Source organism: Henckelia pumila, chromosome 2, assembly GCF_033568475.1.
Source record: "Henckelia pumila isolate YLH828 chromosome 2, ASM3356847v2, whole genome shotgun sequence".
Classification (NCBI taxonomy): Eukaryota; Viridiplantae; Streptophyta; class Magnoliopsida; order Lamiales; family Gesneriaceae; genus Henckelia; species Henckelia pumila.
In genome coordinates, this window is record NC_133121.1 from 19141963 (window position 1) to 19214051 (window position 72089).

The 72089-nt window shown below is 36.6% G+C and overlaps 4 protein-coding genes and 1 long non-coding RNA gene across 6 annotated transcripts; all 5 read left to right on the forward strand.

Annotated features, from left to right (window-relative positions):
- The first annotated feature begins 1407 nt into the window (after positions 1-1407).
- On the forward strand, positions 1408-2040 carry LOC140877320 (secreted RxLR effector protein 161-like). Its single transcript, XM_073280857.1, has one exon. The coding sequence runs from the start codon at positions 1408-1410 to the stop codon at positions 2038-2040; it is 633 nt and encodes a 210-aa protein (XP_073136958.1).
- A 13398-nt stretch (positions 2041-15438) lies between these two features.
- On the forward strand, positions 15439-16602 carry LOC140877321 (protein FAR1-RELATED SEQUENCE 5-like). Its single transcript, XM_073280858.1, has 2 exons — positions 15439-15588; positions 15730-16602. The coding sequence occupies exons 1-2, from the start codon at positions 15439-15441 to the stop codon at positions 16600-16602; spliced, it is 1023 nt and encodes a 340-aa protein (XP_073136959.1).
- Positions 16603-23202: 6600 nt separating this feature from the next.
- Positions 23203-28724, forward strand: LOC140882428 (uncharacterized). 2 transcript variants are annotated; one of them, XM_073288426.1, is made up of 18 exons: positions 23203-23450; positions 23483-23990; positions 24079-24165; positions 24247-24503; positions 25100-25219; positions 25346-25427; positions 25575-25634; positions 25826-25878; positions 26118-26284; positions 26588-26798; positions 27058-27115; positions 27218-27274; positions 27383-27628; positions 27740-27807; positions 27896-27952; positions 28039-28132; positions 28223-28363; positions 28465-28724. In XM_073288426.1, the coding sequence occupies exons 2-18, from the start codon at positions 23493-23495 to the stop codon at positions 28552-28554; spliced, it is 2346 nt and encodes a 781-aa protein (XP_073144527.1). In that variant the 5' UTR covers positions 23203-23450; positions 23483-23492; the 3' UTR covers positions 28555-28724. The 2 variants fall into 2 exon arrangements, with proteins under 2 accessions (XP_073144527.1, XP_073144526.1); XM_073288425.1 differs by having other exon boundaries at positions 23203-23990.
- A 1068-nt stretch (positions 28725-29792) lies between these two features.
- On the forward strand, positions 29793-32004 carry LOC140883576 (cyclin-dependent kinases regulatory subunit 1). Its single transcript, XM_073290105.1, has 4 exons — positions 29793-29873; positions 29984-30060; positions 30153-30213; positions 31669-32004. The coding sequence occupies exons 2-4, from the start codon at positions 30005-30007 to the stop codon at positions 31801-31803; spliced, it is 252 nt and encodes an 83-aa protein (XP_073146206.1). The 5' UTR covers positions 29793-29873; positions 29984-30004; the 3' UTR covers positions 31804-32004.
- A 24112-nt stretch (positions 32005-56116) lies between these two features.
- Positions 56117-58387, forward strand: LOC140883479 (uncharacterized). The gene is made up of 2 exons (XR_012150413.1): positions 56117-56317; positions 57997-58387. It is a non-coding gene; the product is annotated as an uncharacterized lncRNA (long non-coding RNA).
- Positions 58388-72089: the final 13702 nt, after the last annotated feature.

A 72089-nucleotide genomic window follows, 5' to 3' on the forward strand; every position in this document is an offset into this window, starting at 1 on the left:
ATGATTAACAAGAGACACAACAAAACACCATATGAGATCTGGAATGGCACAAAACCTGATGTCTTGTATTTTAAAGTATTTGTTTGTGTTTGTTACATTCATGATAATGGAAAACATCGTCTAACAGCTTTTGATGCAAAAGCAGATGAAGGCATATTTGTTGGATTTTCCTCAGTCAGCCGAGCTTACAGAGTGTTCAACAAAAGATCACTGGCTATAGAGGAATCTATTCATGTTATTTTTGATGAAACTACTGTATGTGCAGGAAATTCTCAAACTAATATTCAAGACTTAGCCAATAGGCTGAAATCAACTGCTCTGCAGGATGAAAGTGATAGTGATGACCCTCTTGACACAAGATATGAGCAGGTAGAAGAGATTGTTCAACCCAATGAAGGAGGAGTAGATCACATCAATGACGAACAGATAATAGGAGAGGGTGCTATTGAACCTAACAACGCAATCAAGAATGAGGAAGACACTCAAAGAGGCGCAAATCCTCTTGGACCAAATCTTCGGTGGAGTAGAAATCACCCACCTGATCTGGTCATCGGTAACCCTACTGCACCTATTCGTACACGTAATCAACTGATTGATGAGCTATTGCATGCAACTTTTATTTCACAGCTAAAGCCCAAACACATAGATGAAGCATTACAAGATGCTATCTGGATTGAAGCAATGCAAGAAGAACTAAATCAGTTCAGTAGAAACAAAGTGTGGAATCTAGTCCCTCGACCGACAAATCAAAATATCATAGGCACCCGATGGGTATTTCGCAACAAATTGAATGAAGATGGGACAGTGGTAAGAAATAAAGCCCAACTGGTTGCTCAAGGATTCAGACAGGAGGAAGGCATTGACTTTGACGAATCATTCGCTCCAGTAGCAAGGCTTGAGGCTATCAGAATATTTCTTGCCTATGATGCTTACAAAATTTTCAAAGTATATCAAATGGATTTCAAGTCAGCTTTTCTCAATGGTCTACTTCAATAAGAAGTATACGTTGAACAACCACCAGGTTTTATCAACTCTTTAACTCCTAAGTACGTGTTTAAGCTTGATAAAGCTCTTTATGGCTTAAAACAGGCACCACATGCATGGTATGATACGTTATCACAATTCCTATTAGATCATGCATTTACTATAGGAACGGTCGATAAGACTCTTTTTAAGTTTGTTAAAGGCAATCACATCTTACTCGTTCAAATATATGTAGATGATATTATATTTGGATCAACTAATCCTTGCCTATGCGAGAAATTTTCTAAGATGATGCAGGAACAGTTTGAAATGAGCATGATGGGAGAATTAAACTTCTTCCTTGGACTACAAGTCAAGTAGCTGGATAATGGCATCTTCATAAATCAAGCTAAGTACACCAAAGAACTTATCAAGAAGTTTGGCATGGAAAATTGCTCTGCAATTTCTACCCCTATGAGTGCTTCTATTAAACTTGACAAATATGAAGCAGGAGCACCAGTTGAGGTAACTATGTATCGAGGTCTAATCGGTTCATTACTTTATCTTACAGCCAGTAGACCAGATATTATGTTTGCTGTATGCTTATGTGCAAGATTTCAAGCAGCACACAAGCAATCGCATTACATTGCAGCCAAAAGGATTATTAAATATCTTAAAGGCACTACAAATGTGGGTCTTTGGTATTCCAAAGACTCAGAATTTAACCTTGTTGGTTATTCAGATGCAGATTATGAAGGTTGCAAGATCGACAGAAAAAGCACTAGCGGGTCATGTCAATTCTTAGGAGATAGACTTATTTCATGGTTCAGTAAGAAGCAAACATCAATTGCCACCTCCACCGCTGAAGCAGAATACCTTGCAGCTGGCAGTTGTTGTGCTCAAATACTATGGATACAACAACAGCTTAGGGATTATGGAATTGAGTCAAATGAAGCTCCTATATTTGTTGACAACACGAGTGCTATTGCAATCACTCAAAATCCAGTGATGCATTCCAGAACCAAGCACATTGATGTGCGCCATCATTTCATTCGTGAACACGTAATCAAAAAGTAGATTCAAATGATCTACGTATCTACTGACCAGCAGGCTGCAGACATCTTCACCAAGCCATTGCCGGACGCTAAGTTTTCATATTTTCGCAATATTCTTGGTTTAATTGATTTAAATTAAGACAAGCATGAGTTTAGGGGGAATACCTGTTTATTTCATTCAAACTTTCATTACATGGAGTGCATAACCCTAACCCCTACTGAGTCTGAAGTCAGCATGAGCCGCAGAAATTCTGCTTCTCATTTTGTGACTCCACTCTATCATCCAGACAGAGAGCGATCCTTGACCATTTCATACGTCGTCGTCAAAACAGATGTTTTGCATCTCGTCTCTTTCCGCCAACAACATCATAAGTCGAATAGCAGATGGCCTTAGCACCACACCAGTGCTCTGAGTTCGCAAGCAGCGCTTGCACCATAGCAACCCTGCAGCAAGGCCTGGACTAAGAGGCACAACACCTGAACGATATCGACGGCGAATGGCTTCCATCATATGCCACATGCCCATGCCTCTTTCCACGACTCTACTTCTGTAGATGGACTTTCGTCTTTTGAAATCGGACTCATCCATCTCTTTGTTTGCTATTTGTTATTTTATCAACTAAGTTACGATCTATTTAATCGTTTACTTCACATTATTTATAAGCGAAGAATACAGAAGGCCAAAGGTCATAAATTCCAAACAGCTATCCACTGATTTATCTTCGAGAAAATCCGGAAGAGATACTGGCTCAGACATTTGATAAGCTTACAGTATCGATATTTGTGCACTCTTGCATTTACTTAAAAGCTTAAAATAGTTATTATGTGCAACAATGTTTTGTCATTATGAAAATCTGTCTTCTTTCTCGATGATATCTCGTTTAATGTGTGGTGTACCGTCACTTCATCCATCATGTGGACCATTTTGATACTTTATGGTATTGATCGATGCCTCTAGCAGAAGGTCACATGTATGCTTATTGTTAACTCGAAATGTGGCATTTGCAAGATTAATGGATCAAATAATAAAATTTTTGAATCAATTTCCCGATTATACAATCAAAAAAATAAAACTTGATAATGCTGAAGAATTTACATCTCATACTTTCAACGACTATTGTATGTCGATGGAAATCACTGTTGAACATCCTGTAGCTCATGTTCATATACAAAATGGATTAGTTGAATCATTGATTAAATGTCTACAACTGATTGCTAGACCAATGATTATAAGAACAAAACTCCCTATTTCTATATGGGAACATGCAATTTTACATGTTACGACATTAATTCGCATTAGACCGAGTGCATATCATAAATTCTCGCCATTGCAACTTGCATTTGGTAAAAAACCAGATATTTCTTATCTGAGAATTTTTGGATGTATGGTGTATGTGCCTATTGCACCACCTCAACGATCAAAAATGGGTCCTCAAAGAAAAATCGGTATTTATATCGGTTATGATAGTCCATCAGTCATTCGATATCTTGAGCCTCAGACAGGTGATGTGTTTACAACACGTTTTGCTGATTGTCATTTTAATGAAAAAATCTTCCCAATGTTAGGGGGAGAAAAGAAACACATCGAAAAAGAAATCACATGGTATGTACCATCATTGTTACATTTGGATCCAAGAACCAAATAATGTGAAAAAGATGTACAGCAAATTGTGCATTTGCAAAGAATAGAAAATCAAATGCCAGATGCATTTGCAGATACAAAAGGGGTAACAAAATCATATATACCTGCTGTAAATGCTCCTGCTCGAATTGAAATGACAAAAAAACAAATTGAAGACACTCATGATGTCATAAAACGCTTGAAGCGTGGAATGCCAGTCGGTTCCAAGGATAAAAATCATAGGAAAAGAAAAGTCATAGAGAAACACGATGATCACAAAATAGAAAATAGTGTTCCAGAAGATACACCTGATGATGAAAATGTTCTGTCAGAACCACAAACTGACGAGAATCGTGAAATCTCTATCAATTATATTAATACTGGAAAAATATGGAACCGAAAAGATATAAAAGATATTGATGAGATATTTTCTTATAATGTGACATGTGACATCATAAATGAGAATAAGGATCATGAACCAAAATCTTTTGGTGAATGTAAAACTCGGCATGATTGGGCAAAATGGAAAGATGTCATCCAGGTTGAATTGAATTTTCTAAATAAACGTAATGTTTTTGGACCTGGTAGCGCTTAGTCGTGTCGCGCCCAAATTACCCGACTCAACTCAGATAAATAAAATATGCAGTAGTGAGAGTAGGGATCGTTCCCATGAGGAAAGTGAAATTTATCGTGTTTTAGAATAAAATAAAAGGTGTTTTGAGTTTTGAATTAACTACTAAAAAGTAACAGCGCTTAAATTCAAATTTTATCACTAACATGCAAGATTGAAAATTATACTGAGGAAATCAATTAAAAACAAGCTTTGGTATCGATCGACTACACCCTTGAAATTATTCATTCGATCATCGATTACCTAGAAATAATTAAATCTATCAAATATTCATCATTGAAAATTAAATTCTTGTTTCACTTTAATCTTATTTAACTAGACACAAGCGTTCTAAGTTAACCCTTACCAATTAATTAACTCAATACAAACGATTAGATTTAAATCCACGATGGCATGCAAACTAGTGAAACTGACAAATCTAGACAACACATACACAAGCGGGTGTATTTAATCTAGTCAATCGTTATTCCTACAATTCAATAAATTCACAAGAGAAAAATATCAATCGTAGTTTCTTAGCAAATTAGTTGATTCAAACAATTACGGATTTAAATTCTAATTTGGCAGTAGATTGTATAGCGAAATCCTAGGGTGATCAATCCAAAAATCTCACATACAAGAATGAAATAATTTAGAACAATTTTTTATACTCAATAACAATTAAACACTGAAAATTCAAATCTCACAAACAAATAAAATCAAGGGCTTGTCTTCCTCAACCAAGTTCTAGAAACTAGTCACAACGATTCATGAAAAACGAAAGAAAAATCAAAAGAAGAGAAGAAATCTAAGAAAAGTTGGAATAAAACCTAGCCGCCAAGGAATACTTGGTGTTCTATCTCCCAAAAGTCTGATAATAATCTCAGAAAAACGGAATAATAACCTAATAAAAGACTAGAGTCCTTAATAAAAGAGTTTCCAAAATTACAAATTCCTTCCCGAACAGCCCGGCTCGCTCGATCGGTAAAAGATGGCGGATCGAGAAACCAAACTTCTGTCCAAAAATATTTTTTTCCCCCAGAACAGGTCTCGCTCGATCCGTAAAAAATGACGGATCGAGCGAGCAAGTTTCTGTCCAGCGCGCAACGTTTTTAAAAAATTCATATCTCAAGATCTAGCCATCGGATTGAGCTGAAATTTGGACAGAAGCTTCAAAACATCTTGAATTTCATTCTGAACGGTGAAGATCGGATTTAGATCTCTCTAAAATTTAAAATGATTTTTTTATCATTGCTGCTCCGTAATTCATTCTTGCGCAATAGTTTTTCCATCTTTTCCTCTCAAATTCATCTACCTTTTGCTCATTCTCCTTCTTCTCCTAAATCAAACCAAAAAAAATAATTAGGAACTATACAATGCATTTAATCAATGTAAATTCTCCTAATCACACAAATTATCTCAAATAAATATAAGACAATATCACCACATCAAACTCTCTCATACTTAAACCTTGCTCGCCCTCGAGCAACACAAAACCAGGAATAAGTTCGAGCTCATAATCCATAACAAAAATAACCATGATTTACACATTTGTGCCTCAGGAATTAACTCAATGCATGATCAAGAAAGGCGTTAAAATGCTAACAACAGAACAAGTTCAATATCTAGACATTTCAACTAGAGAAATAGTCCCGAACGTTTGTGTGTGTATGGTCATTAGGAAGTGTCATGCACACTCCACAGATCCATTCAATGTAAAACCCCACAATAGCTCAAGTTTCACACCAACAAATCAAATTAAACCATTGAGAAGTTTTATGGTCTTTTCACCTGTCCGGATAATTGCACCCGGTTATCCTCAACTTCGTACATTCTCCTCCATATTTCGCTCTTGAAATTTGTATGATTAGAATTTCAATCCCCATTCCAATACCTCCCCTCACCTTACTAACTCCATTCTTTTCTTTTCTTTTCTTTTCTTTTCTTTTCTTTTCGATTAAGCTCAAAAGGGAGGTTGATGGGCTAGCGACTTCCTAAAACTATCACAAGGCTCACACGACCTTCACTATATCATATACAATTCACAAACCATGACTCATGTGTGCTAAAGAATATTCAAGAACCATATCAAAGTCTAATTTGCATTGGAGATCAAAGTGTTCCAAGGTTAGCAAATCATCTATTTTCAAAAGCATGCATGTCATCAATTAGATATCATCATGGTCTAGTGAATTTAAACAATCAAATTCATCACTAACTATGAGCTCTTAAAAAAAATTCTCATAAAAACGGCTAAATTCTCTCAATGGCTGGCTAAGTCCTCTCTCCCATACTTAAAATCTTACATTGTCCCCAATGTAAGTAAAAATTCAAAACAAAAATAAATAAATACTAAGAATGAAAAAAAAAATACTCCCTGTGGGTTGCCTCCCAAGCAGTGCCTCTGTTTATAGTCGTCGGCCCGACTGCATGTTTCAGTTCATCATGGTGGTTCATATCTAGTTGTCTTGTCCACCTTTACCCATTTGAGAGATTTTGCAGTTATTTTCAGTCCATGCTGCTTCTCCTTGGATTTCTTGGGTATTTCTGTGTCTTTATCTGGAGGAAGGTTTTTTCGCAATTCGAGGTGCCTGTAATTCAGAAGGAAAAATCTTATCATTTGAGTTTTCAGCATATTGTGCAACAACTTTCTCTAACTTATTCCCATTCAAAAATTTCTTGTGTTCTTATGACAAGTAATCATTGATATCAAGATTATTAACAGTGCTTTCACAACTAGGAAAATTCGGGTTATCAAAAATATTAAACTTGACAATCTCCCCATCGAATTCCATAGTGAGAGTACCTTTATTAACATCTATAACAAACTTTGAAGTTTTAAGAAATGATCTTTCTAGCAAAATTGGACTCTTCAAATCATTGTTTTTCATTTCAAGCACATAAAAACCAGCAGGAAAAACCAAATTACCAACTTGCTTAAGAACATCCTCGAACACACCTCTAGGATAAATAGTAGATCTATCAGCCATCTGGATAACAGTTGTCGTTTCATTCAAAGGCCTTAGTTTTAAGGAATCATAAACAGAGTATGACATGACATTAATCGATGCTACTAAGTCTAACATGGCCGTATCAAACTGAACATCTCCTATTTTACAAGGAATCGAAAACATACCTGGATCCTTGCATTTTTCAGGTGTCTTTCTCCGAATCACAGCAGAAACCTGTTCTCCTAATTCAACTTTTTGACATCCCTTCAGTTTTTTTTTCTTTTCGCAGTACATAATTCTTTTAAAAATTTAGCATAGCGAGGTATTTGCTTAATAGCATCTAATAATGGAATATTGACCTCACATCTACGTAAAATTTCATACAACCCATTGATACCTTCATCCTTCCTAGACTCTTTCAATGCAAGGGGAAAAGGGGCTACATGTTTATACTCAGAAAGATGAGGAAACTTACCTTTTTGTGTGTCTTTCTGACTTGGGTCACTCTCTTCTACCTTAGATTCCTTCACATATTCATTCTGTACTGGTTCTTGCATCACTTCTTCATGAATCTTCAACTCTCTTCCACTTCTCAAGGTGATTGCACTCACATTCTCCTTCGGATTCACCACTATCTATTATGGTAAGCTGCTAGAATTTTGTGCCTTCAACCTATTTATTGTTGTTGCCAACTGCCCCACCTGAGTGTTCAAGTGTTGGATACTTGCTCTCGTTTCCTGTTAAAAATTTAAAGTATTAGTTGCAAGATCCTTAACAATGTTTTCTAGAAACACACCAGGCGCTGGAATTTGAGAACGCTGTTGTTTTGGAGGATGATACGGTTGCCTGTATGCTTGATTATTCGGTTGCACGTGAGGTGCAGGCTGATTCATCGGAGGGTTTCCGTATCTAAAGTTGGGATGATCCTTCCAACCTGGATTGAATGTTTTTGAGTAAGGATCATAATTTCTCTGTGGTGCCCCAGGAAATCCTCCAGCTGCATTGACTTGTTCGCTCGTTTCCTCTTGAAGCGTGGGACACATGTCAGTTGCATGTCCCCTTGCAGTGCAAATTCCACAAACCTTCACATTTTGTCCATTCCCTACAGCCATTTGACGCACAAGAGACGTCAGATCAATCAGTTGTTCAAGGGAAGAAACATTTACCTCATTGCCCCGTCTGGGTGCTGGATCACTCCTGTTAGTGCCAAATTAATGAGAATTGGCAGCCATATTCTCGATCAAATTCCTTGCTTGGATTGGAGTTTTGTCCACGAAAACTCCTTCACTGGCCGCATCTAGCATACTTCTGTCATGAGACAACAAACCTTCATAACAATATTGGATTAAAAGATTTTCACTTATCTGGTGCTGCGGACAGCTAGCACAAAGATTCTTGAACCGCTCCCAATACTCGTGAAGTGACTCTCATGTATACTGTTTGATGCCATAGATCTCCTTTCTAATGTTTTCCGCTCTCGAAGCTGGAAAGTACTTCTCTAGAAATATCCTCTTCATCTCTGCCCAGGTGGTGATGGATCCAGGAGGTAGGTAGTATAGCCAATCCTTCGCAGCATTCTTCAACGAAAACGGAAAGGCTCTCAGTTGGATCTGCTCATCTGTTATTCCATAGGATTTCATGCTTGTGCATACCACATGGAATTCCATCAAGTGATTACGGGAATCCTCACCTGCAAGACCATGAAAAGCAGGCAACAAATGTATTAGCCCAAATTTTAATTCAAAAGTAGCATTAGCTTCTAAGGTAGGGAAAGTAATGCATAAAGGCTGCTGGTTCAGATCGGGGGTGCCCAGTTGTCTCAAACTCAGATTGGCGTTTGCAGCCATATCTCTTCTCTAGGTCCTTCGAATGGAACCTCTTCTTCCTCTTCAAATATTTTTCTCGCTTCTATCCTTCGACTATGCAATGTTCTTTCTATCTCTGGATCGTATGGAAATTCTTCTTCAGAAGAGTCACCTGAAAGCATGAACGAACCAGAGAAGCACAGGGGGGAAAAGAATAGAAATAGAAATAAAAACAAAAACACGAATAAATTAAACGCCTTCCCCGGAAACGACACCAAAATTTGATAGAGCTTAGTCGTGTCGGCCCCAAATTATCCGATTCAACTCAGATAAATAAAATATGCAATAGTGAGAGTAGGGAACTTTCCCACGAGAAAAGTGAAATTTATCGTGTTCTAGAATAAAATAAAAGAGGTTTTGAGTTTTGAATTAACTGCTAAAAAGTAACAGCGCTTAAATTCAAATTTTATCACTAACATACAAGATTGAAAATTATACTGAGAAAATCAATTAAAAATAAGCATTGGTATCGGTCGACTACACCCTTGAAATTATTCATTCGATCATCGATTACCTAGAAATAATTAAATCTATCAAATATTCATCATTGAAAATTAAATTCTTGTTTCACCTTAATCTTAGTTAACTAGACACAAGCGTTCTAAGTTAACCCTTACCAATGAATTAATCCAATACAAGCGATTAGATTTAAATCCACGATAACATGCAAACTAGTGAAACTGACGAATCTAGACAACACATACACAAGCGGATGTATTTAATCTAGTCAATTGTTGTTCCTACAATTCAATAAATTCACAAGCGGAAAATATCAATCGTAGTTTCTTCGCAAATTAGTTGATTCAAACAATTACGGATTTGAATTATAATTTAGCAGTAGATTGTATAGCAAAATCCTAGGGTGATCAATCAAAAAATCTCACATACAAGCATGAAATAATACAGAACAACTTTTGATACTCAATAAGAATTAAAAACTGAAAATTTTAATCTCACAAAAAAATAAAATCAAGGGTTTGTTTTCCTCAACCAAGTTCTAGAAACTAGCCATGACGATTCATGAAAAACGAAAGAAAAATCAAAAAAAGAGAAGAAATCTAAGAAAAGTTGGAATAAAACCTAGCCGCCAAGGAATACTTGGTGTTCTATCTCCCAAAAGTCTGATAATAATCTCAGAAAAACGGAATATTAACCTAATAAAAGACTAGAGTCCTTAATAAAAGAGTTTCCAAAATTACAAATTCCTTCCCGAACAGCCCGGCTTGCTCGATCGGTAAAAGATGGCGGATCGAGCGACCAAACTTCTGTCCAAAAATATTTTTTTCCCGCAGCACAGGTCTCGCTCAATTCGTAAAAAATGACGGATCGAGCGAGCAAGTTTCTGTCCAGCGCGCAACGTTTTTTAAAAATTCATATCTCAAGATCTAGCTATCGGATTGAGCTGAAATTTGGACAACAACTTCAAAACATCTTGAACTTTATTTTGAACAATGGAGATCAGATTTGGATCTATCTAATATTAAAAATGATTTTTTTTTATCATTGCTACTCCGTAATTCATTATTGCCAATAGTTTTTCCATCTTTTCCTCTCAAATTCATCTACTTTTTGCTCATTCTCCTTTTTCTCTTAAATCAAACCAAAAACAATAATTAGGAACTATAAAATGCATTTAATCAATGCAAATTCTCCTAATCACACAAATTAACTCAAATAAATATAAGACAATATCACCACATTAGGACCTATAGTCCTCACAACTGAAGGTGTAAAACCAGTTGGATACAAATGAGTTTTTATTCGAAAGGAAAATGAGAAAAATGAAATAGTAAGATATAAAGCTAGACTTGTTGCACAAGGTTTTTCTCAAAGGCCTGGAATTGATTATGAAGAAACGTATTCTCCTGTTATGGATGCAATTACGTTTCGATATTTGATTAGTTTGGTAGTGTCTAAAAATTTGAAAATGTGTCTTATGAATGTTGTTACAACTTACTTATACGGATCACTTGATAGTGATATATACATGAAAATCTCTGAAGGATTCAAGATGCCTGAAGCACAAAGTTCAAAACCAGAGAATTTTATTCTGTGAAATTGCAAAGATCATTATATGGGTTGAAGCAATCCGGCCGAATGTGGTATAATCGGAGCACTTGATGAAAAAGGGATATGTAAATGATCCAATATGCCCTTGTGTTTTCATCAAGAAAACAACATCCGAATGTGTAATTATTGTTGTATATGTTGATGATTTAAACATCATTGGAACGAATAAGAAAATTCAAGAAGTTATGATGTACTTGAAGGAAGAATTAGAATTGAAGGATCTTGAAAAAACCAAGTACTGTCTGGGTTTGCAAATCGAACAAAAAAATGTAGAATTTTTGTTCACTAGGAAAATTATACAAAAAAGGTCCTTAAACATTTTAATATGGATAAATCAAATCCATTAAGTACTCCAATGGTTGTTAGATAATTAAATATAGAAAAAGATTCATTCCGTCCATGTGAAGATGATAAAGTTATTCTTGGTCCAGAATTATCATATCTAAGTGTCATTGGTGCCCTTATATATCTTGCAAATTGTACTAGACCTGATATATATTTTGCTGTAAATTTATTGGCAAGATTCAGCTCATATCCAACAAAGAGGCACTGGAACGGAATTAAACCTATATTCCATTATCTACGAGGAACGACAGATTTGAGACTTTTGTACTCAAAAGACACCAATCAAAGTATCATTGGTTATGCTGATGCTGGATATTTATCTGATCCACATAATGCACGTTCCCAAACCGGATATGTATTTACTCGTTGAGGCACTGCAATTTCTAGGCGTTCACAGAAATAAACACTCGTAACAACTTCATCGAATCACGCCGAGATTATTGCGCTACATGAAGCAAGTCGTGAATGTGTTTGGCTAAAATTAATGACACAACATATCCAAACTTCTTGTGAATTATCAGTAGACAAGAAGCCTGTGACGCTGTATGAAGATAATGCTGCATGTATTGCTCAAATGAAATAAGGATACATCAAAGTGGCAGAACCAAACATATCCCCCCAAAGTTCTTTGTCTACACTCAAGAGCTTGAGAAGAATAAAGATATTGATATCTATTACATTCAATCAAGTGAGAACTCATCAGATCTCTTCACAAAGGCGCTTCCTACGGCAATATTCAGAAAGCATATATATAACATTGGAATGCACAATCTACGACATATGTGAAGAATCGTTCGTGTTAACATGAGGGAGAGTTTACGTGGCTGCACTCTTTTTTTCTTACGATGGTTTTTATCCCAATGGGTTTTTCCTAGTAAGGTTTTTAACGAGGCAGTACAAAAACACGTAATAAAAACAGTCATCATGTCACGATCATCATCACAAGGGAGAATGTTGAAAATATGATATTATTATTATTATTATTATTATTATTATTATTATTATTATTATTATTTAAAGTTGAATATTGAATGTTGAATATTGAGTTGTAAAATGTTAAAAATTAGTGTGTGATGATGTAGATGACGATGTTTTAATTTTTGGACTAATCTCCAAATGAGATCTATAAATAGGTCTCTCCATTTGTGTATAAAAACACAATTGAATTGAGTGAAAAAAATTTGTGAAGTGTAGAGTTTGATATATTTTGAGTTTTGGAGTTTTTACTTTTTCACAACAATTCTTTGATTTTCTATATAAAATCTGGTTCTTTTTAATTGCAAGCATAATTATAATTTTGAATACATGTTTATTTAAATCCATTAATTTTTTTAGTGTCAACTAATTTGAGTTTGATTTTTTCGGTTACAGAACCGAAAAATTGACAGATCTACACATATCGGAGAAGTTCTGCATTTACAGTCAGATTAACAACAAGATCTACGAATCATCCACGATTTAATCGTGAGGTATATATCTAACCTTTTATATACATGGATATGTGAATGATTGTTTTAGTATAAATCAAAAGCAACGTATTATCATATGAGGTATATATCTAACTAGTGATTAATATGAAAATTTAAAAATTGTATAAAATTTGGATGATTCAATTCCCCTCTTTTTTCAAAATAATTGTCATCTTTCCCTCACTCACTTTCTCAAAGAATCGTTCTTTCCAATTTTTATTCTCTTTAATACACATGCTTCTACTAAATTTTCTTTCCTCTCTTTGTATAATTTTGGAGTGCGTTCGTGCATAATATTGTGATGTATACGCTTTTATATATTTTCATCGATTCTTTCTTTTTCCTCTTTTATTTTTTTTGTTCAATTGTTCGTCATAAAATTATTAGTTTTTAAAAATCTGCATGCACGTGTTATTATCATAAGATTCACAGAGAATATGTGATGCGTGCATCATTGCTTTATACTTAATGAAGGTACCGGTGCGTGACGTCCAAAATTTTCATGTTTCAATTGAGTTTTCAAATATATATTTATGTGTGTGTTTTTTGCTTCCAACTCCCAATCATCTTTTGTATGGATGAATGGTGAATTTCTTTTATGGTTGGTTAGACTTGTAATAAACAACATTCAACCAATAAATTTACAAGTGTTTCTCATAAAAAAAATTAAAATTCATTTGTTAGTTTTTTCTACTAGAAAAACTTCAACTCTTGTGTTAAAAAAATAATTTGAAATTATTATTATTATTATTATTATTATTATTATTATTATTATTATTATTATATAAGATTACGACCGAGAATAATATTGAAGAAAAATATTTACCAAAAAAATGTTTGAAGGATTTATAAATTTAAAGACTTTAATAGATGTGTGTGTGTGTGTGTGTGTTTTTTTTTGACTTTAATAGATGTGTTGACACCAAAGAAAGACGTGATTTTGGGAAAAGTGAAGCATTATTTTGTCGTATAATCAATGACGAAACCAGAAACGTAACTAAATTTTTTTGAATTTTTAAACAACGATTGCAAAACCATGGTTTTAAATATTATGTTCCTGAATTCAATGTAAATGAAGTATTTTTCTACAAACAGAAATAAATCTCAACACTTTTACAAAAAAAGACTTTAGAATTCTTGACATATGAGTGTGCGTGTGTGTGTATATATATATATATATATATATATATATATATATATATATGAGATTTTTTCTCCTGCCTAACTAACCCTCCCCATCACATTCCCAATTTAATGACATGTCATGCCACGTAATTTTTTTTTTTTTAAAAAAAATTAAAACTTTCTTCCCCGTAATCTGTAATCTTTCCTCTTTCTTTCTAAGTCGGTTCCCACCAGCCTCCGCCGTAAGCCTCCGCCCGATTCCTTTGGTCGCGCCTCTCTTTCATAGGACTCGTTTTTTTCTCATTTTCTTGTTTTTAATGATGTGTTTTAAAAAAAAATTCTTGCCTGATTTCATTTTGTAGTCATTCGTTTTTTTTTTTTTTTAATTACTAATTTTTTGGCCTTAAAAATTGAGTTGAAAATGCAGATTTTGGGTCCTGCTTCGTAAATCTAAGGTCTTGATAAATCTGGTCATTACTCGGTCAAAAGGTAAGGGTTTTGATTTTTTTTTCTTATAGATAAATCCTTATGTTTTCTTGTTTTTGTTAGAACATTAATGTTTCTATTTTGGAGATTTAATAATTCACAAGCCGATGATGTAGTCATGAAGGAATTAAATGAGTGTCCTGGTTTCATCTTGGTGCGTGTTTCAGTTTCAGTCACAAGCCGATGATGTAGTCATGAACGAATTAAAATGAGTGTCCCTTGCTTCGAATAATATTGGAATATAAAGAATCAGAAAGAATTTGGGGGCATTTTTGTTTAAAATATTCTAAATTTAAGGTTTGCAAGTCAAACTTGCTATTGTTCTTGGTTTTTTCCACTTAAACAACAAGTTCTTGTTTGTTACCGAAATAATGGTCGTGTTTTAATGACCCCACCAATTAAACTTTTGTATAGATCTCACTTAAATCATTTATTTTTTAGTGTAAAAATTTTGACGAAGATTTTAATGTAAAATCATTAATTTTTTGGTATATTACAAGTTATTCCTCAAGTTATCAGCACCAAGGGTTGAAAGTTCAAAACCACTAGAATCTTGTGTCACTTTGTAATTATTTTTTTGGTTCTTGTTCTTAAAAGCAGTAATGAAGGAACTAAATGTTTTTAAATATTTTGATGTGAGTTTCAGTTTGATTCAAATAGAAATATGTTTTTAAACATAAAATTTATACAGATATTATTTGGAACCCACTAAAATAACACGGTTGTTGAAGTCACTTTACCTAACCATTTTCTAAGGCAAGTGGCTCATTTTTTTTACCAATTCTGTTTTGAAACCTCTCGTTTTTATATTTATTTTTTTTTACGTAGTGATATCTATATAAAGAATGGAATAAAACAGTGATGATGATCAGATATACATGCCCGAAGTTGTAGATGAGAGAAAACCCAAAATTGGGATGGAATTTGGCTCAGTAGACGAGGCTTTTTTGTTCTATAACCATTATGCTCGAGAAGCTGGATTTAGCACGAGAATCAACAATAGCAAAAAAGATAAGATTACAAATGAGGTTGTTTGGAAATAATTTATATGCTCTAAAGAAGGGCATACCGATGAGAAGAAGAAACAACCAAGTGATGAGAAACGAAGAAAAGAAAGAGCTCGTGGTCAAGTGAGAACTGGTTGTCGATCAAAAATTTCAATTGTGAAGGCACAAAGTGGAACAAACTGGGATGTCAGTGCTTTTCAGGAGAGTCATAATCATCCACTATCGACTCCTTCAAAGGTGCATTTGCTACGGTCACATTGCACTGTTTCGGCAGCAAAGAAAGCATTGACTCAACAATTTTCAGAAGCCAATGTGTCAACTTGTCAGCAAATTCGGTTATTGGAGATTGAGTATGGAGGGTCTGAGCATATTGGTTGCACAGAAACAGATATTAGAAACTTTGAGAGAGATCTGAAAAATGAACAAAAAGGTATCGATGCAGAAACACTAATCGAGTTCTTTGCATCCGAAAAAGAGAAGAATTCTGATTTTTTCTTCATATATGAGACAGATTCAGAAAAGAGATTAAATAGGTGTTTTTGGGCGGATGCTGTATCAAGGAGGACATACAGTGCATTTGGTGATGTAGTTGTGTTTGACACGACGTATAACACCAACAAATATGGGATGATTTTTGCACCACTTGTAGGAGTTAATCATCATCATCAAACGATTGTTTTTGGTTGTGGATTTCCAAGTGATGAGAAAACCAAGTCTTTTGTTTGGCTGCTTAACAAGTTTGTAGAAGCCATGCCTACAGGTGCACCAAACGTGATCATTACTGACCAGGATTCTGCTATGAAGAAAGTCATTGCACAAGTTTTCCCACAAACAATGCATCGATATTGTTTGTGGCACATACTGAACAAGTTCTCAGAGAAATTAGACCCTATGACTTTTCGTGACCACTATCAAAGCATCAAGCATGGCATCGAAAATTCAACAACACCAGATGAATTTGTGAGTTCTTGGGAAGAGGCCATGAAATGTGCTAAACTGGAGGGAAATGATTGGTTACAACTGATGATGATTTGAGAAAGAAGTGGGTAACAGCATATCTTAATCATGTTTTTGCTACTGGAATGTCAAGTAGTCAAAGATCTGAAAGTTCTCATTTATTTTTTAAGAGGTATGTCTCCAAGAAGAACTCGTTGGTGGATTTTATAATCCGTTTCAATAGAGCACTCAAACATCAAAGGCATAATGAGTTAGTTTCCGACCATGTTGATAGAAATGAGTGTCCGAAGATCAAAGGAAATTTTCCAATGGAACATCAGATGGTTAAGGTGTATAAAAAAAAAATGGGTTGAGTTTGAAAGTGAAATCAGTGAGAGTCATGGCTATTGTGTGCAACAAGTCTCAGAAGAAGATGAAAAAGTGATCTACAATGTGATGCATTATCAAAGCTCTTCTTCCTCTAAACCGAAGGTGCTCACACATGACAAAGAAAAGAACTACATATCATGTAGTTGTAAGAAGTTTGATTTTGAGGGAATTCCATGTAGGCATATGTTAGCCTATTTTCGTTTCAACCAGGTGTTTCAATTGCCTGATAAATATATACTCAATCGATGGACACAACATGCAATGGTTGGAGCACCATATACAATGGGTGAAGAAAATATCAGCAATGATCCGGAGAAGCTTTTGATTTCACGACACTCGAGATTATCCTTCAAGAGTTCATTAATAGTTGATGAGGCATCTTTGACAGATGAGGGAACAAAGCTCATGGAGGAACAATTGGATTCTCTCTACTACAAAATTAGGGAAATTAACAGCAGTAGAAATCTGAGAATGGGAAGGCAGAGGAAGAGAACTATTGATGGGCCCTTGGATATTTTGGATCCTTTTGAAGTGAGAACAAAAGGATGTGGTAAGAGATTGAAATCTGCAAAGGAGAAATCAATCTCAAGAGTTAGGCAATGCCATGGCTGTGGGCTTCGAGGTGTGTCCCATGATAAACGCAATTGTTCGAATTTGCGTGACGGGTATGTCTAGAATATTTTTTTTTTCATTTACACCAATCAATGTCATTAATTCTTGCAATAATTTTGATTTATTGTTTACTAGGTCAACTATAGATAATCAATACAACATTGATACGAGCACAGACGAAGAAGATGTGGATCCATAAAGTATCTCTCATTTTTTTCTTTAACTAGTGAGTCGTACACTTTGGTGCTTTTGATTATTTATTAATTACGAATTATATTTTGCTTTTTCCGTACTCCTTTTGTGATTTCTGAACTCCATTGTTGTTGAGCAAAATCCAAGTGAGTTCATTAACTAATGCATCGCTTATTCTCTGTTTCTGCCCACATTGCAGCTGAAGTTGAGGTATATGAACTTGGTAAGATCTGTTCGATCAATTCTTTTTACAGTAAAGCAGTTAGCATTTTGATGTGAATTTAAAATAAAAATTGTTTGCAACTAAATAATATTTCTTGAGATTGTCGTTGGTAAAGGTTCTGTAAAATCGTTGCGCGTTCGTGACGTTGGCTCCATTGTAAATATTCGTAGGCCAATGCAAGAAATCGTAAAATAATTCGAATGTATTTGTGTAGGTGGCATTTACATCTGTTATGTTGTGGCTCGATTTGTGGCATTTCAAGAGTAGTGAGTTTTTTGTTTTTTTTTTGGTGACTAGGCTAAACCAATATTGAAAGAACCACACAGATTCTCAGAACTCGCTGATCCTCTACTTCAAGGAGAATTTCCAAAGAAAAGCTTCAACCAAGCGATAGCTATAGCAGCAATGTGTCTCCAAGAAGACACGTCGGTTCGAGAAACACATCATAAATCGATCTATTTTAACTGTTGTTGGATTATGATTTTTTCGTTTTTGTTTCGTGGTCTTTAATTTTTAGTTACTCGAGGGGAAAATATTGATCAAATAGGTAGTAGGATGAAAGTTTCGGATGGAGGGGTAAAGTTATGCAAGCATGTATATGACCAAGCAAGACTTGCAACCATATAGTTATATCTTAATTAATTTTTACAAACGTGGAATACCTATTTCTTAATTAATTTTTATTAAATTTTTATACAATGAGAATGATTATATAAAATTGCCAAAAATATAAACAATAAAATATTGTTGAAAAATAAAATGAGTGTCTAAGTGAATTTAATGATATTATTAAGTAAAATTTATTTTATAATTTCATCATTTAGCTCGAACAAGAGTAATCCAGTTGAACAAATAGCTGACAAAATGATCAGGTGCAAAAAAGCAAGAATGCTCCAACTAGATCACAAGGGAAAAGATATATATGCAAAAAAAATGAAATTAAGATATAGCATTTCATATCATCCCTTCTTTCCACGTGCAATATATATGGAATAATGGCAAGCAAACCACCACAGGTCCTCATTACACATTTCTCCAAACTTCCATTAATTGCTTTAAAATAAAGATAGTACATGGAACAAATTATGCAGCTAGCAAGTAGATGTTACTTAATACATTAATTAATATTACTTTTTTTTGTTCTTGTCTTTGCCACCAAAAAAGATGGACCCAATATGTAATATACAAATGAACAAAACACCAATACAAGTGTTATAACTCATAGAAGTCATTCATATGAAATCAATAACCTAATACATTCTCACTCAGATTTTAAGTTCTTACAAAACACTAGTACAATATCTAAGAAAATATCCAATAACCCAAGCAAAACAAAATGAAAGTTAGCCCTGATCCAGCAAGCATCAACTTCAAATTTCGATTCTCCTTTTTAGTTTCTTTCTTATAAACTTCGAGCACAGCCAGCTTCCATTTTAAGTCAGGAATTATGGTCATTGTCCTAGGACACATCGGAGGATCTTCCCACGCAAAATAATTACAACCATTACTCTGTCATAGCAAACAAATTATTCAAATGAACACATTATAACAAATCTATAAAAACAAATTCAAAATAAACCTGAAAAACCGATGAATTGAAATGGTAGACATCACCTTTCAATTCCGGCAGTCATGAAACCTTCGCCCTGGTTTATCAGGTGTCCAAGAAACCCTCAATGCCGCCCTTTTCCCGTATTTACAGAACACCAATCCTCCTGCAGAAGAAACCGAACACATCGTCCTAATCTCACTATATTTTTTCAAACGATCAGAAACATTCGTTAAATAATGGAATGACAAGATAGCCCCACCTGTTGAACCACTACACGTAGGTCAATACCCATCCTTATTCACCCAATGTACCTTTACAATAATTAAAAACAATTAACATCATCAAGATCCATTGTTCACTTTAATTTGTGCATAACACTTATTTTTAAGAAATGATCAAGGCATACTTCTAAAATCTGGTTTGTGCAATGCAGTTAAAAATATATATATAATGCTAAATATATATATATTTATTTTATTTGTTATAAATCACAAGTCACCCTACTTAAAATCCGAGACTTGACTACACCAAGTGAAAACCATAAACTAACCTGAACACTCTCATTATCAAGATAATAGAGCAAATTCAAGACTTAGCCTTGAAAATTATTAAGTTAAATATCATATTCAAAATCAAGTGAAAATAGAATTGTCTAGTGATTCATTATCAGACACCATTCTCTTTCGAACACAAAAATTACAAAGACCATGGTGTGATATCTTCGAGATACCCAGAAAAAAGGATAAAATTAAGGAACATAATATGATGTAGTTGTTTCAAGGAAGACTAAAACTCACGTAGCGCGGCGGCCGAGAGGCTTGTAGCTGCGGCGGGGGCTGGTGGAAAGCGGATGTCGGCGGCGGCGGCGGCGGCAAAGCTTGTAACTGCGGCGGGATGTGGTGGGAAGCGGCTGGCGGCGACGACACGGCACAGAATGAGTTTATGAAATTAGGGCGCCATGGAAAAAAAAAAAGAAGAAAGAGGGAAAATAAATTACGGGGAAGAAAGAAGAATGGGGTTATGAGATATGGGTTTAATTTTTTTTTTAAAAAAATTACGTGGCATGACATGTCATTAAATCGGGAATGTGGTGGGGAGGTTTAGTTAGGCAGGAGAAAAGATCTTATATATATATATATATATATATATATATATATTATATTAATATATATATATATATATAGGTATCTCCTAGGATGAGAAGAAAATGGAGAAAGAAAACGTCGAAGAAAGGGCGGTTTTATTTGGGAAAAACTAAAGCATTATTTTATCGTTATTGTAATTAGTTGCGATATCAGGGTTGTAAATAAAAAAATTAAAAAAAAACGAGGTCAAAATCATGATTCTATCAGTTTTGAAAAAAAAAAATACTTTATAAAATGATAGAATCATGATTTTGATATATTTGTTATAAAGTAATTTTTTTTTTCAAAAATGATAGAATCATGAGTTTGACCTCGTTTTTTTTTAATTTTTTTATTTACAACCCTGATATCGCAACTAATTACAATAACGACAAAATAATGCTTTAGTTTTTCCCAAATAAAACCGCCCTTTCTTCGACGTTTTCTTTCTCCATTTTCTTCTCATCCTAGAAGATACCATTTTCTTTCTCCATTACTTTCTTCTCTTCACACCATACATAACACTTCCTTTATTCTACACAAGTGCATGCAAAAAAATTGAAATTTTAAGTTGTAGACTAGTAGATCCTTTGTGAAGAAGTTTAAGCACACAAGTTATTAGTAGCTTGAGAGAATCTCGGAAATTGGCCGGAATTGAATTTCTTCCTAACTTGTAAGTAAACGGGATCTACATTTTGTTTTTACTTTATAAATAAAATGGTTCCTTTTTTTTTTGTACCTTTTTTAGGATTATTTTTTGGTATTTTTAATATATTAAGATAAGATTATAATGTAAGAACCGAGATCTTGAAAAATATCATTTTGGAGATTGATCTAATTAATTACTAATTTTTTTTAGCAAATTTTGAATGAGTTATTTAGTGATCACTCGTTAATTGTACAATCATTTGATTGTTTCTTTAAGTTACTCATTAATTAAAAATGTTTACGGATTCATTTATTGTTATTAATTAAATATAGTTCGTGCATATAATTAATATGTCATTTTGTTATTGATTTTCAAATTTGCGCATGCGAAATTATAGTGATATTAGGTTTTTACTTCGCGACTCATATGTTTTTAAACTCTAGCTATCAATATATTTTTCTCGGTAATATATTATTTAATTAAAGTAGTGGTGAAATCAAATTCTATGAAATTGTTGATGAAATTTTGCATGCTTTGAATAAGTTATTAAATTAGTTCTTATATAGTAACATGTTGTACTTTTTCTTTTACTCGTAATGTTTTTCTCTCCCGAATATTGATCGAGTATTTTGCTGAATTGAATTTTACTGATATGACATAATAATAATTAATAAATGTCCGATGTCTTATGTTAATTTGATGGAAAAAAAGGAAAAAAAAAGGATTAAATATGAGAAAAACAAATTTGTCAGGCGCATATTGAGACACGTTTGCATGTAGGAATCCTAAGCACCGGCCACATAACCTTCTCATGCATTTAGCTGCCACCTTTTACAAAAAATAAACACGAGATTTTACATATTTAAGTTTAAATAGTATGTTTTTTTGCCCCTTATAATTTTCAGTATTTAAATATATAATTTTTTTTTATTTTTATTATTGTTTTACGATATAGCTCTAACCTCCTCCTTGAATATTTAATGCATTAAGCCGTTTAGGGGTCAATTATTTAAATGTACATTGATATTTTACCAACTTCTATTCAATTTTGAATACAACATACACATGCATGCAACAAGTGAAATCCCATTGATGTTTTTTGCTCTTCATCATCGTTTATATTTTCTTTGTAGGTTGTATTTTGGAGACTAATATTTGACCATAATTTTAAAGAAAACAAAAAACCAATTTACAGTTCAATATTCGTGCATGTCTTGATCTATTATTTTATCAAATTTTCGATTATTTGACCAAACTTTTATTTCTCTCATCTTTATTTTCCTTATATTTTCTTCATTAATTTAATTTATACTCTTGTCTTGTTTCAAGGCCCAAGGATCAGTCAAATTTCCAGATCAACGAGTGTGTAACATTTCAGGTAACCAAATATATAATATCTGATTTAGTGTTAAAAATTAAAAAATCTTATTTTATTTTCAAAAATACATTAATAAAGTTAAATAAAGTTTCCTGTTTAAAACACTTAATAGTCGTATCAATTTAATTTATTTAATTACATGTCGCAGAATATTACAATGGACGGAGCCAACAGCCAAGCCAACAACCAAGCCAACAACCAAACCAACAACATCAACTCCCAAGTGAGTAATTAATTATATATTAATTTTGATTAAGGTTATATTTTTTGTGTTTTATCATAAATTTTTCCCTTCAAAAATGACATAACTCCATTAAAATAATTTATTTTAAATATAATAATTTGTTTATTTTTACTTAATTTATGCGCAAAATTAGCGCGTGCCTTGCACATGTATTGCACAAGGATTACGTAAGGTTTAGGATTTTTTGGTTAAAAAAAAAAGGGGAATTCGACGATTGAGGGGTAGTTTCGGCAATTTACTAGTTACGTTTTTGAGACCTTTCTGCAGGCCTATCCCTACGTATATATATTCGTACAAGATTTGGTTTTCGACGTTTGGATTTTGTGTCGATTAAAAACAAAACTGAAATCTCTTCTCCCTTCGTCATTTTTTTTTCCCGATTTATTTGATTTGGGATAATCGATTTTCGTGCGATTGTGGTGCTTCGTTAATCAAGAGAAAATTTCGAATTTATTTGGGGGGGTTTTTGTTCTGATTATTGCGTCTTGGATGTTTGATATTATGCCCGTTTAATTGATTTGGTTGGAATATTGATTCACTTTGTGGGTTTCAAATGGCGAAGGACGTGGACGCTGGTGAAGTAGTGGTGTCCTCTATCCGGACTGGGATGAAGAGGGAGTTTGCTATGATGATGAAGGCGCAGTCAGAGATGGGCGGGGAGCTTTCGGTGGGACGCAGGAGGGTGACGAGGTCCCAAAATACTGGGAGTTCTGGAAAAGACAATGTGGGGAGTTGCGGAAAGAGAATGAAGAAAGGGGATGGTGAAAAATCTGGGAGGAAAGATGTGGGGAAGTTGGAGGACGAGGAGGAGAGTGGTTTGGTGGATGTAGGGATTGATGTGGGAGGTGACTTGAGAAGCTTGGAGTGTGATCAAGTTGGTGAAGGGAGGAATGAGGGAGGTGATGCGGTGCCTGATTCCAAGGAAAGCTGTGTGCAACCTTTGTGCACCGAATCTGGACCAGGGGCTGTACTGAGTGGTGGAACTGGAACTTCGACCTCCCATCTGTCGAGGTCGAAGTCGAAGTCGAAGGTGGAGTTGAAGAGGGTCCCGACAAAGCTTAGGGAGCTTCTTGAAACTGGGTTGCTTGAGGACCTGCCAGTTTGTTATATTCGTGGCTCGAAGGTAAATGAACTATTTGACAAACGGTTAGCGTTCTGAGTTCGGCCATTAATTAATTGTTTATTTATACACTAATGCTTCTATTTATTAGGCGCGGGAACAGCCCGATTCTGAACTTCGAGGGCTTATCAGGGGCACTGGAATACTGTGTTCTTGTAAAGAATGCAAGGGAGAAAAGGTAAGGACTCCGAAATCAAATTTTTTTGACTGATTTAGTAGTTATAAATTATATTGGGCTGACTGTTGGGTGTTCATGTAGGTTGTGACTCCCAATCAATTTGAGTTGCATGCAGGGAGTGGAAATAAACGTCCACCCGAGTATATCTTTCTGGAGAATGGGAATAATCTCCGAGATGTGCTGAATGCATGCAAAGGGGAACATTCCGACCCACTGGAAGTGGTGATCCGGAATTCCATTGGCCGTGCAGAACTGAGACCACCTACTTCTTGTGGTGCATCTGTCGGGCCAAAGGAATCTGATTCCTGTCCTACTCAGATGAGTGAGGCTTCTAACAGGTAATGTAGCTATCTGCGAAGACTAATCAATGTTTTTGTGTTTCTGTGCTTGTTTTTTTCCTATGTATTTGCTTTGCACGTCTTCTGCACGATACGCCGATTTTGCCTGGCCTGCAGAAATTCGGCCCACAAACTTCACATGAACAACCAATGGAATATGTCATAGAAAATTATATTGATTATATTTAAGACTACTAAGATTTGTGATTATGTTTACGGTAAAATTTTATCACTTACATAGTGTTAAAGGTTGATAATAATGGTGATGTTTACCACGTATGGTTGATAAAATAAGCGATCATCTATTTCCCTATGGCTAAATCTTTTGTGCGAGTTCTATGGGTTCCTCTTATGACTTGCAAAGAAATAGATATTGTTATTAATTTCTTGGAATAGTGAAAAAGGGTTTGATGGAAACTGAACCTTACGAGTAGAAAGCACATAGTTTAACATTCACTCAAGTTTCATCATTGGTGCAGACTGACGTTGCTATCACTTTACCTTACTGCATTTAGCTTCTTTTTTAAATTAAAAATAAATAAATAAACATTATGGTTTGTATTTATTGTGGGTGATAACGTGTTTTGACATGCCAGGGATCCATTATCTGGTGTTTCATCTCCAGTGGCATCATGCAGTCAGCCTGAAGTTTCAGGAAGTGCTCGCATGCCTTCTAAAAATCGGTCACGATCAAAAAATCAGAAGTTGACACGGAAGTCAGTACCTATCTGTTGTACTTGTACATAATATAATTTGATAATTTAGAGTCTTTAGTAAATGTGTTTTTCCCTAAAGATAATTGTGTCACTGCTCTGATTTTTTTTCTGGGTTCGAAATTGCAGAGATTTGGGAATGCATAAAGTAGTATTTGCGGATAATGTGCTTGAGGATGGCACAAATTTGTCATACATTGTTCAAGGAGAGGTAAAGGCAGTAGAAAACAAACTTTATTCATATCACACCTGTTTAAATTAAATTCTTAAAATTGAGCAATCAAAATATTTTTGTCAATGATGCTAAAGGTTTCTTCATAAAGCATTTCACCTTTGTTTAATTCTCTTTGCTGAGCAGAAAAAGTTGGAGGGCTATAAAGAGAAAGGCGGTATTTTCTGCTTCTGTTGTAACAAAGTGGTAATGTTATACGATAATCTTAATGTATTATCAATGTTATGTGTTCAATAGTGCTTGTATGTTATATGCACACTTGTATTGCACAATGGTTGCACACCTGCATATTGTCACGATAGTTGCTACTCATTTTATTCTCTGGTATTCCTGTAAAATATCCGTATTTGGTGTTGACATGCATTTTTTATTGACAGGTTAGCCCTTCACAGTTTGAGGCTCATGCTGGTTTTGCTTCTCGCCGAAAGCCGTGAGTGCTTTTTGGGCCTCTTCTTTTCATGATTTGCCTTTAAATTTATCATTTTTTATTAAACATATGCTCATTAATCACATTTTTTTATTTTCGTTTGAGATGTTTCTTTCTTTTAGAATTTTTTTGACGTATAAACATGATAGAATCTATAGGATCACATCTGAGTACTTTTATTTAAGCTTTCTGAACGTATCTATAATTTCATTTTTTGAAAGAGATTTTTTTTGGCATGGCAGTTATGATAACATTTACACGCCTGATGGGGCGTCCCTGCACGAGGTTTCCCTTGGACTGTCTGCCCTCCGAAAATCATCTTCCAAGGGAAATGATGATCTGTGCTCTATATGTGAGTATGGGGGACAGCTGTTGTGCTGTGACAACTGCCCACGAGCTTTTCACGCTGGTTAGTGCACTTTCTTTTATACTCTATCAATTATCATTGCTGTGGTATTCGTTAACTTTAGTGATGAATTTTATGTATTGAATTCAAGCATACCACGGTTTGAAAGATTCATGCCATGCAACATATTGTTAATGTTTTAAGATTTGCTCTTTGCATAAGAAAGACTGCAAAACTGTTGATTTCACCAGATTAGACACTTGTTTCTTAAGTTGGTTTTCGTCATATGTATGCACAATCTTTTTTAAAAAATATCATTTCTGCACATGTAAAGTACCTCACATAACTCGCCTGGTTTTACTGCAGGTTGTATTAGACAGCCAAGTATTCCACAAGAAAAATGGTATTGCAAATACTGCGAGAACATGTTCCAAAAGGCAAATGCCGCCAAGCTCAATGCAAATGCAATTGCAGCTGGAAGAGTGGCTGGTGTTGATCCTTTGGAAGAAATAAAACAGCGTTGCATTCGAATTGTTGGAATACTTGAAGCTGATGTTGGTGGATGTGCACTTTGCAGGTTGCGTTTCTGCTCTTCCTCGTGTTTTCTAAATGATTCCTACATGACATCGGAGCTGTTCAGCTCTACTTTATTTTTTTCACTTTATGCAAACAAACAAAGTGCAACTGATGTGCAATTGGTTTTAGAATCATTTTTGGGGTGGAAAATCAGCACCCTTCTGATTAATTCTTGATATAATTGTTGGATTCTCCTTTATCGTAAATTTCCTCGCTATTTGGATTATTCTATTCACTGATTTGAGCTTCAATTCTTGCAGGGGTCACGATTTTAGTGCAGCGGAATTTAATGACTCTACAGTGATTATCTGTGATCAGGTATTATGGGCTCTTCTTGTATTATAAGCTGAAGCAGCTTTCTAAATCAAAGGAAAATAATAGTGGTTTCTAATTTGACAAACATTCTGAACATTATTTTAGTGTGAAAAAGAATACCATGTGGGTTGTCTGAGGGAGCACAAGATTGATGACTTGAAGGTTAGTTAATACCATAACCATGCTTATTTTATCATTCCTCAGTTTTCAAATCAACAAATCCACTTATTGCATTCCTTTGAGGAATTATCTCCACCATGCTTTTTACAGGAATTGCCGGAGAATGAATGGTTTTGCTGCACTGAGTGCTTAACCACAAACTCCACTCTCCAAAAGTTGATTTCAGATGGAGAGCAGATGCTTCCACAACCTTTCCTTGACATCGTGAGGATGAAATGTGAGGAAAAAGGTTTGGAAAATGCCTCCGACCTAGACATAAAATGGAGGGTTCTGAGTGGGAAAACGGCATCCGAAGACACCAGGGGATGGCTTTCGGCGGCAGTCAATATTTTTCACGTTAGTACCTGTGTCAGATACTACGGTCACCAAAAGACACGAATAATTTATGATTATTCTATTTTATGCCAAATATACATTCTAAAATCCCATTTACAAAAATTATTGCAGGACCGATTCGATCCTATTGCTGATTCTAGCACTGGTCGTCGTGATCTAATTCCTGACTTAGTTTATGGGTAACTAGCATATAATATACTCAACGTACTTGCACATACCTTGTTTTTGCCATTCCAGCTAATGACAATATTTGCTGACGATTGACAGGAGGCAGTTCAAAGACCAGGATCTCTGTGGCATGCATTGTGCCATATTGATTGTCAAGTAAGGAGTATTCTGATATTTTGGCATATGAGTCGTTCTTTTGATGTTCTCTCTATTCTGATGCATTGTTTTTTTTTTTTTTATAGCTCGGAGGTGGTTTCTGCCGCAACTTTTCGGGTTTTTGGGCAAGAAGTTGCGGAGCTTCCCCTGGTTGCCACAAGCATTAACTCGCAAGGGAAGGTGAGTTGGTTGACTTTGTATTGATGCTACGTCAAGTGTACCCAGAATTTGAATCCAGGGCTCAATACTCGTGATTTGCTCCTTTTTCAGGGATATTTTCAGTCGCTCTTCTTTTGTATTGAAACGCTGCTCAAATCTCTCAACGTGAAAGACTTGGTGCTACCATCTGCTGATGAAGCTGAACCACTATGGAAGGAGAGATTTGGGTTCGAAAAAATTGGTCGAGAACAGGTATTTTTATGCGCTCTTCGCAAGGATTGAGTCGTCTTTAATGTATTCTTCATTCATGTATTGAATTTATATTATATTTATATTCATTTCCGCCTTTGCAGTTGGATCAATACACAAAGAGCTACCAACTGTTGATATTTCAAGGGACATCTGTTTTACACAAATCAATCACCCAGCCTTCAGAGTCTTGAAATATCGACCCCTTTTTGTTTCATTTTTCCCTTCCCAAAGCCAAGCTTTTCTTTGTGCCCCAAAAGCTTTTGTGCAAATTTTATGCTAGAAAAGTGCATATTCAATTGTACATGCTACACTTCAATTTTGTGAAGCACTGTGAATATTCACATATAATCATTTAAAAAAAAATATGTTTACATTTATTGGCTACAGCTTTTCTTGATATTTTTTTTTAAAAATAAAAACAAAAAGGAATCCAACAAATATGATATGTCGATGTAAATTACGTATTACACGTTGAATATTTATATTTCTACAATTCATGCCGGAATCATTTGATAACCATCGGATTCGTTTGTATTTGTATTTTTATAAAGCTCCATTATCTCCGTTTATATGATGGAGTAATTAATAAATTAGTTATCACATTACTTAAATCAATTTATTTTCAATGTTGGGATATTCATTCACACGCAAAGTCTTTAGTCATAATTTTTTTAATTGATAATCAATTATTTCTTGGAAAATGCCCAATTATTGTTTTAAATTAAGACTTTTTTTTTTTTGACATTCCTAATCTTAAGGGGTGGGGGGCCGCATCGAACAAGAGCCAATTGATACATTGGAGTGAGCTCAACCACTGGGGCAACTTGCCTGAACTCTTTAAATTAAGACCATTAGTTGAATTTGTAGGTGGACAATAATACTGATAAATAACAATTATATTTTTTTACGAATCAATAGTAGTGATATTGTTATAAGATATATGAAAGCCATTTATGATGATTTTAAATTATATTTATTGCTTAACATAAGATTGCGAAAACTGTATCTATTAAGGAAGAAGGTTTTATAAAAAAATGTATGGTTTCTTAGTATAATACCATAAAATTAATCTTAATTTCTATATATTTATCTATTTTCAAATTTAAATTAAATTATATGAATAAAAAAATGAGAAATTACTGATATAATTCATTTTAACTGGTTTTTTACTGTTACTATTAGACCAAAAACTTACTTTTTCTATCATAAATTTATTAATTTTTTTTTGAAATTAAGTTTAATTAGCAAGAAAAAATCATTTTTCGCACACACACTAGTAATAATAAAAAAACTAACTTATTTAATAATAATAATAATAATTAATAATTAATTAATAAATAAGCTAAATATTTTGAGGCGGGGAAAATTTCAAAATTCAAAATTCAAAACGACGTCCCCCATGTTGTTAAAAATACTAAAAAGCATCCGAATCTTTTTACCCTAAATACACTCTGTTTCCTTTCACTCCACACCGTTCCTGTTTTCCTGGCACTCCCGTTCTCTCTCTAAGGTACTATGCACTACGATCCATTAACTTTTAGTTTTCTTTCAAAATTGTTGGTTGTTTTACATTTGTTGATTCTTTAATTGAACCAAATTTCGTTTTTCTGTTCGTGAAAGCGATTATTGAAGCTAATCGAAATGGGCGGCCAGATTCAGTACTCCGAGAAGTACTTCGATGACACCTACGAGTACAGGTGATTTGATTTGTTCTTGTTTTTTGAGATTTTGTTTACGGTTAGTTTTTTTCCGGCGAAGATCTTGTTTTAGCAATTTTTGGGGTGTTCAGGCATGTGGTTCTTCCACCAGAGGTGACCAAACTGCTTCCTAAAAATCGACTCCTCTCGGAAGTAAGTAATTCATATCCTTTGTTTGTACTCGTAATCGGAGTTGAGGATTTTTGTCAGTTGCCTGAATATTTGAGCCGAAACTTTGTTTTGTTATTGTGGTCATTTGTTTGTTTTTTAAATCAATTTTTTTCAGTATGGTGACTGAGAAATTACGTGGATATACGTTAATCTATGCTAATTTTGTTCTGCTCTGACTGAGCAATTGTTGAAGGAGTAGAGCATATTTTTCAGCATTTTTACGTTTAGCTGTAGGCAGACACTAGTTACTCATGCCCCGCCTGCTTGATTCCATTTGATTTAACATAATTCCTTGATTTTAAGATCATCATAAAACTGTGCAAGATTTCTAGTTTCTGGGAAGAAATTTGCTTATCTGATCATAAGCATAAGTCTTTTTGGGGGAAAGAATTATTCTCTTCCATACCACACCACACATGCGTACACATCACAAACAAAACACGAGCAAATATTTAATTTTGGTCAAAAGAAGGTGAAATCAAGGAATTTCAAATCTTTGATCTCAATACATCATACTTTGTTTGATGCTTTTAGGTTGACACAAGCTTCAAATTTGCCCTGTAAGTTTGAGCCTTTTGTACCAATCAGCAGGATGGTTTTCAATTCCTCCTTAAATAGGGCATGAGAATTCCAATTTAAATAGGGCATGAGAATTCCAATTAGGATACATTTATATTTGGTGAAATAATTTCAGATATTGTTTTTGAATGATTTCAGTTTGGAGAATTTGGAGTCCTGTGAAATGGTTCGAACTCAAATGGAGAAATTGAAATCCAAATAGCAGACATGTATCAAACAAAATCAATGTCTTTAAATAATGGATCCAAAATCAATTTTATTTATAATTCTTCAATAAACATTCCTATACTAAATCCTTGTGTCAATTTCAAAGCATTCAGTCGCAACCCTAGTGTTGATACTTGATAGTGCTGGATTTCATATATTGGTTTTGAATGATTTCAGTATGGTGGAATTTGGAGTCTTAAGTGAAATGGTTCGAACTCAAATAGAGAAATAACGTCCAAATAGCCCACATGCATGCAAAAAAATCAATGTCTTTAAATAATTGATCCAAAATCATTTCATTTCAAACCCTTCAATACACACCTATATTAAATCCTTGTGTCCATTTCAAGTCTTTCAGTCACATTCGTGTGCTGATAGTGCTTGCTTGATTGTGTAATCATTCTGAGATTAGTTGACTGCATGTGTTTCATGTAAAATCACTGAAGTAAAAAATGTTTGCTGTCACATAAAAATGGCAACCATATAATAAGAAAATTGCAGTTGATTATCACACTTCCAGCAATGGTCTTTGGTCGTATTTTCTCCTGAATCTTTGAAAGTTGTGTTCTCTGTAAATTTTCTCATGTTTTCTTTTTTCTTGCTAGTTCTTAAACCAAATTTTTGGCTACTGAATTACTTATGTTTCAATAGAATGAATGGCGAGCTATTGGGGTTCAGCAGAGCCGTGGGTGGGTTCACTATGCGATTCACCGCCCAGAGCCGCACATCATGCTTTTTAGGAGGCCACTGAACTACCAGCAACAGCAGCAAGAGAACCAAGCTTAACAGCTAGGCATAAGTAGTTCTGTTGGTGTTTCCCCAAAGTCACAAGCTTTACTTGTAAAAGCTTACTCTGTTCTTCTCTGCAAAGGCAATGCACCTATATTATGATCTCCAGTAATGCACTATGGGTACTACAAAATGTTGAAATTTCCTTTTTCAACTACTTTTATGTCACTTTATGTTCTCATTATAATAACTTTTTTTTTTTTTCCAAATTAGTTCTTCGCTTCTTTTATGTCGTTCTACCGCAACATTCTTTGTCAAGGTCTCCTTGCTTCCTATATCAAAAACCTTTGTGTTTTAGTGCTTCGGGGAGAAAACCACCATTTTCTTTCATGATTTATCTACATAACTTTATCCTTATTTTTGCAATTATTATTGGGTGTGTTTCAACTTCTCTAATCCATATTGTTGAATAATTTATGTTAAATTTGTATGCGCTGAGCAACGAAAAATCCATTTCTTGGAGTTGAAAATTGAATTGTTCAACCGATTGTTTTCATTTTCTTTTGTTTATTAATACTTCATGAATTGGAAAAACAAAACAGCGAGGATCGCAAACAGTGAATTAATTAAGTTAAAAGTAGATTAATTAATTGGAGTGTGAAGTTCTTTCTTGTTTGTTCTGTCCACTTGGTTTTCTTCGTCTTCTTCCTCCTCGTCTATCATCACGAGTGCCAAATCCATCAAGGCTTTTCTTGCTCGACGAAACTGGGCTTCACCTAAAATCCTCTGACGAGTATCCAATGCACATAAAACAATACATTCGAATCTTCTCAATTCCGTCACGAGTTGCATCGAAAATATCTGCTGGTGGCTTTAAGAGATGCCCTCTATTGTTCGTCAGTGTGGCTTGAAAATGATCAAGACAGCTAGAAAAAGGCATCTAAAAGCTTGCATATCCATGAAATGGAAAGAAGTTCATTAGCATCAACCACTGAAATGTTGTGAAACCAGGCAAAAACTTGCCTTTGAAATGCATCAAGATTTTGTGTGCGTGAATCACGGTTCATCATTTCCGAATGAACCAGATCACTTCCAATATCAAACTCTGTCCTATTCCAACTCATAATTTCATCATTCTTCCGAAAACCATATCATATAAACTTACATTTCATTCCCAAGATCCGAAGATTTCAAACAAGCCATCCTTTAAGAGCAGACTCGGAACTTAATTCCATGGGCAACTTAATGCATTTTAGGAAAGTATAAACATAAATTTTGATTTTTTTTTCTCCCCAATTGATTAAGATCGGCACCGCTCGTCTATCGGGGGTTATCCCAGAATCATGTCATGAAAATACCATAGATTTTTCGAAAAACCAAATTGAGAAATTGAACGCAAGAAAATCAGAGAAATAATATAACCCAATCTAAGACACATTTCACAACCAAAAACATAACCTTTAACAATCAATTCGATTCAATCAAATCAAAGAATCAATAATTAAAAAAAAACCCAAATTCCCTGAATTCTTTGTTTGGAAAATTAGACAGCTCATTCTAAGACATTTTTCAAAACCAAGATTATAACATCTCGTAATGCAAGCAACCCAATTCAATCAGATCAATGGGAAAGGGAAAGGGAAAGGGGAAGGGAAGTAAGAAGGCGAACGAAACAAGAAAGGTATCCTTGAAAAATATTGTTGTGAAATATATATGCTATTATCTTTACTATATTATAATACTTGAGAGATATATAATAACTGTATTTGGTATGACAAGAGGACACCATGTTTTTTTTTTTTTTCTATTTTACCCCACTTTAACTCTTTTCTCACGTTATAAATTTCTTGCACACGGGTTGTCAAAAGGCAAACTTTTTAATTACTTCCCACATCTCTCTATTCCATTCTCTCTCCCACCTTTCCACGTCTCCATAACAACTTTTTTCCACAAAGTAGAAAAGAATTTAATCGTCCAATTCTGAAAGCCAAAATATCAAGCAAAGATTGGAAGTTTCTTCTCCAATACAAGGATGTGTTGCTACTGTTTTTGTTTTTTATCTTCCATATCTCAGTCAGGTTTTTATGCTTCATTATAGTGAATTTCTTTGATTTCTTATCATCTATCTAATTTTTTTTTACAATTGGTACTATCACATTTTATTAGTTATACACGCATAGCGTATGCCACTGTAGCTAGTATAAATTAAAAGATGTGCCTACTATATTAACTAACTTTGAGGACACCAAAATTAATTGTTATTTTAATTCTAATTACGTATAATTTTATAAATAAGTTATATCTAACATTGACTTTGATAATTTTAAAGCCTACAAGGACGCAGATTATTTGTTTGGGCTGGAAAATCACAATTGGAATGAAGATAATTGACTTTGGACGTTTGATTTTAAAAAAAAATTCGAAAACTTAAGAGACATACATAAGCAAGTTTATTATACTGTCTATCTTTTTTTATTTAACGTAGAAAGTTATGATTATATATTTTTAAATTTATTTTATAGTATGAAGAGAATAGGTTGGATTGAAGGCTGAGATCTAACGAAGGTATGACAACATATACTCTTAAAAATTTTATAGATGCAGTGTGTTTAATGTCTATTTAAGTTTTACAATTTTTTGTTCCCGTTAATTTTAAAGAAAGGCATAGCAAAACGAAGACATATAGAAGAAACAAAATTGTTCAGGTACATATGCGCTTATAGTTGAAAGGAAAAAAAATAATAATAACCTTACTTATTATTGCATTCTACTCTTGCATTTTTACCCTTATTTATTGAAAGAACATGTCGTGCACATGTCTTTTGAATTGTTTCCTTATTGCATTCAATTTCTATATTTATAGTTTTGCCTTTCTTAGACAAGTTTTAAATTGGTAATATCTGTTATATCTTGATTCGAAATATTTGAGTTCTGATGATATATTTTTTCTATACTTTGTAGGTTCTTATTTATGTAAACATATTGAAGATCTATTTAAAGAGATGCATGGACCGATCAGAAGGCACAACGAGATAGAAAGATCGAGAGAGTGAAACGTAGAGAGCAAAATACATAAAGAAAGTACTGCAAAAATTCTAGAGTATTGAAGATCGACCATTGAAGAATTTCTGAAGAGATACTACTGCTACGTTGTGTTGTCGAGTAGTGTTGGAAACACTGAAGAACACACGAGTGAAGTGTTGTTCAGAAAGTGTTTCTTTGGTTTTTGTTTTTCGGCATAAAACTTCTTATTGGTTTATTATTCTAGTTCTTACTAGTTTTTAGAAAATCTTTTATTTTCTCAATTTGTTGAGAACAGTAGATTTTTCTTAAAACAATCGCTAGTTGGTTTTTATAAACTGATTTGATTTTCTAATGATTATTTCGCCATGAGGCATCGCACAAGTATTTGATACTTGTGCATAAATATCTTTGTGCTATTTACTTTTGCCGTTAGTTAATTATTCTGCTGCATAGTGTTATCGTGAAGTGTTGATAACACTGAAAGATAACTCACACTCGAAAAGTTATTTTTGGTATTTCTGTGATTTCAGACTGTCCAAACCTTACAATTGGCGTCAGAGACATTCACTTGACGATACTAAGTGTGATTTTGTTTTTGTGTTTGATAGGACATCACAATGAAGATACCTTATTCAGGAACTGCTCAACGTCCTCCAATCTTGGATGGATTCAACTATGCTATCTGGAAAGTCAGGATGCGTGTCTACATCAAATCGATTGATGAAAAGGCATGGCAGCGTGTGCTACAAGGATGGAATCCACCAAGGAGAACTGATGGAGAAGGAGACTTTCCACTCAAACCAGAAACGGACTGGAATGCCGATGAAACTGCTGCTTCGAATATGAACAACAAAGCTCTTAATGCTATATTTACTTCTCTTGATTCTAATATGTTTTCACTGGTCACTAATTGTGTTTGTGCTAAACAGGCCTGAGAAAAACTTCAAATGCACTGTGAAGGATCCGATAGTGTGCGTCGAACCAAAAGAAGGATTCTCACTACTCAGTTTGAAAATCTGAGAATGGAAGAAAGTGAGACGATTGATAATTATGAACGCCGCCTGAGGAAGATCGAGAGTGAGACAATTGATCTTGGTGATGCTATTTCGAATGAACTTCTGGTAAGCAAAGTGTTGAGATCACTGCCGGAAAGATTTCAAATGAAGATTTTTGCAATTGATGAATCAAAAGACACTTCAATTCTGGGATTGGATGAATTGATGAGTTCTCTTCGAACTTATGAGTTGGAGATGAATTTTGGAAAAAAGGACAAAGGTAAGTCCATTGCACTTCAAGTTTCTAATGACTCATATAATGATTTTGTTGATCTAACACATGAAGTCAACGAGTCTGACTTAGTAGATGATTCTATTGCCCTACTTACCAAACAATTTGGTAACTATTTGAAGAGAATGAGAGATTATAAGAAACCTGGTCAGAAACCCAAAGTTTTGAATGCTCCTGCTGTTGGAAAACCATTGAGGATTTGCGGACCAAAACAGAATACCATCCCTTCAAAGAGTCAAAATCGCTTTCAGAAAGAAGGAAAAACACTTGCTATCTCAAAGAAGTTTGAGTCTGTGAAGTGTCATGAGTGCACAGGATTTGGTCACTATGCTAATGAGTGTCCAACCAGACTTCGCAAAGGAATGTGTGCTTCCCTAAGTGATGACGAAGATGAGGAAGTTACATAACAAGGAGTAGAAGAGACTCACAATGCTTTTTCAGTTCTGGTGCTGCAGAAGAAACACAGTGTTGTCACAGGTGTCACAACACTTGGTCACAACACTAACCAGAAGATATTTTTTCTGAATGATTCAGTACCTAAAGACTCTAACAATCAGGATGCTGATAATGAAGAGCTGTCTGTAGAGAATGCCCAGAAGATGTATGAAGAATTGTATACTGATTGGATATTAAGGAACAAATCAAATTCAATACTATCACAAGAGAACAGTGAACTGAAGGCATCAGTGGCTAGACTTGAAGTTGTTTTGAGCAAAAAGGATTTAGAACTAGGCAATGTCAAAGAAGAGCTTGGAAGAGACAATGCAACTCTCGCAAAGTTTAATTCAAGCAAGACCAAGCTGGATTCAATTCTGATGATGTGAAAAGATGATAGAGCTGGTCTAGTCTTTCATAATAGTATGTTTGAAGTAGGGAAGTCGTCACAAACTGTTTTTGTCAAAGAGAACAGTAACTCTGCTAGTGTTCCAATTGCAATTCCAAAGGAAAAACCAATTCCATTGAAGACACAAGCTCCTGTTCAGAGGAAAAAGCAAAGGAAGCGTAGGTTTGTTTGTCATTATTGTCACAAGCAAGGTCACATCAAGCCTTATTGTTTTAAGCTCAGGTATGACTATATGTACTGGAACTCCAGGCAAGTGTTGCCATCAGTGTTGCCAACACTGAACCAAAACACTGCCAGGAAGAAGAATACTGAGAAAAAGGTTTGGGTACCAAAAGCTAAATCCAATTGTAATGTTGTTTATACTTCTTTGAAAACTAATGTTGCAGGTCATTGGTACTTCGACAGTGGCAGTTCATGCCACATGACAGGATTGAAGAAGTATCTTTTTGACTATGTTGAACAGGATAAAAGAAAAGTGACATATGGAGGAGGAGCCAATGGAAAGATTGTTGGAAAAGGAACTTTGAATGTAGAAGGACTGCCTAAGCTTCACAATATTCTATATGTTGAAGGATTAAATGCTAATCTTATTAGCATTAGTCAACTTTGTGATGATGATCTTTATGTTAAATTTGATAAGAATTTGTGTCAAGTATTTGATAAGAGTAATTCTTGTGTCTTGACAGGCTCTAGATCATCAGAAAATTGTTATCAACTTAGAGAGGAAATTGTTTGCAAATTCACCAAGGTTGATGATTTGAATTTATGGCATCAAAAGTTAGGACATGCTAACTTCAAAGCACTGAAGAAACCGAGCAAGTATGAAGCTGTACGTGGAATGCCAAATCTAACTTCTGGAGTTTCATATGTGTGCGAAGATTGTCAGAAAGGTAAGCAAACTCGTGTGTCACATCCAGTGTTACAACACTGTGGGACAACACGATGTCTTGAACTCCTACACATGGACTTAATGGGACCTATGGAGGTTGAAAGCTTTGGAGGTAAGAGATATTCATTTGTGTGTATTGATGACTTTTCAAGGTACTCATGGGTAAGTTTTCTAAGAGAAAAGTTTGAGACATTTGAAGTTTTCAAAAAGTTGATAAAACAGATTACTAACTTGTATTCTTTGAAGGTTATCAAGATTCGAACTGACCATGGTAAGGAATTTGAAAACTCATTGTTTGATCAATTCTGTGAAAAAAAAGGTATATCACATGAATATTCAGCACCTAAGACACCTCAGCAGAATGGCATTGTCGAAAGGAAAAACAGAACCCTCCAAGAGATGGTAAGGGTTATGTTAAGCTCGAAAAATATTGCAAAAAGATTTTGGGCTAAGGCTTTAAATACTGCATGTCACATATCCAATAGGGTGTACTTAAGGAAAGGTTCTACTATGACTTCCTATGAAATTCTCATGGGAAAGAGGCCTAACCTTAAATATTTTCATGTTTTTGGATGCATATGTTATGTTTTGAATGACATGATGCAGTTGGATAAGTTTGATTCAAAAAACGATAAGTGTTTATTTCTTGGATATGCTTTGAATAGTCGAGCTTACCGTGTGTTTAACTTGAGAAATAGAACTATCATTGAATCTATTAACGTGGTATTTGATGATTATGCAGATCTAAAGGGAAAAACAATTGAAGACAATATTGATGATCTGCTAGATACTGTCACTTCCCAGACTGATTCCAGTGTTGTCACTAGTGTTGTCCCACCTGAAAAATCACCCAGCACAACACTGAGTCCATCACTGAATATGAATGAACAGAATACAGAAGATCAGGATGATTTTGAAGAGGAAATACAAGATGCTGGACATGATGTACCAAGTAAAATTCAGAAAAACCATCATACTTCACAAATCATAGGAGATGCACAAGGGAGGATGCAAACCCGAAGAAAAGAAAAAGTTGATTATCGAAAGATGAGTGGATTAGTGTGCATGACTTCCGCATACTCTCAGGTAAGATATTCTTGCTTTGTGTCATGTATTGAACCAAAAAATGTTGTTGAGGCTTTAAAAGATGAATTTTGGGTCAATGCTATGCATGATGAACTTGAACAATTTGTTAGGAATGATGTGTGGATCTTAGTTCCTCCACCTGATCATAGTAATATCATTGGAACAAAGTGGATTTTTAAGAACAAAACTGATGAATCAGGAAATATTGTAAGGAACAAAGCTAGGTTGGTAGCTCAAGGGTATACACAAGTTGAGGGGGTGGACTTTGATGCAACCTTCGCACCTGTAGCCCGAATAGAATCTGTTAGATTATTGTTGGCTATTGCATGTCACATGAAAATGAAACTTTTTCAAATGGATGTAAAAAGCGCATTTTTGAATGGAATTTTGAATGAATAAGTGTATGTAAGACAGCCTAAAGGATTTGAAGATCCACATCATTTTGATCATGTTTATAAATTGAAGAAGACCTTATATGGATTGAAACAAGCACCTCATGCTTGGTATGGAATGCTCACGGAGTATTTTCTTGACATTGGATTCAAAAGAGGTGAGGTAGTCAAAACACTTTTTGTTCAAAAAGTACAAGGTAACATACTTATTTGTCAAATCTATGTTGATGACATAATATTCTGTGCTTCATCTCAAAAACTTGTGAATGATTTTGTGAAAAGCATGACTGCTACCTTTGAAATGAGTATGGTAGGTGAGTTGAATTACTTTCTAGGATTACAAGTAAAATAAATGAGTGATGAAATCTTTTTTTGTCAAAGCAAATATGCTAAGAATTTGGTAAAGAGGTTTTGTACAGATCATGTTAGACATATGGAAACACAAATGAGAACTAATGAAAAACTGTGCAAAGACAGTGTTGCTGACAGTGTTGACAACACTTTGTACAGAAGCATAATTGGAAGTCTGCTGTATTTGAGTGCAAGCCGACCTGATATTATGTTCAGTGTGTGTTTGTGTGCCCGATATCAATCTGATTCTAAAGTCACACATATGAAAGCTGTAAAATGAATTTTGAAGTATGTTGCAGGCACTTTAGACTTGGGGTTATGGTACACTAAAGAAACCAAAACTAATTTTGGTAGGCTATAGTGATGCTGATTGGGCAGGAGATATTGATAAAAGAAAAAGCACCACGGGTGGTTGTTTTTATTTGGCTAACAACTTGGTTTCATGGTATAGTAGAAAGCAGAAATGTGTCACTTTTCACTGCTGAATCCGAATATGTGGCAGCGGAAAGTTGTTGTTCTCAATTAATTTGGATGAATCAAATGATACAAGACTATGGTCTTAAAAGTGAAACTCTAATTTTGTACTGTGATAACTCAAGTGCTATAGATATATCAAAAAACCGAGTACAACACTCTCGAACTAAACACATTGACATAAGACATCACTTCATTCGAGATTTAGTTGAGAAGGGCATGATCCATATAGAGTTTGTTGGGACCAATAACCAACTGGCCGATATTTTTACAAAAGCATTAGACTTTAAGAGATTCTCCAGTCTTAGAAAATATCTCAACATGTGTTCTTTATAAGCACTCACGGTTGCTGTCCTTAAGTGTTGCCAACACTGACAGACAACACCAAACATGCATGTGCATTTTTAGGACTTTCGGTGTGACGCCTAAAATCCAATCTACTAAACCACATGCATTAAATTAAATAAATATTAGGATTATTATTTTTAAGTTTAATTGATTAAACTCTTTATGCGATTTATGTGTTAATAAAATATTTTATTATTTATTCAAATGATTTTATTGTACTAACTATTTAATTAATGTTTTAATTGTTTAAGGTTATTTGTCAAAATGATTTTTATTATGCAATTTAATTGTTTTAATATTTTAAAGGCTTAGGCTTGCTTATTTAAATGATTTTAATTGGTAGTTTATTCTTTTAAATGATTTTAACCGTTTATCTTATTTGTTTAAATGCTTTTGAGTGTCCATTATTTTAAATTATTTTAAATTCTTTTAAATGTCTAGCTTATTTATTTAAAACCTTTTTATTTGTCCAAATTATTTTAAAGGTTTTATTTTCGCTCGTGTATTTATTTAAATTGATTTTTTTTACGTTAGTTTAGTCTGTTTAAATTGTTTTAATCGTTTTGCTTGTTAATTAAATATTTTACTCGTTGACGTGACATCAGAATATTTAAAGTGTTGTATTTTAATTTCTAAATTTTTTTCTTGTTTTTTATTTAGTGCAATTTAATTTATGGACCTAGTTGCTATTTGGGATTGACACTTTTTAAAAGCGCATAACACTTTTTCTCCTACACACTCAATTTTAATACATAACCCTAACCCTTAAAACACACACACACACTAACATCTAAACACATGCACACCTTCTCGCAATACACACACACACGCCGAGAGAGGAGTTTTGAAGCACCCTAGCTTCGAAATTTCTTCAGAATCGCTCCATGGACAGCTAGAACGGAAGCTCGTGGTTATTGTTTCTCGGCTTTTCTCCAGACTTTTTCTCAGCCTTGCTATCGGCCGTAACATCCATTTTCCTTGGGTTCATCGATTCATGTCTAATCTAGCTAGGCAAGATTGTGGATTCGTTTCTTTCATTTTATATACGATTATTATGTGTTACATTTTGTTGATAGCTGCTGCCCACCCCATTTTCGAAAATACAAAGCATATGCGTGCCCTGCTCCTCTTTTCTCCACGGCTAAATGTTGTGTTTTCTGGGAATCTCGATTTTTTAGGTGATCTAATAATGTTCATATGTGAAGATTGGATGATCTTAAAGCTTTGAAATGCAATTTTAATCATGCTAGCACATTTTCCATTTTTTTGAGTTTTTGGGCTGTCATATTTCGATAGTTTCTGTGTGTTTGTGGATGGTGGATTGGTTTGGTGATATAGGAGCTACCACGGTTGATATGTAGTTCACGTGGTAGCATTAGGTTGGGCCAAAAAGGATAGAGGTTCGTAGAGGAGCTGCCCGAATATTTTTACAGCAGCTAGGGGCAGTTCTTGGGATGATTGGGAATGAGCGAATGTCAGAGGTTTGGAGACTGTTTAAGGGTCATGGAGGGGTCCAGATATCGGTCTTTGGTTCTAGGATAGTGGTTCAAGGATCATGGGGTATTTTGGTAAGCTTGGATCGAATGTAAGAGCAAATTTCTGGGAAGGGCTCTGCTGCACGGAAGTTCGGCAATTGCAGCATGGGTTGAGGCTGGTTTTCGAAGGGAGGACAAGGCTGGTGGTACGTTCTAATGTTAGGGAAAGCGAGGTTTCGAACGGAGTATAATAGTGGGGAGTTACTCCTAAGTTTCAAGCCTTGGGAAGGGATAGGATTTTATAGGCATATTGCTATCCGGGTTGAGTATTATAAACAGTTTCGAGATAAAATTTGGGTAAAGGCACGGGACTGGGAGTAGTTTAAGAAGTTAGGATTACGTTGTTTCGAGCGGAATTCCTTTTGGCAAGAAGTGAGTGAGTGGTAAGCTTTCAGAGCGTATCGCTTCATTTACCTAAGTGTTTAAATCATGGTTTAGAATCCCACCCCTGGTACTTCCCTAAATCACCATTCCAGTCATTCACCATCGAGTCCTTTGCATGTTCATTAAGTCATTATCTTCATAAACTTTACATCAACATGTGCATGCTAAGTCTTAAATTCAATAAAGGAAAAAAATATTTTTGAACGAAGTAAGATGGTTGTGACTACATATTCATGTGTTTGTGTGGGGCTGAAAGACGTTTTGGCCTCCCTTACCACTTCATTATGGGTTTCCTTACCTTAGCATGTGTTCGTGTGGGGCCGGAGCTATTCTGGTCTCCCTTACCAATATAGGGCAAGTACGGGTTGGGTTTCATCTCGACCTCCTTGCGGCATTGTGCACTATAGCCATGATCATGATCGCAATCACAGAGTCACAATTCATAGATCGGAGTTCACTCAAAATTCATATGACCATGTTCAGTACATTTTATGCTATTCATTGAGTTATTTGACTTAGTCTTGCACATGTCTTATTCATGCATTTATTCTTTATACATGTTCATTACTTTTAAGTTTAGGGGCACTAACGGTTATTTTATTACGCACTATTTTGAATTCTGTGTGTGCTTGTACCTATTTAGTACTCGTTATCCCCCCCCCATATCATTGCTGAGTCTTTTAGACTCACTACACTTATTGTTTTCAGGTAAGGTGTATTTCTTTGAGATCGAGGGGTAGGACTATCGAGTGGACTGCGATGCGGGCATGACACATCCCTCCAACCTTTGCTCGTCTTCCGTATAGTTAATAGAATTTTATATGTTTTGAAGCATTCATTCTGGTTATCTGTCAATTGTATATGAGAAGTTTAATTAGTATTGTTTTGGGCTTGTAAACACTAGATTTCTTAAACCTTTTTGATATTTGTCATGTCGAACCTCTTTCTTGCGTCTCGTTCTCGTCTCGGCCTAGTTACTTGTGTCGTTAGTCTTCTATTTCTTTTATTTTATTTTGGTTGTTGTCTGAGACAGGTTGGTTGTAATATAAACAGAGAGGTTATGCCAAAATTTTTAATAAAATTTTTAATATTTTGATTCTTTTATTTGAAAAATCCGTATTTTATTTAGTTAATTTAAAAGTTGAGTCAGGGGCGTTTCAGTTGGTATCAGAGCATGGTTCTGAAAGAGTTGATGCCCCGCTAGCCAAGTTGTGGCTAAGGACTTTGAGAGTTTCTTATTGTAAACAATCTTTGTTTAATATAATTTACATTCATTAATGACATTTTCTTTATCTTTCTTCATAATGTTATATTGTGATATACTATTGTTGTTTTGATAAAGACCTTGAATATACTATAATGTAAGTAAGATGAGATAGTGAATAAAGAGACCACTATCATGAAACACATCTTATAGTCACTGTATATTCTAAACAGTTCCTAGTCAATTGAGCCGTCCACAAATAAGGATAAGGATCGCTCGAGATCGAGATTAGCATTTGCGATGCCAAGTACCACGTTTCATTGGTATGGAACATAGAGATGTTCAAAGCATGCAAATGGATATTCATATGATGAATGATTGAACTACCCTATTTGGACTTTCCAAGTGGTTATTATTAATTGAGTGGATAAGTCCGCGGTTTTGGTTGTACACCATTAGTCCTTACTACTTGAAACATCATGGAGACTCTATATGCTAGTACTATACTTTGACTCGTTTATCGACTCTATGAGGGTCATCAGGTGTAGTGTGGATATCCTATGCGATCTGAGAAGATATTAGTGTGACAAATCTCTGGCTAGAGTACTCGATATGATTTAGGTTACTTGGTTTCCTAGTAGCACATGCAATGTCACTATTTGATCTTCAAGATGCATTGCATAGTTATCGAATCTCGAACGACTCTCGATGTACCAATGGTTGTTGATTCGATCGGGATATATGGATGAAGGGACCGTACTATACGCTAACCAAAACCTACTGGTTCTTGGAGGCACTATCAGTGATACCTAGGGAATCATGAGGCGATGTTGCTAGGCGCTCTTACCACGATTCGATGGGTAAGTCGAAAATTGTTGTTCCGAGTCACAAGGAGTTATGAGCCCACAGCTAGCTGTATTCCTGAACCATTGAGGGTCACACAAGTAATGGATTACTAATCTCCGTTGAGATAGTTAAATTTAAAGAGTTAAATTTAATGAAAGAGAAGTTGGACTTCTAAACTAAAGGGAGTGGAATTTCCTAAAATGACATAGGGATGAGCATTTTTGGAAATCACTGAATTCGGATTCAGAAAAATTATCTTGACTTTAAAAGGTGCAGAAATGGTTTCTGTGCACATTGATGAAATCAGTTTATCAATCGGAGTCATGATGAATTTAATATTAATTTCTATAATAACGGGCTTGCCTTGTTGGGCTTAAGTTATGGATTATGGGACCTACGGAGTTAGTATCCTAATACACTTATAACTTAATCTAGTCTAGAAATTATATATATATATATATGCATGTGATTTTCGAAAATATGATTGAATTCCAACCTTGAGTTTTCGAAAAACACACAAAATTAAAAGAGGGTTTTTCGAAAATCCTCTCTCCCTTTTTGAGAGAATTCAGTCTGTGATTTTTATGAAAAATTACATTCTGAATTGACAGATCAAATCTGTTTAATCTCTATGATAAACATCTGATTGATTTCTAGTGCAATCAATCAGAGGGTTTCGGTTTTCTGTTCGTGGACCTAATTCCGGAGATTGATCGAGTATTCATCAGTTCCTGAGATTTACAACAAGAGCAGATTTAATCTGTTGGAGTCCATAATCAAGCCATAGCTTGAAGAGGTAAAATATTTAATTGTGATTATTATTTTACTTGCATAATTTAATCGTTAGGATTTGATACCCATGATATGGAATCGTTTCATATAAATTTTTTTTAAACTTTCGCTGCACCGGGTATCAGATCTATGATCTGAAAACGTGTTCCAACAGTTATATCAGAGCCAGATTGCTCTCAGATCAAACGATTAAATTAATCGATTGTGCAAAATTTTTGAGCCTCGGGTTTTAGAAACCAAAACGAAAATTTTTGAAATTAAATTTGAAGAGGGTAACGGGGCAGCGATCGTCACTGCCCGGGGCAGCGAGATCGCCGCCCAAGGGGCAGCAATCGTTGCTGCCCAAGGGCAGCAAGAACGCTGCCCAGGGCAGCGAAGGGGCTGCCCTGCCCCACGTGGGGGTGCAGCTGCCCGGGAACATCTCGGGCAGCCCGAAAAATTAAAATATGATTTTTTAAAAGAATTTTAGATTTTTTAAATTTTAGTTTATGGTCCGATCGAAAATTGTTTTTGATTGGTCCATGAGGCATCGGGTCAAATTGTTTGAGTCCGAAATTTTTAAAATTGATTTTTGGATAAATTTGAATTTTTGAAAAATTTATAAATTTTATCCGTTAAATTAGATTTTATAAAATTAATTATTTTGGTACAATTGATGATAAGATATGATCTTATGTATATATTAGATAAAATTTGATTTTATCTTTTAATTACGTTGTCATTGCATGTTATCCAATGATTTAATTATTGAATTAAATATTGGATAAATGATGATCGATTGCCATGACCAATTTTGCAGGTGTATGTTAGGATGTTTACATTTGGTTTTATTGTTGTTGGGTTTTATTAATGAGCTTGGTTTATGGCCCAATTTGAATTGTCATTTGTAATAAAAAGTGGGCCTGATTTATGGCCCGTTCCCACCCTTAAATATGTATCCCCTACTTTTCATCGAAATTTATTGTAAATTTATTAGACTTAGTGGGAGATAAAGATTTGAAGACAAAGGTGGGCCCAACAGACAATAAAGACCGAAGAAATGTAAATTGGAAGCTAAATGTAATAGGATTGCATTGCATACTTGCATATCACCTAGGATTGGACTTAGACTCGTGATTGACAACCACGGGTCGATTAGTTTTGGGGTCGATCATCCTAAATATAATATATGATATTATTGTTGTATGCATGTTTAGACTAAATTGCATGAATCCCGCAAGCATACAAATATGATATGATGAGACAATTTTTCAAAATTAAAAATCCCTCATTTTAAATATGATTTAAAATTGATATCAAGATAAACAAAAGGGAATTTAAATATTGTTTAAATATTCCTACCTTCCATCAACGATCAATGTATGAGATGCTACCCGCGGGCACGGTCCGGCTCATATTATTGGGGGGCCCGTTCGTTGGAAAGCTGTACATTGGATCGACACATGTTGTAAGTTGGGTGGAACTCCCATGGGATTGGCTCATATTATTGGGGATCCACATGGCGACCGTCCATCACAACTTAATATTGATGGGTAATCTTGACATGTCACAATAAACGGCGTCATATTATTGGGCCCTTATTGGACATGAGGTAAAAACATGGGGATTGCTTTGGAAGCAATTAGGCTCTACCTTTTGAAAATTATGGTTGGCTGATATTATTCGGGACTATGATTTGTCAATTGGACTCCATGTTCCCACTAAAAAAAATAGTTTCTCGTTTTCACTAGAGGGTAGTGAAATCGTTAAAATAGTGGGAGTGAAATTCATAAAATAAATCTCGCCATATTTTATATCTTAGTAAATTAATTAAGCAATCACCGATAATTATCTGCTTTCATCTCAGTATATCATTATGATGAATCTTCGTAATCCACATGTCTCAATTCTCGAACAAAACAAACTGACTGGTGCAAACTATATGGAATGGTTCCGTAAGTTAAAAGATTGTCCTGAGTTCGGAGAAGATTTTCTACGTGCTAGAAAAGGCTCCTTCGAAAACAGCCCCGGCTGATGTAACTTCGGAAAGGTTGGCCGAACTAGAGAAATGGTAGGACCATGATCTCAAGGCCAAATGTTACATGCAAAGATGGACAAGTCTAAATAAGTTTGCCATCACTGCAAGAAACCCGGTTATTGAAAGCGCAACTGCAAAGAATATATATATCGAGTAGTTACGAACTGCTAAGGATATATTTTATAATGAAATAAATGTTTCACTTAATACTACTTCTTGGGTATTGGATACCAGATGTAGATCTCACATTTGCAATGAGTTGCGGATGATGACAAGTAGTAATAGGCTAAGGATGGGTGAGACCCAGTTAAGGCTCGGGAATGATTCCAGAGTTGAATCCAAAGCTATGGGAACCATTTGTTTGATTTTGCAAAACAATTTTAAGCTATATTTTGAGAGAGATGTTTTTATTTGTGCCAAGATTTCATTAAAACATTATTTCTATTTCTATTCTTGATAGAGAAGATTTTTCTTGCAATTTTGCGAATGGGATTTGCAATATTTACAAGAATGAATGTTTGATTTGAAATGGACAATTTAAAAACGATCTATATAACTTAAAATTAAAAGACGTTTCAATTAATTATGTTGATAAACCGGCAACAACACATTAAAGGAAAAATGATAGTCAAAACCCGGCAAACCTTTGGCATGCTAGGCTAGGTCATATTTCCTCAAGGAGGATGAACAAGCTAGTGGGAGAGGGCATGTTTGATATGTCTGATATTAACTCTCTACCTACTTGTGAGTCCTGCCTAAAAGAAAAAATGACTAAATCTCCTTTCAGAGGAAAACCTGAGCGTAGTCAAAATCTGTTGGATTTGATCCATACAGATGTTTGCGGCCCATTTAGTATTGGTACTAAATTTGGTCACACCTACTTCATTACCTTTACTGATGATTATTCTAGGTACGGGTATTTATATTTGATGAAATATAAGTCTGAATCATTTGAAAAGTTCAAAGAATTCAAGGCTGAAGTAGAAAATAAACTAGGTAAAAGTATTAAAGCACTTCGATCGGATCGAGGATGAGAATATTTTAGTACCGAGTTTTTAGACTATCTAAAAGAGAATGAGATTCTCTCTCAGTGGACTCCTCCTATGACACCTCAGCTTAATGGTGTTTCGGAGCGTCGCAATCGAACTTTGTTGGACATGGTTCGATCCATGATGAGCTTCACTGAGCTCCCACCTTCGTTTTGGGGCTATGCGCTTGAAACGTCGGTATTTTTGTTGAACAATGTCCACACTAAAGCAGTGGATAAAACCCCATACGAGTTATGGAATGGCAAAGCTCCTAAGTATTCGTACTTAAGGATTTGGGGATGTCCTGCTTACGTGAAGCGGACAGTGGGAGATAAGTTGGATAGTCGATCCACCTTATGTTATTTTGTAGGGTATCCGAAGAATTCAATCGAATATTATTTCTATCATCCTACTGAAACAAAAGTGTTTGTTTCGAGAAATGCCACCTTCATGGAGAAGGAGTTCTTACTTGATAAGAAAGGCAAGATGATGGAACTTGAAGAAATTCGAGAAGAACCCGAGATACAAAATAACGATCCCACACCTCAGGAACCATTAAACAACACGCCTCTTTCTAGAAGATCCGAGAGGACTTCTAGGCCTCCTATTCGATATGGTATACTTCTTGAAAGGGATCAAAATGAACCCGACATTGGATGTGATCCAAGAAACTTCAAGGAAGTAATTTCTGATGCGGATTCGAATTTATGTCTTGAAGCTATGCAGTCGGAAATAGACTCGATGCATACAAACCAAGTTTGGTCTTTAGTAGATCCTCCAGATGGAATTGTTCCAATAGGGTGTAAATGGATCTACAAGAGAAAACTTGGGCCTGATGGTAAGGTATTGGCATACAAAGCACGATTGGTAGCAAAAGGTTATACTCAAAGACAAGGAGTTGACTATGATGAAACCTTTTCACCAGTCGTAATGTTCAAATCCATAAGAATCCTTATTGCCATAGAAGCTTGGTATGGCTATGAGATATGACAAATGGATGTGAAGACTGCATTTCTTAATGGGAACATTAAGGAAGAAATCTATATGATGCAGCCCGAGGGATTCACATCCATGAAAAGCGAGCATAAGGTATGCAAGCTTCAGAGATCAATTTATGGTCTCAAACAGGCATCAAGAAGTTAGAACCAGAAATTTGATGAAACAATAAAGGATTTTGGTTTCATCAAGAACCCGGAGGAACCATGCGTGTACAAGAAAGTAGTTAAGGATGCTGTGACATTCTTAGTACTTTATGCTGATGACATTCTACTCATTGGGAATGATGTAGGGATGTTGCAGTCAACAAAGATATGGTTATCAGGTAGATTCTCGATGAAGGATTTGGGTGAGGCGTCCTATATTCTAGGAATACAGATCTATAGAGATAGATCTAAGAGAATGATAGGACTCACTCAAGCAACCTACATCAACACCATATTGAAAAGTTTTTCTATGGATGAGTCCAAGAGAGGACATCTACCTATGTGTCATGGAGTTTCTCTATCCAAGTCTATGTCTCCCAAGACTGACGAAGAGATAGAGAAAATGACACACATACCATATGCATCAGCCATAGGTAGTATTATGTATGGGATGATATCTACCAGACCGGATGTAGCCTTTGCTCTGAATGTCACGAGCATATATCAGGCCAATCCCGGTCAAATGCATTGGAAAGCTGTGAAGGATATTCTAAAGTACTTGAAAAGGACTACGAATATATTCATGGTTTATGGAGGAAGAGAATTGAAATTGGAAGGCTATACCGACTCTAGCTTCCAAAGTGACGTGGATGACTCGAAGTCAACCTCTGGATTTGTATTCATGCTCAATGGCGGTGCTGTCTCTTGGAAGAGTTCCAAGCAGGACACCACAACGGATTCCACCACTGAGGCAGAATACATTGCAGCATCAGCTGCTGTTAAAGAGGCCGTTTGGATGAGGAATTTCGTCCAAGAGTTGGGCGTAATTCCTGAAGCTGTTGGTCCAGTCCCGGTGTACTGTGACAACACTGGTGTCGTTGCTCAGGCAAAGGAACCAAGGTCTCATCAAAGATCCAAACACATACTGAGGAAATACCACATCATCCGAGAGATCGTGGAAAGAGGAGACATCACTGTCGAGAGGGTGGCCTCTGCAGACAATATCGCTGATCCACTTACTAATCCCTTGCCAGGACCATTGTTTGACAAACATCGCGAAGCAATGGGACTACGTAGTATGACTAGTTGGCTATAGGGTAAGTGGGAGATTGAAAGAGTTGATGCCCCGCTAGCCAAGTTGTGGCTAAGGGCTTTGAGAGTCTCTTATTGTAAACAATCTTTATTTAATATAATTTACATTCATTAATGGCATTTTCTTTATCTTTCTTCATAATGTTATATTGTGATATACTATTTTTGTTTTGATAAAGACCATGAATATACTATAGTGTAAGTAAGATGAGATAGTGAATAAAGAGAGATCACAATCATGAAACACATCTTATAGTCACTGTATATTCTAAACAGTTCCTAGTCAATTGAGCCGTCCGCAAATAAGGATAAGGATCGCTCGAGATCGAGATTAGCATTTGCGATGCCAAGAACCACGTTTCATTGGTATGAAACATAGAGATGTTCAAAGCATTCAAATGGATATTCATATGATGAATGATTGAACTACCCTATTCGGACTTTCCGAGTGGTTATTATTAATTGAGTGGATAAGTCCGCGGTTTTGGTTGTACACCATTAGTCCTTACTACTTGAAACATCATTGAGACTCTATATGCTAGTACTATACTTTGACTCATTTACCGACTCTATGAGGGTCATCAGGTGTCGGTATTGGGTACAGTTACGACACATATAGGAGTCGATGCTTTGTTGTCAAGGATTCACCACACGCTTGCGAGTGTGGATATCCTATGCGATCTGAGGAGATATTAGTGTGACAAATCTCCGGCCAGAGTACTCGATGTGATTTAGGTTACTTGGTTTCCTAGTAGCACATGCGATGTCACTATTTGATCTTCAAGATGCATTGCATAGTTATCGAATCTCGAACGACTCTTGATGTACCAATGGTTGTTGATTCGATCGGGATATATGGATGAAGGGACCGTACTGTACGCTAACCAAAACCTACTGGTTCTTGCAGGAACTATCAGTGATACCTAGGGAATCATGGGGCGATGTTTCTAGGCGCTCTTACCATGATTCGATGGGTAAGTCGGAAATTGTTGTTCCGAGTCACAAGGAGTTGTGAGCTCACGGCTAGCTGTATTCCTGAACCATTGAGGGTCACACAAGTAATGGATTACTAATCCCCGTTGAGATAGTTAAATTTAAAGAGCTAAATTTAATGAAAGAGAAGTTGGACTTCTAAACTAAAGGGAGTGGAATTTCCTAAAATGACATAGGGATGGGCATTTTTGGAAATCACTGAATTCGGATTCAAAAAAATTATCTTAACTTTAAAAGGTGCAGAAATGGTTTCTGTGCACATTGGTGAAATCAATTTATCAATCGGAGTCATGATGAATTTAATATTAATTTCTATAATAACGGGCTTGCCTTGTTGGGCTTAAGTTATGGATTATGGGCCCTAAGGAGTTAGTGTCCTAATACACTTATAACTTAATCCAGTCTAGAAATTATATATATATATGCATGTGATTTTCGAAAATATGATTGAATTCCAACCTTGAGTTTTCGAAAAACACACAAAATTAAAAGAGGGTTTTTCGAAAATCCTCTCTCCCTTTTTGAGAGAATTCAGTCTGTGATTTTTATGAAAAATTACATTCTGAATTGACAGATCAAATCTGTTTAGTCTCTACGATAAACATCTGATTGATTTCTAGTGCAATCAATCAGAGGGTTTCAGTTTTTTGTTCGTGGACCTAATTTCGAAGATTGATCGAGTAGTCATCAATTCCTGGGATTTACAACAAGAGCAGATTTAATCTGTTGGAGTCCATAATCAAGCCATAGCTTGAAGAGGTAAAATATTTAATTGTGATTATTATTTTACTTGCATAATTTAATCGTTAGAATTTAATACCCATGATATGGAATCGTTCCATATAAAATTTTTTTAAACTTCCGCTGCACCGGGTATCAGATCTATGATCTGAAAACGTGTTCCAACAGGTTCTGGTTTGGGTTGTGCCTACTGCCGGTTGCAAGAAACTCGAGAAGTCTCGCCTCAAAATTTGTAAGTTTTTAAAGAATTTTATATGTTAGTCATACTTGAATGAATACTTTAAATGTTTTGATGTCATTCTTTTTAGAATATTTTCAAAACTAGCTGTTTAATTTATTTAAGTGTGTAGTTTAGTGTTTTTATTGTTTAAATTTTTTTTTTTAGTAGTTAAAGTGTATTATTTGACTGTTTATTTTTATAGCATGCGATTCCATGTTAGACGGAGTTGGTGTACCAATATTCCTTCCAGTTTTGGGCAGTACGTGGATGTTAAGTGAGTTATTAGGTAGTGTTAACAATTTTGATGGGATTGTAAGAATTTGTCAAAAATATTAAACTGGCGTATTAGGATGTATTATTTGATCTGTCCTTGTTGTAATTTATTCTCCTAGGGATGGAATTTAGTCGGATAAAACTAAGTGAATAGTTTGCTTAGAAATTGATAGATGTATGTTCTGTCAGTTAAGTTTTTGAATCGAACTCGCATGAAGACTTGGGTTACGAACTTGGTTTATATTATTATGGATAGTTTGAGTTTTTCTTTGTTTATTTGGGCAAATATGATTTTGGAAAAATAATGAGTCGGTTATTATGAACCTTTCAATTATGTGAACTATTATTCCAATCGTTAATTCTTTTTTTCTTTTGTGCTCAAATCCGTTGCAACATATACTTTTGAGTATTTGAAATTTCCTTTGTTCATTTATGAAGTCGCATGACATCAGTCAATGTTGTATTCAACTACTTTGGCATCGGTTGAACTTCTTAATAAAATCTTGCTTATATTTCACACTTCTTGAAATTTTTCTTCGTTTCTGGAGCCATAGTTGATGTGAGTAAGATTCACGTATTCTTGTTAGTAATCTACTCATGTTGTGTGACTGACATCTGATTTTATTTTGAGATCGTTGTTTCCCCTGATTATTAACTTGTGTGACTTCTCTCGACCGAAGTCACACCGATTGCTCTTAATTGTGCTTTGATTGTTTGAGCATGGTTTCATTACCCTTACAAATGATCGCGAGGTTTGTATCTTGTTGGCTCATATTTATTATTCATGGATCCTCCATTATTATTCATTCACCCCTAGAATTGAATTATGAGTGAGTTGTTTTCATTTATCTAGATTTTTATTTTCAGCTCGTTTGTTTGTAATGCTTGCATTATCTCATTCCATATTAACCAGCTTTACTTGTATGTCTGTTTTCTTTCCTTATCCATCATGTTGAATTATTTGAGTGGATCATAGTATCAAATTATCATTTCTATTCTTGTGTAGAGGATCGACTCGTAACCGCTTAGTTAGTGTTTAGACCGTTGGAATTTAGTATTAGTATTGATAGAATCCTAAGTTATCGTTGTGTTCTGAGAAATGACGACTACTAATTATATCTAGTTCTAGCGAGAAGACTACTAGTTAGTAAATTATTTGAATGAGTTGTTTCCATTTTTAAATAGGATCATTAAGAGTAAACAGATGATTTTTGGCAAGCTGAATGGGTGAACAGTTACGAGATAGGAATTTGGGTTGCCCCTATAGACTTTTGGGTACTTTATATTAGCGCTCTAAGATTTTGTGAATATCAACCGGTAAGACAAATGCACCAACTATGAGCATAGAATGATGAATAGATAATTATGAAGTTTTTCCGGATAAGCTGTAGTATTATTTACCAGTGAAATGCTAAGGTATTTGAGGAACAATGAGTAAGCATTTACCATCGAATTGCAAACTCTTCGAGGTGTCCAATTGTATACTAAGTTCTTGAAATATGAATTCAGGATGTACCATATAATAATTTGGGAATTTTTGGGTTTTCACACTTGTTGTCAAATTGAACTAGGGATTTGAAATATGTCTTCAGGCGATATGTAAGAATTGTTTGGATACTTAGAGACCCCCTAATCCAATAAATGAACAATAACTCGTGGTATGTTTTGGCTTCAAGGATTGGATTATATTTATTTATAGAAATAGGTCGATCAATCCTAAGTTGAGGAGAGTCAGCTGCCCGCTTGTAAGTTAGCTGAACTAGAGTCGTTGCTTAAGAAAATTTAATCATCCTTAGAAGCGTTGCGAGTTATAGTATCTAATAAGGGATTGAGCATAGTCAATGATCATTAAGCGTGACGCTGCTAGTAAGTGTCATAGGCCTTTAGAATTTCAAATGGTTATTAAGACGTTTTTGAAGGTATCATTGTTTTGTAATATTAACGATCTGGGAATAGAAGGGAAAGTAACTCGTTTTGTCAATCCGTGCGCGATTGTTGAGGAGATAGGTAATTTATTTTATTGTTTAGTCATGTCGTAGAGTTTAGATGTGGAAGTATGGGTCAAATCTATCTCATATCTTGAGTTTTACCGAGGTAGAATTGTATAGTCCCTTGGCTATCCTATTTAGGAAGGATTGGTGTTAATTGCTAAGCATTTTCTGAACTGGTGAATTTCTTAAGAGTTTGAGTTCTAGATCATATGTGTTAAGCTTAATCGGTAAATAGACATTAAGCATAGTTTCGTTGTTAGGAAGCTTTTAAGTTAGAAGTAAGGTCGACATAAATTATTTATTGGTTTTGCGGGTATTTATTGATTGTAGTTGCGATCCAGGATTTAAGGTTATTGAGCTAAGTCAGACATTAGATATTTTAGGAGTTTTTGGTGGCGAAAAAAAAAACTCTTACAGTTACATGAGAATAGTGATTAGAAAATTTTCTTAGACTACAATCATACGGGGATAAATAGGAGTTTGCAAATCTATTTGCAGTAAGAGTTAGACTGGTCTTTGATGATATAGATATCAGTAAGCATCAGAGTGCGAAGTGAAAGCAGACTTGAACCAACTCAGGTAGGCGCTAAGTTGAAAAACTTAGTGTTGATCTGGTCTAAGGTATTCGAACCTAGTTAGTAACTCCTGAATTTCGAGGAAAAAATTCCATTTAAGGGAGGAAGGAATTTTGACGCCTAAAATCCAATCTACTAAACCACATGCATTAAATTAAATAAATATTAGGATTATTATTTTTAAGTTTAATTGATTAAACTCTTTATGCGATTTATGTGTTAATAAAATATTTTATTATTTATTCAAATGATTTTATTGTACTAACTATTTAATTAATATTTTTAATTGTTTAAGGTTATTTGTCAAAATGATTTTTATTATGCAATTTAATTGTTTTAATATTTTAAAGGTTTAGGCTTGCTTATTTAAATGATTTTAATTGGTAGTTTATTCTTTTAAATGATTTTAACCGTTTATCTTATTTGTTTAAATGCTTTTGAGTGTCCATTATTTTAAATTATTTTAAATTCTTTTAAATGTCTAGCTTATTTATTTAAAACCTTTTTATTTGTCCAAATTATTTTAAAGGTTTTATTTTCGCTCGTGTATTTATTTAAATTGATTTTTTTTACGTTAGTTTAGTCTGTTTAAATTGGTTTAATCGCTTTGCTTGTTAATTAAATATTTTACTCATTGCCATGACATCAGGATTTTTAAAGTGTTGTATTTTAATTTCTAAATTTTTTTTTTATGTTTCATTTAGTGCAATTTAATTTATGGAGCTAGTTGCCATTTGGGATTGTCACTTTTTAAAAGCGCATAACACTTTTTCTCCTACACACTCAATTATAATACTAACCCTAACCCTTAAAACACACACACACACACACTAACACCTAAACACACGCACACCTTCTCGCAATACACACACGCCGAGAGAGGAGTGATTCCCCTGTTCTTCATTTCCTCTCCTTCGGATCTTCATCCAAGCACCCTAGCTTCGAAATTTCTTCAGAATCGCTCCATGGACAGCTAGAAGGGAAGCTCGTGGTTGTTGTTTCTCGGCTTTTCTCCAGACTTTTTCTCAGCCTTGCTCTCGGCCGTAACATCCATTTTCCTTGGGTTCATCGATTCATGTCTAATCTAGCTAGGAAAGATTGTGGATTCGTTTCTTTCATTTTATATACGATTATTATGTGTTACATTTTGTTGATAGCTGCTGCCCTCCCCATTTTCGAAAATACAAAGCATATGCATGCCCTGCTCCTTTTTTCTCCACGGCTAAATGTTGTGTTTTTTGGGAATCTCGATTTTTTAGTTGATCTAATAATGTTCATATGTGAAGATTGGATGATCTTAAAGCTTTGAAATGCAATTGTAATCATGCTAGCACATTTTCGATTTTTCTGAGTTTCTGGGCTGTCATATTTCGATAGTTTCTGTGTGTTTGTGGATGGTGGATTGGTTTGGTGATCTAAGAGCTACCACGGTTGATATGTAGTTCACGTGGTAGCATTAGGTTGGGCCAAGAAGGATAGAGGTTCGTAGAGGAGCTGTCGCAATATTTTTACAGCAGCTAGGGGCAGTTCTCGGGATGATTGGGAATGAGCGAATGTCAGAGGTTTGGAGACTGTTTAAGGGTCATGGAGGGGTCCAGATATCGGTCTTTGGTTCTAGGATAGTGGTTCAAGGATCATGGGGTATTTTGGTAAGATTGGATCGAATGTAAGAGGATTGAACTCGAGTAGATTTCTGGGAAGGGCTCTGCTGCACGGAAGTTCGGCGATTGCAGCATGGGTTGAGGCTGGTTTTCGAAGGGAGGACAAGGCTGGTGGTACGTTCTAATGTTAGGGAAAGAGAGGTTTCGAACGGAGTATAATAGTAGGGAGTTACTCCTAAGTTTCAAGCCTTGGGAAGGGATAGGATTTTATAGGCATATTGCTGTCCGGGTTGAGTATTATAAACAGTGTCGAGATCAAAATTTGGGTAAAGGCTCTGGACTTGGAGTAGTTTAAGAAGTTAGGATTACGTTGTTTCAAGCAGAATTCCTTTTGGAAAGAAGTGAGTGAGTGGTAAGATTTCAGGGCGTATCGCTCCATTTACCTAAGTGTTTAAATCATGGTTTAGAATCCCACCCCTGGTACTTCCCTAAATCACCATTCCAGTCATTCACCATCGAGTCCTTTGCATGTTCATTAAGTCATTATCTTCATAAACTTTACATCAACATGTGCATGCTAAGTCTTAAATTCAATAAAGAAAAAAAATATTTTGAACGAAGTGAGATGGTTGTGACTACATATTCATGTGTTCGTGTGGGGCTGAAAGACGTTTTGGCCTCCCTTACCACTTCATTATGGGTTTCATTACCTTAGCATGTGTTCGTGTGGGGCCGGAGCTATTCTGGTCTCCCTTACCAATATAGGGCAAGTACGGGTTGGGTTTCATCTCGACCTCCTTGCGGCATTGTGCACTATAGCCATGATCATGATCTCAATCACAGAGTCACAATTCATGGATCGGAGTTCACTCAAAATTCATACGACCATGTTCAGTACATTTTATGCTATTCATTGAGTTATTTGACTTAGTCTTGCACATGTCTTATTCATGCATTTATTCTTTATACATGTTCATTACTTTTAAGTTCAGGGGCACTAACGGTTATTTTATTACGCACTATTTTGAATTCTGTGTGTGCTTGTACCTATTTAGTACTCGTTATCCCCCCCCCAATATTCTTGCTGAGTCTTTTAGACTCACTACACTTATTGTTTTCAGGTGAGGTGTATTTCTTTGAGATCGAGGGCCAGGACTATCGAGTGGACTGCGATGCGGGCATGACACATTCCTCCGACCTTTGCTCGTCTTTCGCATAGTTAATAAAATTTTATATGTTTTGAAGCATTCATTTTGGTTATCTGTCAATTGTATATGAGAAGTTTAATTAGTATTGTTTTGGGCTTGTAAACACTAGATTTCTTAAACCTTTTGGATATTTGTCATGTCGAACCTCTTTCTTGGGTCTCGTTCTCGTCTCGGCCTAGTTACTTGTGTCGTCAGTCGTCTATTTCTTTTATTTTATTTTGGTTGTTGTGTGAGACAGGTTGGTTGTAATATAAACAAAGAGGTTATGCCGAAATTTTTAATAAAATTTTTAATATTTTGATTATTTTATTTGAAAAATCCGTATTTTATTTAGTTAATTTAAAATTTGAGTCAGGGGCATTTCATTAGGCATACTGCATATCATAATATTCTATGTTTTGCACTGTTTGATAATACTGACTGACACTTTGTAGTTCTTCTGTCAAAGTTATTTTCAGATCACACTTGCCATGAAAACATTCTTTAAACCACGAAGTAGTTGAGGGATGTTCGTGTACTCCATGATCGTGCCCCATGTGAAAAGTGGCTTTGAAAATTTAAAAAGCATGGTTTGATAAAATTTCAGTGACCAATGTCTTGAAAATAAAACTAAAATTAGAAGAAAATTGGAAAAAACTACCTAAAAGAGTCCAATGAAGACCGTTCTTTTAGTGTGCAGGCTATCATTTCTGAATCAAAATAAAAAGAAGAAAAACAAGGCTCTGGAAGTGTGACAAATTCAAAAATTATTTTGAAGACTACAGTGTTGTTGGGAAGTGTTGTCAATACTGGTGCTTAACACTTACTGCACACACTTTGCATGCATTATTTTTGTTCTAATCTCATTACATTTTGTTTTAGGCATAAATTAGGTCATGCATTTTGCATTTACAGTGATCATATCGTGCTCAGGGTTAAAAGTTCAAAGACGAACAAAATTGGAAAAATTGCCCAAATTGCTGAAAATTGAATTGTTTGTGATTGATCATGTTTCAGTGGAGTTAAACTCGATGTGGAGTTATTTTTATATGGGGAGTATTGATTTATTCTTAAGAGAGAGTTGTTCGGGTAACCTTAATTAATCAAATTTAATTTCCATAATTAGAGAGATTTTTTACCCGTTGAAAATTATTATCGTTAGGGGAAGATTTCTAGTCTGATATGATAGATAGGATTTTTTTTATTTTTTTTACCGTTTGAACCCCTATCCCTATATATTTCTATCACTGTAGAAATTAATCTTTCGTCTTCAACCTTTCTAAATCTCTCGGCAAAAATTCTCTGAAACCCTTACTTTCTAAATTGTTTATAATGGCAGGAAACAAATTTGATCTGCATGATATACGAATGGAGATGGGTCATCAAGAGGAAGACAAGCCTTCAGAGGTATCTTCTGGAAATGCTATTCTCACGATTGTACCTGCTGCCATTCAGCCTACACCTTTGGCAGAAATTGCACCAGGAGAACCCGGGAATGAAATCAACATTGAGAATCCTCCTCATTTTTCGGTATTGAATCATGTGTTCCCAACACAGCCTATAGCGAGGAGGTCTAAGCGTCAAGCGGGTTACAACCCCGATTTTACTACCAATAAGAGATTTCATGGTAAAGGGGAGACTTCACGTCCTATTGTAGATGATCCAGATTTTTCATCTGGAGATGATTCTGCGGATCAAAATTTTGAGGTGGTTGCTAATACAAAAACCTCTATTGCTGAAAAGACAAAATCAAAGAATGAAGATTCATCTATTGGTGATGATTCAACTGATGAAGATTCTACTGATGTGGCTTCGACTGAGAAAGAGCCATTTAGTGCTGTTGTTGATGATAATTCCAAGAAGACAACCACAGAGGCTCCAACTTCTACTGATGATGAAATTTCACTGGCCACATTCATGGCAAATATTCGAACGATCAAGGCTAAAACAGTTTCATCTTCACAAGTTCCATCTGATGGTGATGAACCAGATGCTGAAATGATGCAAGAGTTTGAGAATAACCGGCCCCAAAAGTCTGATAGTTCATCTTCTTTGAGTTTTGAAGAAGAAGATTATGAGGATGCTGCTTATGATGGTTCTGGAAGTTCTGAGGAACAAGTTGCTGATGACAGTGTTGCCAACACTGATGACAACACTGCTGCTGAATCTGACTCTGAGATTGATCCTGCTAAGGCATACAATCTTCAGTTTTATTCGAAGGAATCTACTGATGAATGGAAATCTCTGTCTGGAAAATACTGTTGGGAAGAAAGAAATATTGATGAAGTGTCATTCGAAAAGCAGAACTTGGTGACTTTCTTGAAACAACAGAATTTATATTCTACTGTCACCACTGCTGGACCATTTTCAAGAAGAGCTGTGCTAGAGTTTTACTGTAATCTGAATATAAAGACTGGAGATGAAGAATCATTTAAGTTTGGAAGAGTGTACATCCGGGAAAAGGTGTATGATTTTACTCTTGTTTTGATCAATGAGCACTACAATACTCCTGATATCAATGACGATGCAGTTACTGAGGATATTGATCAAGTTACTAAAGTGATCACTGGAGGAATAGTTCAAAAATTTCCACTGCATCCAGACAGGTTGTCAGCTGCAAAGCTTACTTCCTTATTCTCTGTGCTTCACAAAATTGCAATCAGGAATTGGACTCCATCTACCAATACAACAGTGGTAACTAAGCCACAAGCCCTTGCGCTGTTTGCCATTGGAACTCAAGCTCCTTTGGACTTTGGAAATTTGGTGTTTGAAAATATTATGACCTTTCGAAAAGGTGGTTGGAAAGCAACTAAGATTCCGTTTCCTTCATTGATCTATGGTATGCTGGAATCTCAAGGCTTCACGAAAGAGGATGATGAAGAATTGATTGGAGGAGATGAGCTTATCAAGATCGCACCTTGTTTGCTGAAGGGAAATAGGAAGATTGATCTACCATGGACTGGTGTTGTACCCAGTGTTGCCAACACTGAGTCTGTTTGTAGTGGCCCGTATCCAAAACTAATGATTAATGAATAATTAATCGTATAATCATGTTGAGACTAAGTAAAACATGATTAAGGAAATTCCAGATGAATTAACGGACTTCGGAAATGGATCCAGAACACTCGGAAATGATCCAGAGGGTCCCAAGACTTGAGCAGGATCGGAGACACCGATCCAGGATCGGAGCTTCCGATCTTGGTGAGTTCGGAACCACATCGGAAGCAAGGAGATCGGAGCTTCCGATCGGCGATCGGAGCTTCCGATCGGCGATCGGAGCTTCCGATCGACCGTCGGTGACAGGTGTGTGGTTGCATGTGGATGGGATTGACGCGTGGAATCGGAGCTTCCGATCGGAGGAACGGAGCTTCCGATCTGCACGTTCGGAGCTTCCGATCGAGGAACGGAGCTTCCGATCGATGCCTATAAATATGAGGTCCGAGCTCCTCATTTCTTGCCAATTCCGAGTTCCTCTCCTTCGCCTGCAAGGCTCTATTTAGGGCTTTGGGTACTCTTATTTTAGAGTTGGAGTAGGGAACCATATTTTAGTATAGTCAGACAGTGTCTGACACAGTAGCGGAGTAGTGCTCGTGTTGCGGAGCAGTGCTCGAAGCTGTGGAGCTACAGCAGGGGTGTACCCCTAGTTGCGGGATAGTTGCCATCAGTGGGCTGACGACATTTGATATCGAGTACCCTTAGGTACTGATACCTGAAGGACTTCGTGGTCCGTGTCTGGGATTCAGGAATGAGTGGTCGCACACAGTGGTTAGCTACCCCGATGTGATGAGCTTATATCCCAGGCACCAGTTTGAGCAGTTTGTATACAGTTATCCCAGATATGGATACCCTATCATTTGCATGCATCATATTTGTATGTTTATCCGTGCTTTCGTATTGAGCTTAGAGCTCACGTCCAGTATTTTTTGTGTATCTGGATACCCTATTCGACGGAGCATGTGTAGGTGCAGGATTGAGCACCAGGATCCTGGAGTAGCCAGTGACCTTGAAGACAGCAGGATTAGCTGTAGGTTTTTTTTTAAAAGTAATTCTATTGGGTTGTATAAATCGAGTTTGATTAGTCGGTTTTATTCTGCCGGTCTGCTTGTATTTAAGTCTTCCGCAGCGATTTTATTTAAAGCATGCTTAATTATGCTCTTAACTCTGATTAGGTAGTGGATCCGGGTTGGGTCGCTACATTTATGGTATCAAAGCCGCATGCAAGGGACATAGGAAATTGATAATAAGACTTCTTGATTATCCTTGTAGGATTGATTGAGGCCTAGCGAAAGAAGGTTTGGTTCTTCATTGCCAAGGTTTGCGGCAGAAGTTTTTACTATAAGGAATGCAACAGTGATGAGAACACCAGTAGTAGCATATCGATAGATAGACTGACTGCTGTGGACGGTTCATCATTCGATGCATTGGGATGTTAATCGAAGAACATATGGATTTCAACCAGGGAAGATTGGAAGGGAAGATCGAGTATATCGCGTCAGATACCTCTGAGGGCTTTTTGGAACGAATGGTGTTTAGTAATCCATGTGGTTCCAGTCCTTGAAGATTCTCCACTCGTAGCTGGAGAGATTGTCAGATAAACCTTCACAGGAGATACCTTGAATGCTTAAGGCGTGACAGGTTTCGAACGTAAGGTCTGTTAACTCATGCAGAACATGGTTTTGCCGGTATGCTTGTATCGATGCTTTTGGTAGGCATACGGAAAACTTCATGTTCAAAAGCATGATTTGGTTATAAGAAGAACGCTGATGGTAGATCGTGAGCAGAAGAAGTCGACTGACATGCACTGACGCAGAGCATAGCTGGTTAGCTAACACGTGCCATTTCTCCGGAGTTCTTTGCAGGAGGACATGTAGAGAGACTTGGACGGAAGTATGCTTGTATCGATGCGTGTGTCGATGGGAAGCTTCATGCTCAAGGGACGAAGACAGGATTCGATGATTTTAAATACTGTATTGTTGTATTTGTAAACAGTATTTCAGTTGTAATATATATCATCAGAATTTAGTTTTATCATATCAAGTTATTGGATGTACATGTTGTTGTATTTTCGGAATACTGTAATGATATTACATGGGATTGTAATAAAGAAATTGTACAAACTCGAAGTAATGATACATGTGTTACTTATTCAGCAATTCGTGATTAAATGCAAGTAATTTTATAAAGTTTGGCTTGGAATTAGTTGATTGGTAATCAACTAGGATAGCTCATGGATTTTGAGTAAGCCAGCGGTAACGGATTGACATGGGGTTAGTCTAGGTGTTTTTCTAGGATTGACCTAATTAGTCGTTCGACTGGGTTAGTGCCAGTGATGAGGTGATTCATCTGGGCGCATGGAAATTTTGATCTTGTTTGAAATTTTGAGTTTCGTTCTAGGTTGTTTCCGTAGAACAGTAGCCTGATTGACCTTCATAATTTGGGAATTCGTAATGATGGGATTTCATCAGGAACCAGTTGAGTACATATCGAGAGTTGTGGACTATGATCATGACTAGACATGATGGAGCGCGACCCTATGCCAGTGTTACTCTGGGAGTCTTTTGTACTTCGGAGAATACCTGGAAGCCTTCGTGCTTCAGGATTGGCGGTGGGAAGGCTACCTAGTCTAGAGTTTCGGTAACAGTCACGACGGGGTATGACATTGGATTGGATGCCTGGTTAGGTATCGGTGGTTTAGATATCGTCTGACTGTCGTCAGAGATATTGGTTTGCAGTTTTGTCATAAGGACCGGTCTTGGAGGGATTTACCTTGACAAGTGCGTACTCTGAGCAGATAGTTTTAGTCTATCGGATATTGCTAGACTAGTGGATCTAGTCGGGGTTTGGATGCTCTTGTGATAGGGGTTATCCAGGAGATGGGTTTGTGAAATTCCTGAAACATTTGACTCGGGGATGAGTAGTTTTCAGCATTAATGGTTTCCTTCAGTGATAGATTATATCCGATGCTAAGGATTGCACATGACTATTTGAGGTGTGAGGATAGCGTGATTTATGCCAGTGTACACTTGGTGGTGATTTCAGGTGGGACACCGCGACAAGTAACCTCAGTTTCGATTTGTTGCAGTCTTATCAAGAGATATAGTTATCAGGAGCATGTTCAACGATAGTTGAAATCTTTTCGGACTTGTATTGTGGCTTGGATTGAACAAGTCCTTATGATCATCTTGGATGAAGATAGACAGTGATAGTATGTCTAGACTGGTGCATGTTTAGCGCTAGTGACTACTTGTAACTGTTGTCTGACTCTGTCAAAGATGAGTGATTGAATCAGCTGTGATTATTTTGATTCCATGAGAGTTTCATTGATCAGTGATTGTCTGATTAGGGTTGATATCGTCAGGCATGGCGAGAGCTACAGTATATCAATTTGATTGATCAGATTATTCCAATCGGTACAGATGGGATATAGTGAATCAAGAAGTACTGGGAATGGTACTTTAAGTATGGTATGCTTTGATATAACGATTCACGTGCATTTATGAAATTCTTTAGTCGCTAAGGGATCTCCAGGAATGCGGGAATCGAGACTTTTGGATTCTGCGAATCACGAAAGTGATCATTAGTTGGCTCTTGTGATCGTAGATGTTGTTAACGTTGCTTTGGCTACCAGTGACAGATTTTGATCTGAGCATTGCTTGATGTTAGCAATGAATTATTCAATTTACAGAAATATGATTCAGTGAATCATCCCAGGTTTGTCAGTGGACGAATTTTTGAAGACTGTTAGTCAGAGTGTTTTGCTTGGGGTGCTTCCAGCAGATTTTTCAAGATTTGTTGTTGAGAGGCGATTCGACAAGTGCTCATGGATTTCAATGAACATTAGCAGGTTAGCATTAGTTGTTTCATGGGATGAGACAACAGCTGAGACTTGTGTTTCTGAGTCTGGCAGGATTGTTGTCATTGATATCCCAGTGCGTTCTGATATGCTGTGTCATTGAGAGGTTGAGATAGCGGGATTGCCGCTAGTATTGATAGATTTTGTGCGGGATCTAGTTGAATCCGCTTGGTTATCCCCGCTAGGGAGCCAAGGATTTGGTTATCTGGAACAGGATTAACCGGAATCGTTTTCGTCGATACTATTTCTAGTTTCGAGATAGAATTAAGCATCTGATATAGACTACTGCTGAGGATGGTGTTGGCCCATCTGGGAGTTTCAGCAGGATGATAGTGAATTTCGAGGCGACGACCTCGAAGGATGCATTTAGACAAGAAATTGTGTATAAGGATTTTGTCACAATTGGGGTTAGAAATCTCTGTTTGCTAGTTGTTGTTCTTTGGGAACATTCGTTGGCCAATGGCAGGGTGAGTACCGAAAGTACGTACTATGATGCCAGGAATTGTCAGGATTTTGTTGTTATCCATGAAAGGATGACTAATACGATTGAGTAGATTCTATCTACGATAGCGGGATTTGGATCAAGGTTTATCGCAATCAGTCTGAGGATTTCAGATGGTTAGAGTGGTGGCAGTGATGCAATTGCTTTGCGAACTGGTGGCCGGTAGTTGCCATTTCTGTTCGCACAAGGTATTGTTTTGGGAAATATTTTATCGTTAGTGATAAAGAGTAACTCACATGAGTTCTTGGAAGAAGGATATCTAGGATTTGACCGGAAGTCAAATCTAGATCAATTTGTTTAGAACTTTGCGATAACGTCAAGGGATGTGATGTTACCGTTAGACCAGTGAAATACGATGTGTTGTATCTGATTTTATCGTGGGCAGCGATGGAGTTCATTCATGTCTAGAGAATAGCTGATGGCTAGTTACGATCTTAGCAGGAGTGTCATCGCTAAGATTTGTAGGCAGTGTGGCTGATACAGTCGGCAATTTGGACCGAAGGTGCCGTGTTGTTGCGGTTATCGATGGATAACTGACGATAGTCAGTAGCGTTACTCGATTCTCGCAGGATTGCTGATAAGAAGGTAGTGATTTCCAGAGTGATTGTTAAAAGCGTACGAGTTTATGCTCTGATGTGGTTCAGTGAATGAACAGACCTTGCAGGTTTAGCGAGGTTTGGTATTGTCGAAAGTTATTTGACCAGATGTTTTGAACCGGAATTACTAATGAATTGGACGAATGGTTTATACTATATTCCCGGGGTTTACTCTAGATTTCGAGGACGAAATCCTTTTAAGGTGGTGGGAATGTAGTGGCCCGTATCCAAAACTAATGATTAATGAATAATTAATCGTATAATCATGTTGAGACTAAGTAAAACATGATTAAGGAAATTCCAGATGAATTAACGAACTTCGGAAATGGATCCAGAACACTCGGAAATGGTCCAGAGGGTCCCAAGACTCGAGCAGGATCGGAGACACCGATCCAAGATCGGAGCTTCCGATCTTGGTGAGTTCGGAACCACATCGGAAGCAAGGAGATCGGAGCTTCCGATCGGCGATCGGAGCTTCCGATCGACCGTCGGTGACAGGTGTGTGGTTGCATGTGGATGGGATTGACGCGTGGCATCGGAGCTTCCGATCGGAGGAACGGAGCTTCCGATCCGCACGTTCGGAGCTTCCGATCGAGGAACGGAGCTTCCGATCGATGCCTATAAATATGAGGTCCGAGCTCCTCATTTCTTGTCAATTCCGAGTTCCTCTCCTTCGCCTGCAAGGCTCTATTTAGGGCTTTGGGTACTCTTATTTTAGAGTTGGAGTAGGGAACCATATTTTAGTATAGTCAGACAGTGTCTGACACAGTAGCGGAGTAGTGCTCGTGTAGCGGAGCAGTGCTCGAAGCTGTGGAGCTGCAGCAGGGGTGTACCCCTAGTTGCGGGATAGTCGCCATCAGTGGGCTGACGACGGACGCATGTATAGCTATGGTCTTCTTAAATTATTTAGGAGTATTCAATAGCTTAGTTAAAACTTTTAGAGCTTATTGAATGATGCATGGGTATTTGCATTGTAGACTTGATGATAGGCTTGGAACCTAGAGTGGGACTACTAGGACTGCATTAGAAAAGTACGTAAGTACTGACTGAGATTGCCAGCGGAAATGCATGCTTATATGTTGCATTTATGTGTTTGCATGTTATTATTGTTATGCGGCATGTGCATATCATCTTGTGCCTGTACATCTATATATCTTTCGAGATGAGCCAGTTAGGGTTGCTCAGCCCTGTTAGGACGTTTGATATCGAGTACCCTTAGGTACTGATACCTGAAGGACTCCATGGTCCGCGTCCGGGATTCGGGAATGAGTGGTCGCACAGAGTGGTTAGCTACCCCGATGTGACGAGCTTATATCCCAGGCGCCAGTTTGAGCAGTTTGTATACAGTTATTGTAGTGATCCAACCCGGATCCACTATCTAATCAGAGTTATAGAAAAGCGCACGCAATAAAAGCTTTAAGCGTAAAGTGCGGATAATTAAAATACAACAAATCCAATCGGCAGAATACAACCGACGCTATCACAAGTGTATAAATACTGTTATACAACCAAATCGAAGGTTCAGGGTAAATAAATCTCTACCCTCTACAACCTTGGACTCTCCGAAACTCAATCCTGCTGGGAGCCGCCTGAACCGTCCAGCCTCAAACCTGCCCCGCCACAAGGTACACAATACCCAAACACAGGGGCGTGAGCTAGAACGCTCAATACGAAGCAATGATATAATTACAAATATTTGCACACAGATGATTTAAAACTCAAGTGAAAACACTTACTCATGGCGCCGAGAATATACAGTACCGGCTAGAGAGCTACTCCGCGGGGTACTCGTATATTCCATATTAGGGCTGAGCCAACCCCATCCTGACCCGAATTCAAAACAGGATACAAGCCTCATATGGAAACTGTCATACCTGACTCGAGTCCAGAATGAGATCATCGTTCCCTATGGAGACTGTCAATGACTCACATCTCTCCGGATGCAGTCACACGTAAAATCATGTATGTGCTAAGGCGGTAAAACATGCTAAAACATGATAAAACATATAGCACATAATCATGCAACATATAAGCAAATATATCATGCCGGCTATCTCGGTCAGTACTTACGTACCTCTAACACTGCTGGTCAAACCTAGCTCTGTTGGTCTAGACTCCAAGCCTACTAGTCCAGTCTACTAGCTACTACAATGCAAATATCCATGCATCAACAATTAAGCTCTAAAAGCCTTAACTAAGCTATTGCATACTCCTAAATATTTTTAGGAAGCCAAATTATACCTTCGTCCGTCGTCAGCCCGCTGGTGTAGAATCGCCTCAAAACTTAGGCACACCTCCGCTACGATGCCGGGATCGCTAGGCAACTTCCGGATTCCCAATAGGATGCCTAGAACTCCGTAGATCTAAGTAAGAAGGTTCGAAAACCAGAGGAAAGGAGGAAAAATCGGTGCACAGAATGAGGGCTCGGACCCCTTATTTATAGACGACGATCGGAACCTCCGATCCCTGTTCGGAACGTCTGATCACGATCGGAACCTCCGATCGCACCTTCGGAGCATCCGATCGCTCAATATTACGTCAGCCATGACGTTGCCTTGCTGACGTAAGCGATGACGTGTTCATTGAGTCAGATCGGAGCTTCTGATCTTGCCGACGGAGCTTTCGATCCTGGCACGGAGCTTCCGATCCACTTCAGATCGTCCGAACTCCTCATCGGACCGTCCGGTCCTGCTGAACCAATTCAACTTGTTCGAGTGCTCTGAATCCATTACAAAAGTCCGTTATCCCAATCAGGAACTTACTTAATCATGTTTTACTTAATCTAAACATGATCACGTAATTAATTACTCATTTAATCACTAATCAAAAATGCGGGTTACTACATTCTCCCCCACTTAAGAAATTTCGTCCTCGAAATTTATGTCTTAGAGGAAAACATAAATAGCTAACCAATGTTCTTTATTACAACTGAACAAGTATAAACTTGATACAAAGAAGTACAAAATCTCAAAATAACTCGGGGTGCTCGGCTAACATCCGGCTCTCCAACTCCCAAGTAGCTTCCTCCATACCTCTGCGTTGCCACTGTACCATCACCAACGGTATACGCTTGTTACGAAGTACCTTGTCCTTTCTGTCAAGAATCCGTAGGGATTTCTCTACATACGATAGATCTCGATCCACTTTTACCTCGATCGGATGCAAAATATGCGACTCGTCTACCACATACTGTCTTAACAAGGATACGTGGAACACATCGTGGATCTCCGAAAGATCGGGTGGCAAGGCCAGACGATAAGCAACATCCCCAACCTTCTCGAGAATCGTGAAAGGACCAATAAATCTAGGTGTCAGCTTACCCTTGCGACCAAACCTCATCACCTTCCGAAAAGGTGACACATGCAAGAAAACATACTCTCCTACCTCAAAATGAAGTGGTCTGCGGTGAGTGTTCGCGTAGCTAGCCTGTCGATCCTGGGCTGCCTTAACCCTGCATCGGATCAATTCTACTGCATCAGTCATCTGCTGAATCATCTGAGGACCCTCCACCTGCCGCTCACCAACCTTGTCCCAAAACAAAGGTGTACGACAACGGCGTCCATAAATAGCCTCAAATGGTGCCATGCCAATGCTGCGATGGTAACTATTGTTGTAGGCGAACTCCACCAAGGGTAAATGGTCATGCCACGCTGGACCAAAATCCATCACCGCCGCGCGAAGCATATCCTCTAGAGTGCGAATAGTACGCTCCGACTGTCCGTCCGTCTCTGGATGATAAGCCGTACTCAAGCTCAAAGTAGTACCAAGGGCTCGCTGGAAACTACCCCAAAATCTCGAGGTGAATCTCGGATCTCTATCGCTGACAATGCTCAACGGAATCCCATGCAATCGCACAATCTCCCGCACATACAATTATGTCATCCTATCAAAGGTGTAATCGCGGTTATAGGGAAGAAAATGCGTTGACTTCGACAACCGATCCACGACAACCCAAATAGCATCACAATTCCTGGAAGACATAGGCAAGTGGGTGACAAAGTCCATCGTCACATGCTTCCACTTCCATTCAGGAATTTCTAAGCTGTGAAGTAACCCTCCGGGTCGTCTAAACTCTGCCTTGACTTGTTGACACACAAGGCATCGGGACACAAACTGATAAACACTGCGCTTCATCCCTTTCCACCAAAATCGAGTGCGAAGATCCTTATACATCTTCATGCTGCCTGGATGTACAGAAAATCGACTGTGGTGAGCTTGCGATAAGATCTCATCCCTCAAAGTAGAATCCTTGGGTACCACAACTCGACCAGAAAGACACAACAGACCGTTCCCTTGCAGATGAAAACCAGAAGTATTACTACCCTCAGCCTAACGGGCCAACTTCTGAGTCTTCAGATCAGAATTCTGAGCTTCCCGGATTCGTCTGTATAGCGCTGGCTCTGAAAGCACAGAAGAGACACGAATCCCTTGTTGTTCTTTCTTATGACGGAATGTAAATCCCAAAGAACAACACTCCTCCACTGCCTTCGAAACCGAACTGGTACGAATGGAACTCATATAAACTTTGCGACTAAGCGCATCAGCAACAGGATTTGAAGAACCTGGATGGTACTTGATCTCACAATCGTAGTCCTTCAACAGATCCATCCAACGACGCTGCCGCATGTTCAAATCAGCCTGAGTGAACAGATACTTCAAACTCTTATGATCGGTGAAGATCTCGAATTGTTCTCCGTACAAATAGTGACGCCATATCTTAAGAGCAAAGACAATGGCTGCAAGCTCTAAATCATGTACGGGATAGTTCTCCTCGTGAGTCTTCAACTGCCTGGAGGCATAGGCAATCACGTGGCCATTCTGAGTCAACACACACCCCAAACCCTGGAGAGAAGCATCAGTGAAGACTACAAATCCACCTGATCCAGACGGTAAGGAAAGAACTGGAGCTGTCGTCAGACGATGTCTCAACTCGCAAAAACTATCTTCACAAGCATCAGACCAAATGAAAGAAACGTCTTTCTTCGTCAACTGAGTCAAAGGCTTAGCTATCTGAGAGAAATTCTCCACAAAACGACGATAGTATCCTGCTAAACCAAGGAAACTACGAATATCAGAAGCTGTAGTCGGACGCGACCAATTCAAAATAGCCTCTGTCTTACTAGGATCCATAGATACGCCCTCCTGAGAAATGACATGACCAAGGAACACAACTCGGTCAATCCAGAAGTCACACTTACTCAGCTTCGCATACAGCTGTCTCTCCCTCAAGACCTGCAGTACAGTATAGAGATGGTAGGCATGCTCATCCATGCTGCGAGAATACACCAAAATGTCATCGATGAACACCACCACGAACTTATCCAGAAAGTCGCGGAAAACTCGGTTCATCAGATCCATAAAAACAGCTGGAGCATTCGTCAAACCAAACGGCATCACTAGAAACTCATAGTGCCCATACCGCGTACGAAATGCTGTCTTTGGAACATCCTCCTGTCGAACTCGCAATTGATGATACCCAGACCGAAGATCAATCTTCGAATATACAGAAGTACCCTGCAACTGATCAAAGAGATCATCTATCCGCGGAAGAGGATACTTATTCTTCACTGTCACCTGATTCAACTGACGGTAGTCAATACACAACCGCATCGAACCATCCTTCTTCTTGACAAACAGTACTGGGGCTCCCCATGGCGAAACACTAGGTCGAATATAACCCTTATCAAGAAGATCTTGCAATTGCTTCTGCAGCTCTTTCATTTCTGATGGTGCCAATCGGTAAGGAGTCTTGGAAATCGGTGTAGTTCCTGGTACTAACTCAATGCCAAACTCAATCTCCCTTACTGGTGGCAAACCTGGAATCTCCTCCGGAAACACATTTGGAAAGTCACGAACCACTGGTATCTCTTGGATATCTGGCTCTCCTAAGGATGCGTCAATGGCGTAGATAAGGTAGCCTTCCCCGCCAGACTCTAACGCACGTTGGGCCTTCAGAGCTGAAACCACTGGCATCGGGGGTCGCGCTCCCTCACCATAGAAATACCATGACTCGTCATCCTATGGACGAAACTGAACAAACCTCTGATAGCAATCTACTATCGCTCGGTAGGTAGTC

Bases quoted from the DNA above. Each gene is read 5' to 3' on its own strand.
- LOC140877320 (XM_073280857.1), top strand. From the start codon at position 1,408: ATGGAAAATTGCTCTGCAATTTCTACCCCTATGAGTGCTTCTATTAAA.
- LOC140877321 (XM_073280858.1), top strand. From the start codon at position 15,439: ATGCCCGAAGTTGTAGATGAGAGAAAACCCAAAATTGGGATGGAATTT. The intron at 15,589-15,729 runs GTTGTTTGGAAA...TCAATTGTGAAG, and splicing joins AAGATAAGATTACAAATGAG to GCACAAAGTGGAACAAACTG.
- LOC140882428 (XM_073288425.1), top strand. From the start codon at position 23,421: ATGGCGAAGGACGTGGACGCTGGTGAAGTAGTGGTGTCCTCTATCCGG. The intron at 25,428-25,574 runs GTAAAGGCAGTA...TTTGCTGAGCAG, and splicing joins CATACATTGTTCAAGGAGAG to AAAAAGTTGGAGGGCTATAA. The intron at 25,879-26,117 runs GTGAGTGCTTTT...TTGGCATGGCAG, and splicing joins TTTGCTTCTCGCCGAAAGCC to TTATGATAACATTTACACGC.
- LOC140883576 (XM_073290105.1), top strand. From the start codon at position 30,005: ATGGGCGGCCAGATTCAGTACTCCGAGAAGTACTTCGATGACACCTAC. The intron at 30,061-30,152 runs GTGATTTGATTT...TGGGGTGTTCAG, and splicing joins GATGACACCTACGAGTACAG to GCATGTGGTTCTTCCACCAG. The intron at 30,214-31,668 runs GTAAGTAATTCA...ATGTTTCAATAG, and splicing joins AAAATCGACTCCTCTCGGAA to AATGAATGGCGAGCTATTGG.